Source organism: Urocitellus parryii, chromosome 8 (genome assembly GCF_045843805.1).
Source record: "Urocitellus parryii isolate mUroPar1 chromosome 8, mUroPar1.hap1, whole genome shotgun sequence".
Classification (NCBI taxonomy): domain Eukaryota; kingdom Metazoa; phylum Chordata; class Mammalia; order Rodentia; family Sciuridae; genus Urocitellus; species Urocitellus parryii.
In genome coordinates, this window is record NC_135538.1 from 11,466,275 (window position 1) to 11,538,363 (window position 72,089).

A 72,089-nucleotide genomic window follows, 5' to 3' on the forward strand; every position below is an offset into this window, starting at 1 on the left:
GTGGTATTATAAAAAACATACTTGCTAAAATAAATACACAGTACACTTAAATTGACAAAAGTTAGGTTATTGGTGATAGATTTAATTAGATTTATTTTAAACTCAGCTATTTTCATATGTATGCTTTCTTCGCTTTTTTCTTTTACTCTGCTTTTCCTTTAAGATGGAATGCATGCAACATGATTTATTCAACATAATTACATAATTGTCACAATAAATGCTTCTCAAAATAATCATGTAAGGATTGGGAATTATATGTGTTAGCAATTTTTTTCTTTATTTTTTCATCTCTTTTCACCTTAATGCTTAAATGTTTATATATGCTTTTAGGAAAAGGCAAGAACATGTTTAATGCTTAGAAGAGGCTCATTTGGCAATGCTATTTTTATACTCTATGAACGCTGCTGCATCTATAGGGAACCTAGATTTTAGTATGCAGCAGCAGAAGCTACGAGGTGATCAATCTTGCCCTTGAAGATCAAAGTGTTTCTTTGTTGGGTCAACTGATCAACTAAGAATCTGTAATAGAATGAATCCAGTCCAGGAATCCAGCAAGGTTAGGACAGTCTGCATTCAAACATAAGAGCAATTAACCTGCCTTTGCAAACATTTGCTCTATCCCCCTTGACTCCCTCCACTATGAAGAATTGCTATTGGTGAGCTTTAAGAAAACAAAATCCCCCATCCTCTTTTGCGGTGGGCTGGGAGAGCCAACCAGTAAACCCATTGAATCAGAGCAAGCACCACCTTGCAAACAAACAAGGCAAATTTCACTTCTTCTGAGACAATTCTGAAACATGGGAGAGGCACCGCCTATTAGTGATGAAAATAACTGGATAAAAATAGATCTAATGCTAAGCGTTTATATCATTTCAGAGATTTTGCACAATTTCCTTCCTGCTTAAAGCAGCCCCTTTAATCTGTCCCTGGTTCTTTGAAAATGTTCAGTCTTTATTTAACTTGTAATCTGCATCTATATAGATTCCTTCAACAAAGTAAAAACGGAGGCAGCCCTTTCAGGCATGATACGTACCCCTCAAACTTTTACCAGGTAGGTTAACAACTAATAAGAGTAACCCAATGTCACATTTGTGAAAATTGAGTGCTTTTATAAAGGACCCTGAAGGTTAGACTGAATTGGACTTTGGTATGCAAAATTACTGAGCCCTGAATGAATTTAAACATAATTTAAAATTTACTTATGATTCTTTGATATGAGTCAGCTAAAAATCATTCCAAGTTCTACAAAAATAAAATTTATGAAGAAAATATTCAAGCTAAATCATGAGTCATAGTTTCATAATACAACCATTAAGAAATGTTGTATTCTATAAGTGAATCATAGTTACGCTAAAACGTGATGTCCTTTACATATTCAAAATGAGGAATCAACAAATCACATTTTAGGAATAAGGATGAAGCATATAAAGATCAAATTTTAAACAAAAAGTTTTAAGTGGTATTTTTGCTGTAGTACTAGAAATATTTTAAGCAACTGACAAAACAGTGATTATACATTATTCCTCAGCATGTGTTAGTTAGCTTACTGTTGCTGTGACAAAATACCTACAATAGACAACTTAGAACCAAGAAATGCTTCTTTTAGCCTATGATTTCAGAGGTTTTAGTCCATGATCTCTTTGAGCCAGTGGTGAGGCAGAACATCATGGCGGGCGGCATGTACAGAGGTCTGTTCACCTGTAATGGCCAGGAAGTAAAAAGACAGAGAGGAAGAAGCTAGAGTCCCAATATCCCCTTCAAGGGCCTGGCCCCAGGGATCTAACTTCTTTCCACTAGATCCCCACCTCCTAGTGCTATACTCTGGCAAACAAGCCTTTAACACATAGCTTTTGGGGGACATTAGGGATACAAACCAAGAAGATCAATAAATGTCTCTCATTTATAATAGTGTACAGAAGGCTGGGGAATTTTAACTCTTCTTCACACTCATTGAATCGAAAATAGAAGATATTATAAAATTCTGGATGTGTTCTCTCTGAATTGACTTTTATAACTCAATTGAAGAAGGCTTCTAAGATATGTAAATCCTAAACACTTCAGAAATAACAAATCATTTCATCATAGAAGATTATTGGCTTAAAGAATCCAATATGAAGACTACATCTTCATATTGCTTATTATTAAAGAAACTACTGAAGATATTTCACTAACTGCACTCTTATCTCAAGTAAATGCTGCCAAAATACCTGTGCTTTTATAAATTTCTAGAGGGGAAAATTCTTAAAACATAATGCCTTTTTTCTAAGGAGAAATAAATCTATAAAATTTTTTACTATGAAAGCTATGACTTCTCCAAAAGAAACACCATCTTGCTTACCTGTGGTTTTGGTATGTTTTTGTGTATGTGTGTGTATGCACAGGTAAAGAAGCAGTGACATTGACTATAGGAGGTAGGCATTATAATTAATACCATTAAATAATGCAGAAACTGAGGCTCAAAATGGTAACTCATAGTCAGGGCTGGATGGCAAGGAGAAAGTTCACTTCTTCATCAAAATGTTCAAACTGTGATTCTAAATCTCTAGATGTTTAGAGATAAAGATGTTTTAAAATGAAACCGGCCGAGCACAGTGGTACATACCTATAATCCCAGTGACTCTAGAGGCTAAGGCAGGAGGATCATGAGTTCAAAGCCAGCCTCAGCAATAGCGAGCCCCTAAGCAACTCAGTGAGACCCTGTCTCTAAATAAAATACAAAATAGGGCAGGGGATGTGGCTCAGAGGTCGAGCACCCCCGAGTTCAATCCCTAACCCCCATAAAGGTATCTGGGACTTATACTCAGGTGTGGTAAGACAACAGACATAAAGACATCTACCTTGAAAGAAGTGTTTATTACTCATTAGTCCCAAGAGTAGGGCCATCCCATGTCACTCAGGGCCATGTAGGGAAGCACCAGACTGATCAGGAATTAGAAGAATCAGAGGGAAATTATAGACCACAGGAAGAAGGGGCAAGGTGTATCAGCATTGGGCCTAGGATTGGACAGTGTGAATAACTGCAGGAGGCTCTGAGCAATAGGTGGTCACTAGCTAGCTGTCACCAGTACCTGACCTGGGATGACTCAGGACAGAGGAAAAGTTGGCTTGGTGTGTGAGCATTTGATAAAGGAGGTGGCTGGGAGGTATGAACACTGCATTGTATTGGTTACTTTGGATTTTAAAGGAGTATTCATAGGCAAGTAGCTTGGAATTAACTGTTAACTTCCAGCCATGGTGGAAGGGCAAAGAGGGTGAGAGAGAGAGAGAGCACAAAATGAGGGCCTGACTTTTCCTTTTATATGGAACCCACCCTCATAATAATGGCATCAATCCATTAACGGATCCCAACCTCATCACCTTGCATTAGGCCCCACCTCCCAACACCGTCCCACTGAGGATCACGTTGGCAACAAGTTTGGGGACGCGTTCCAACCACTGCAGGCTCCAAGATATCAAAGTCTCACAAAATGTAGGATAAAAAATACATGATTAATAAGATGACTTATGTTTACTGTTCCATCATTCACTGCATTATATAGAAATAACTTCATCACACATAACAACATATTCAAAATTTGTAAATTAAATGAATTCCTACAACTCAAATGTGTCTGATTTATAGGACTGCAATGTGTATCCATTAGGTAGCTTTTATGCATAGATCCATATGCTAGGAATTTATAAATAAAGCATTAAAAGGTAATGGACAAAATTTAAAAAGCTAGAATCGGAGAGAACTGAATTCAAGTGCATCACTCCTTCAGCAAGTGGTTTCATTTGAGCTTCTTTCTACATTGGTGTAATGGGGCTCATACTGCCGACCTGTTAGAGGCAATGAATGATTTAATTAGACAAAGCTTGAAAAGTTCTTAACTAAGTGCTAGTGTACATACAGGTCAAAATTATTCACAGTGACTGTTCTTACAAGATTTACAATTAAAAAAAAAAAAACAAAATTATTTTAGGGCAATGAAATTGATCTACCCCAGGAAAACACAGAAAGCTTTGGCAATTATCCCAGTGATACAAATCTCCTATTTTCATCTTAATTATCTGAAATTTTTAAATGAAATACTTGAGCCAGAACTAGCCAGAGAATTGCTTCAATGGGGATAACTCTGCCTACCAGAATAGACACATAATCATTATATTATAATAACTTTGACAACACAAAATCAGAGAATGATCAGGCTCAAACGTAGGGACTTCAGGTATTGCCCAAGTATGAGAAGATAGTCTCACTTGCCTCCCTGGTGCACTAAGTGGGCTTGGGGGGTAGGGGGGGTGCAGGGAATGGGTTCTATTCCATCAATCACCCCACCCTGCCAAAAAAGCTCATTTTTTAATAATAATCACACGTTTAGATTTGTAAGACTTTTCCTATCTGTGATTTTTCTTAGAATCTTTTTTTCCCCACCACATTCCACCATTTAATCATATTTAGCCCCCACTCCATATCTTCTCTGGAGACCTTTTTGGAAAGAAGGGGGAAGAAGCAAAGAAGTAAAAACAAAGTAGAGGAAGCTACGTCAAAGCGTCCCCCTGCGTGCCGCCTGCAGCCCCCGCACTATTTCCCAGTTTTACATGCAGACTTATTGCCATCGAGACTGCAATCATGTAGAAAATGAATGGGGTATAAAGTACAAGAGGACAATTTAATAAAACAAGCTTTCTTTTCTTATGAAATCTTTGAAGAAAGGAATCACTAGACAGAGACCCGCCTTGTATTTACCCAGGTCAGGAGGCATGTCAGCGTGCTGATTGCCTGTGGCAGGCAGTCCTTAATTAGAAATTCCTTGAATCCAGTAGGTGCTTCCCAAGACAAAAAGGCAAAGTGATTGAGAAGGGTGACCCTCTTCAGCACCCACGTCCAGGCTCAGGTGACTGCAAGGAGTCACCGGCTAATGGCAAAGAGGAAAATGGCCATGAGGGGCTGCTGGATTTTGAATGAGAGTCTGTCCATCACGATAGTAGTAAGTGTCATTTTTTTGTCAGTTTGCCTTAAATGTACACACTCAAGAGACTGATTGTTGGGAGGACTTGGATAGAGACCTTAGAAGTCTTGAAACATTACTTCAGTTAAAAAGACTAAGACTTGCTAGAAAAAAATTCAGCCGATGTATTTAATTTATCCTTATAGAATCGTGCAAAGTTGTTTTCCAACTGAGTTCATTTTTAATTATTTTTAAAGTCAAGGGGTTTGTTTTCGCACAATGTATGAGGGTTTCTCTAAATCAAGTGAAGTCTTTGAATTAGTCTATGAAATTGGAATGTTTCTAGAGCACCTTAAAAGATTTCCTCCTTGTTGTCTGCCAAGCCATGTTGACTAAGAAGGTTTTGTAGTTTTCGTTAAATTATTGGAGGTTGACCTAGGTGTCTAAAACCAAGTTCATCACTCTTTTTACCATTGTGATCTCTGCCAAAAACTGACCTGTGAGAAATAAATACGTGGAGCAATTCTGATTAATATGGAGATGCTCTTTGTTTCATCTCAAAAGAATGAGTAATTCTAAGTGGAGGAAAGGTTGAAGAAAGAATTGATGGGTTCTCTTTTCGTTCTACTCTAGGTCTTATGGCTGGGAGTGAATTTATATCTGTTTATCGATACTTTCCTTTGGTATGAGGACGAGGAGTCTTTCCACTACACCCGAGCCCTGCTGGGCGTAAGTAGAGTTGGCCCTAGGCATTATTGTTCCAGAGAGCATCCTGTTGTCCCAGTCTCCCTCGTCTTCATAGTGTCTTTTTTTGTGTCTTCACCTATGGACAGTCGACTCTGGCGTGGGCACGAGCATCGGCACTGTGCCTGAATTTTAACTGCATGCTAATTCTGTTACCTGTCAGTCGGAACCTGATTTCATTCATGAGAGGAGCAAGCACCGTGAGTACTAAAATATTTGAAATCATCTAAGTTGTTACAACTTAACTAACATAGGGCTAATGAAAACAAACATGTACTTAGCCATACCCAGGAACCCTCCTTAAGCTTAGGTTTGTTTCTCTGCATGAGAGAAAAGAAGAGCTAAAGCTGAAAACCAGTTTCATGTGGCTTTGGCTTTTGCCATTGGCCTCCTTCACAGCTCCACCTCTTCTGGGTACATTTGCTCCGTGGAGATGGAAGCATTACAACAGCTTGGCCTGTACCGTTTCTGATTGAAAGAGGACAAATATACAGTTGAGATGAGCCACCCAGGAGACATCTGAGTTCTTACCCAAACACAATCATGGTACATGAATCTCAGTACATAGATTTCAACATCTCCCTGGCATATTGGGATATTTCCTAATTATAGTAGCGTCATGGCACTGAGTACCTTAACTGTGTTCCATCTGAAACAGACTAACATACGGAAAATGAGGCCTTTGATAACCTTTACATCATGATCAATTTATTTTCGTAATCATTTTATGAATATTGGATATACATGTATATAGTGCCCTTCTGCATAGTGAGGAATAATTTATAGATTACTTAAACCCCATGGATGAGGATGAAGGCCATCACCTCCAGTTTCTAAATAAAGAAATTGCATTCAAGCATGCATAGAGAATCCTTATTCGAGAGTTGTTAATTATAGCCAAAAAACTACCAATTCAATAATTTTTATTGAGTTGAAATTTCAAGAAAGCAAATAATAATCTTTTGTTTTGCTGTATGACTAACTGCTGCTAACTTTCACGTCCTGTAGTCTCACCCTGAGAAATTTAGCAGCAGAACTGAGTCCTGCTCTCTTAACTCTTAAGACCAGGTTGTCACTGGGACCTTCCCCTGAATTGGGCTTTTACTTATTTGTTTTTATCTAGTGTTGCAAAGGACCCTGGAGGAGGCAATTAGACAAAAACCTCAAATTCCACAAACTGGTTGCCTATGGGATAGCTGTTAATGCAAGTAAGTACTTATTAATTGCAAAATGGATTTTATGATACCTAATGTCAAACCTGATTTTAATCCCTCCATCAAGTCTCACCCTTAAGTAAAAGAAATCTTTACCATCCATCTGATAGATAAACCATATACAAATGGTTTTTTTATTTCTGGATTATACTCTTATATAGATTGTTCCATACAACAACTTTAAATTTATGAAAGTTGGTGAGATTTCCTGTTCATTTGTAAATAGCTTCTCTTGTTGATAATTCAGAGACAAATACCTACTTGACAAATGAACACTTGTTATTCAATGTAATTTACATCAGAAATAAAATTGACCTGCGCTCAAGCTTTCCTATACCAAATGGTATCAGAGACAGAAAAAAAGAAAGGAAGGTCATGTGAAGGAGAGTACTGAGCTCAGTCTGAAGAGTACTGAGCCAGTGGATTTGTGAAATATCTTGAAGAGATGGGAATCTTTATTGGCATATAAAGTCCTGTTGTTATTATTATACTTCTAATTCAAGAAGGCAAGGTGGCTGTCCAGTACAAATTAGCATCCCAGGCCAAGGTTAGATGCTGGTCAGGAAGAGAGAAAGCAGGGAAATCATCAACCGCCTCGTGGTTTTGTTGGAAAACAGACACTGGAATAAAAGGCCATCAGAACAATAAAGAGTTATGATTCAGGACCGTTTCCCTCAAACTAATTTAACTATAAAATGTTTTCCTCATTTGTTTTTATCCTCTCATGCATAAAAAATAGCAGAGTAAAAGGAACACTCAAAACAAATGTGAATTTAATTAAGCAACAAGACATGACAGACGGTGCCCGAGTGCCAATTAACACAACTTTGGGTGTGCAGTGAGACATCAGGGGAAGATTCTCCCCATTGATTGTCTTCAACGCCAGATTAAACCAACCCGAGAAATGCTTTGCAGAGGGTCTTTGTGGTTTGTTAAGAGATAAGGGTACAAAGACATCATGTCCTAGAGAAAATCAACTGAGGGACTGGGGACAAAGAGCAAGGCTTATTCACCTGGTGACCCAGAGCCTGCAACTTTTGATGGATAAGTGAATGCGTGAGGAATGGGGGTCAGGGAAGCAAATTTCAGCTTAGAAAGCAAGTCTTTTCCACACCTTGAAACTTATCTAAAATGATATTTAGAGCCCCCTCGGGGCATTGAGTTCTCTGTTGTGGGCAATGTCCAAGCAGAGGCCAGAAAGCTTGGTAGGCTCATCAGAAAAGGAATTCAAAGAATCTCTAGGCTTCCTTTAAACCTTAGGAGTCCTCATTTTTGTACACTGAATGTACGCTGAATGTCTCCCGTGTGCAGGACACACTGACAGCAGTTGCAGCCTTCTGAAACAAGGGTGGCCAGGGCTCTTTTACCATGGAGAATCCTTCAGTCACCAGAACCAGCAGCAGTCACTAGAACCCCATGATCAAGCTATTGAAAGCCCAGGCTAATGGTTGGTTGTATGATCTCGGATTAAACTTTTTATGTCTTCTATGGAATTAAAAGAATGGTAATACAATTCATGCATCTCGATGAGATGTGCAGATTATTGCCAGGACTGGCACTTGCTGCTACTGCAGATAAGATCAAACCCAAGCTCAGCAGCCTGGCAGTCGGATTCCACGGCCCCATCCGAGTCTCATACCATATCCCCCTGGACTTTGCCCTCCAGAGCATTCTGGACCTCTGCTCATGGCATTCCCTTTACCTGAAGTGCCCCACCTCTCCTTCATCATCCTCACTGGAGGATGTGTGTAACCCTGGGAGAAGTGCATCCACATATCACCATATCCTGGTCTACTTACCCAGGGCCGGCCCACTCCCCTCCAGACTGAGGTCACACTTCCTACCTCAGTTCAACAATCCTCAGACTCTGATGTGCCTTATGCACGTTGACTTCCCCAGTCCCTGTCACATAGCACATCCTCAACAGATGTGGTCAAACTGAGGATAAGTGGGATTTGGCAATAGACATGAGGTTGAAGGAACTACAGGGAAAGGTATAAGACCCAAGTACAAGAGTTGCTCAGAGAGCCAGGAGCAGCTTTGGGTGGATGAAACACAGAGAAGGGGGCATGAAGTGGCTCAAAGTGACACCCATTGTTCAAGATAAGAAGTTCACATTCTGCTGCAACTATGGACAGCAGGACGTTCTTTCTCCCCCTTCCCTCACAAATCCCTGGAGAGCATCAAGCATTCTTCCCAGCCCACTTCCTCTTGAACCACCAGTGCTCTGCCAGGCTCCCAAACATCCCCCAGGCTCTCCCAGCAGAGTCGAAGTTGCATCTGAGAGCCGCGCGCCCCCTGGTCCACACCTCCATGGCAACCAGCGCGCTGCCGAGGTTTGCTTCCCAGGCAAAGGCAGGAAGGTGGAAAGAAAGCTCTCCGCTTCTCCCAAAGCCTGACAAAGCAATTATTACATTTCACATCAACTAAGCAACTCGGCTGGCAACTGTGCTTTTAGGGGGGGAAAAAAAACCAAGCTAAACCCTGGTTTCATAGCTACACCTTGCTTTCCACATTTTGTCCTTCTGGTGCATTCACAGGAGAGCAGCTGCAATGTCCCTGCGCTTATTTTATTAGCCTCGCCCATTATGCTGCTTTTCAAATAGTCGACTGGCTTAATAGAGGTGTGTAACCTTGGGAGAAGTGCATCCACATTGAAGTTTGTGTGCCAGACTCTAATTTCTCATCCGTTCCCCTCCAAGTTGAACTGCAGGCTTTAATTGGTCAGATCATTAAAGGATGTAATTAGAGACTGGTGGAAGCAGGCTAGGGAGGAGGAGGGAAGAGGAGAAACAATGGTCTCTATAATCAAGGGCATCACCGAAAACGCAGTGACAGGAGCCCTTCTTCTTCTGGCTTCCTGCCTCCCTGCTTGCCTGCCTATGATAAGAGCTGCCGGAGCATTCTTCAAACACTAATAAATCATGCTCAGGCACCTATAACCCCACCGGTATAAAAATCGTACTTTCACAGCCTCTCCGTTCTTATTAATGTGGATCTTTCTGGATTCCCTGGTCCACGGCAGACCTTGAAGACCCCTCCAATTGAAAAGTAGTACTTTGAGCCTGAGCTTCCATCAAAGGAGGCTGTAAATAGTGACCTAGGCAGCTCTTTCCAGCAAATTCCACGGCTTGTGTCTGCCAGGTTTCAGGGGTGCACAATTACCCTGAGTGCAGTTTCTGATGAGTTGCTAAAATTAGTTTACAAACATCAATAAACAGAACAGGGGCAACTTGAGAGCAGAGAGCTCAGAATAAAGGTTCTGGGGAAAAAAAAAAAAAAAGCAAAGATTTGGAGGCCCCTGTGGGAGAGAAGAGCACCAACAGCCCCAGTTCTTCAGGGCCCGACCCCCAAAGAATTGCTACTAACCAGTTCTGCTGGAGGGACTGGGAGCCCCAAAGATGCTCCCCCTCCAGTCCGGCCCAACAGGATCTAATTCAATTCACAAACACAGCAGGCACAGGGTGCCAGAATCAATGGGTCTTCCTGCAGAAATCAGACCGCAAATTCCAAAGTCTCGGCCAAATTCTGGCTGCAGAAGTGCATTCAGGATTTGTCCTGGTCCCTGTTTCCAAAGGCTGCTTAATTAGGAGGTGACTAACTCCAAAATGACTGTTATCACTGACGGGCAGGCAGAGAGACAGCTAGAACTGACCACACTTCCAAAATTCCCCTCTGTTACATGTCCTTTGATCTTCAGAAAAATAAGAAGGAATGAAAGAAGGAAAAAGAACTATCTCAGGGCAGCTGGCTCTAATTGTAGCCTTTATGATTTTTTTTGTTGTTGTTGTTCACTGTTCAGTAAAAGCTCCTTATTTGAACTCAGAATTTCACACACCAATTAAATGTGCATGTGTAGTATTTCCAAGATTGCTACTCTCTTTTAAAAGTAACTTTGGTGAGAAAATAAAATTGTAGAAAGACCCAGTTATAGCACCTTTTAGCCTGGAGCATTTGGGTGGGTTATGCATCTCAGTTTTTTGCTTTTGTTTTTTGGGATTTTTTTTTTGGTTTTGTTTTGTTTTTTGTTTTTGTTTTTTACACTGGGGATCAAACCCAGGGCCTGTCCCATCCAGTCCAGGTGTTCCACCACTGAGCTACAGTCCTGGCCCCTGCATCTTGGCTCTTCCAAGGAGGGTAGAGCAGTGTGTACTATGGAAAGTCCACAAGGACAACAGAAAGAGCTCCCCTGTGTAGTTGATTCCACTGGATTTACTGCAAGACTGAGGAGTCCCATCTAAACCAGCGCTGACTTTGAAAACTATAGAAAACATGAATTTCACATTTGCATTATTACTCTAATAGTAGTCTGAAGGTCCTTTTTGGATCTTAAACATCCCTGTTTAACTTCAGAGAAAGATTCAGAGCTACATAGCTGGAAGGAAGTTAAGATATACTGTAGTTTCCTCCAATCCACCCACTTTACAGATTTAAAAAAACGGGGCTTAACGAAATTAGATAACACCTCCATGTTCTTTGTGCTGCATGAGAACAACAAATCTAATATGTGAAATGATCCTGAAGACTGAGAGAGAAAAGTCAAGCCATACCAGCATTTTATCACCTCTTTTGAGCAACTGCCACCATGACATAGGTAGCATGGTTATTCGAATTTTAAAAGAGCGAAATGTATAAAAGAGAGAACAGAAAATACAATGTCTGAAAAAAGAACAAGAACAACGTCTCCCCTGGCATCTCTGAAGTCCCGGCAGCCCTGGATTGAGTAGCTGGCCTATCTTTATTTCTGAGCCAAGATCACAATAACATTAGGATCTGATCTAAAGGGAAAATAAAATGTTTAGATAAACAAAAATGGGCATACACAGTTTTCACTCTGAGAGTTCCTGAGATAGATAAAATATCCCACCTTTTATCTTCTGCCTTGTAAAGCAAAAACAAAATGGAGGTGCTGAAGCAAAGAAACACTGAAGAAACGAATTTCAAATATGTGAAAAATACAGAGGAGAGTGGTTTTCAGCCTATTCCCTCAGAAGCCACCTCTTAAAAGTGTCCTGGGCTCTCTTATCCTACTTCATTAGATTCTTCAGCTCTGTTAGGAGAGACCTGGCAATAAGAATAAATAAATAGCTCAATATCTTTGTTCATTCAATCCACACACTTAAATTTAGTTTAACAGTGTCAAATCCTCATGTGGAAATCAATCTAATAGAAAACAGATTGTGATCAACAGCTCATTACATGGGGGAGGAATGCTATAAAAACAGAAGAATATAAGAGAATTTATTCCATATTCTCTTTCTGACTGTCCCCTGTGGATTATGCAATAGTACACTGGTCACTGATTTTATTTTCATCTGAAGTTTGGTTTCTATTTCTATAAAATGGGAACAGCTCTAGTCTCTCTGCAGTGCCTTAGTGTTTGGTGGGAGAATCAGAAATAGGAGGAGGAGGGAAAATCAGAAATAGGAGGAGTACCCGGGTATCTCAAGTGACAGGCAAAGGGGCAGTTACACCAGCTCACAATAAGGACACCAGATGTCACCACCGGTCATCAGCCTTAATTAAGAATGGTAGATTAGGGGCATCAGTAAGCCATTCACAGAGCTTTACCTAAACTTGAGGGAGAGCCCCGTTCTGAGAAAACAGTAAGGCAGAGCAATATATTTTTAGTCCAAAAAGCAGTAAAGCCTATATGTCAAAAGATGGGGCCCTGAAGTCACATAAACAGGGTTGTATCTCACCTTTGCCATGAACTTTTTGAACACTGGTCTCTACAACAGGACTAAGACTAATCCCTGAGGGTTAATCGGATGATATGCCTATGCATTTCTAACAACGCCTGGTGTAGAGTAGACATTCAAATATGAGAAATACCACCTGTTTTTAACAACTCTGAGGTTATTATCAGAAAGTAGTAATTAGAAATGCTGGACTGTTAGGGTCTGTAAACAAGTCTGGATGGCGCCTGGCATTTTGCCAGGGGGAGTGGTTTGTGAAGTAGCCAGCGAGCCATTAAGTGTGGAGATTCCTTACTGGTTGACTGCTGTATCAAGTTTATGTTAATTAAGATAAGCTGTGTGGAATGTATAAATACCCCTCCGGTCCTACAATAAACGGCTCCCACTCCTGCTGTATCAATGTACACAAGTTGCTCGTCACCCCCCGGTTATTTTGCTGCAGCCGGGCTGCGGCACTGGACAATGTGTGTGTTCAAATTGGCAAACAGTCCCCAGTGTATGTACAGCATTTTGGAAGAGATGGCTACTGGAGGAGCTTTTCTGGCTTTGTGGCTGTTGAGGCTAAACGAGGCAGCTCTCTCATAGCCACGGTCACATGTCAACAAAGCTCATGTATTAGTCCATTATCCATTACTGTAAAGAAACAGTAAGGCTGGGTGCTTTATAAAAAAAAAAAAAAAAAAAAGGGACGCATTGGCTCACCACTTTGGAGGTGTAAATTCCAAACAACATGGTGCTAGCTCTGGCACGAGCCCTATTGCTGCATCACCTTGTGGCAGAGGCACCAGGGCTGAAGCACACAGAGAGAGAGAGAGAGAAAGCAATGGTGAGACAGGAAGCCAGACACAGGGAGCCACCAGTGAGACCTCCGACTAGGCCCCACCTCTTAAAGGGCCCTCTCCACATTGTCACACTGGAGACCACGCTTCTAATACACACACCTTTCCCCAAACTACCCCCAAACCATAGCAGCACATAGGAGAAAATATACTCTCTTCAGTGCAAACCTCACTGAATTCACAAACAGGCAACAAACATGGTAAATGCAGAAGCACTATCATATGCCTTGCTTTCCTTGGTGAGTCTCAACTAAAAGTAATGTTTGATTTGATTTCAAACTTATTAAAGCCTGAAGAAAAATGTGCTAGAAATATATGCCAGCAGATATACATCTCTAGTCAATGTTGAATCCATTGATTTCCTGACCCTTTCTTTATCCCTTCTACCTTTCTATAATATCACAGCCACTGAGAAAATAATTATTAGGTACTTGCTGGTGCTAAGCAATGGGCCACACACAAAAGTTTTAAGGAGGACTAAGTCTCGAAGAGTCAAAGTCCTTTGGGGACACAAACATAAATAAACACAACAATCATTTCTGAGAAATCGTGTAATCAAAATATCAGCTGTGCCTATGGAAGTGGAGAATTTATAACAGAAAACAACTTTCTGAATTAGGTCTTAAAGCATGAGTAAAACTTTGCAAGGCTGAAAAGGCAATAGTTCTGATAAAAAAAGACTAGGGTAACAGAAAATCTCTTCTAAATAGAAAATGGCATTTCTAAATAAATATGTGATTAGGACCACAGGGACCAAAATGACACCAATATTCTAGAAGTTTCTGCTGGTCGCATTTGCCTCTTCTCTTACGCACCTCCACCTACAGTAGACAACCATGGAGAATCTCATAATTCACCCACAACTGGTATATACTATAAGAGAAGAAAGAGAGAGAGAGGAGATATCAACTGGGGAATTGCCTATATCCCAGTCCCAGGAAATGAGTCCTCCACTGAGTCTGATCACAAAGGCAGGTATCAACCAGCTCCCCAGCTGGGGTTCCAGAGCAAAAGCATGCAGTTGTCTAGACACTGTGATTGCTGGCTGCCCCGAAGATTTCACAAGACAGGTGGAGGAACATCAGACCCAGAATCCTCAGCCATCTAGATAATTCTGTGTCCCTGATCTTATTCACCCATTCTCAAAACTAGAAAGCACAGAATTTACTTTTCAAGAATATGGAGAGGGTATTTTAGTTCCATAAATACTGGTGTATTTCAATACAGTAGGACTAGTACATTCAACTCCACGAGACATGTGGATATGTATACCTATACGTAAATGCTAAAATGTATACAGGAAGGAATGGACAATATAATGTCTGAAAGAGAACAAAATCAATATATCCTGGTATCATTCATGTATATCATTAAATATATCAGAGTGTATGAGGAATTCCAGAGGAATGCTTTCTGCCTTCTTAAGAAATTTCCTACTTTTATCTACATGCACATGTCTTCTTTAAGAATTATATCTTATATATAATTATGTTGTGATATCATAAGACCTATTCCACTTCTAGAGACTGTGTGTTTAAAATTGTTATGTTGAATTGAGAATTGCTTTCTTTCTCAACATAACTGAAACGAATGCGGTGAATCACACACCATTTTCAGAAGCATTTGATCCACTCTATTCAAGACACTGGGAAAGATGCATAAGTAAATCAATTTTCCTTGGGGAGTGTGAAAACCAGAACAGAGAAACTTGATCACAGTGGCATCGCATTTCTGAGTAACTACAAAGGACAGAATCCATATGTTGCATGTCCTATGTCATCTCCTCATCCTCAGCCATCCACATTGTGGCCCATTTGTTCAACCTCGAGCGCTACCACTTGAGCCAGTCGGAGGATGCGGAGGGACTCCTGGCAGCACTTTCCAAGCTCGGAAACACCCCAAATGAGAGCTACCTCAACCCTGTCCGGACCTTCCACACAGTGAGTTCCAGTTTCCCATTTGAAAAATCCTTCCTTATCTCATCCCTTTATCAGGAAAAAAAATATATTTCAATAGCTTTTAATACAAGATCTGGAGAGAAGACGTTTATGCCGAACGTTATTATCATTTTCACCTTTTTAAACTTATTTTTTCCACCATTCATGTTCCTGGGAGGTATGAGCAAAGCGAAAAACATGCCAATTAATTAATTTGTAGTGAAAATATATAGGTGGTACCTAAGAATGTAGTCACCTAATGTAAAAACCTAATATTTTAAAATTCAAAAGCAGCTCTGGATCAGTTTTTTTCCCCACTGATGTTAGACTCATAAAGAATGTGAGTCCCATCCAAATGCAGAGATTATAAATTGGATGTCTTCATTTTCAATTTGCAAATTGTTTTCTGGATCCCTTCTCCTACACCTCATATTTTGGCCCACATGAAAACAGCCACTAAGTAAAGAAGCTAATTTCATAATGAGACCTCCATGGCTAGTGACCCCACTGATGCTAATGACCTATATGCACAGAGTGGCAGCACCTGTGGGGAGGAAAAAAGGAAACCCCAAATGTAGACACACCCACTACCCTTAGAGAAAAGGACAATCCTTCCTCCAGAACTCTTCCTTTGTGGTTGACCCCAACTCTTTTCCATGTACTCCCATACTGCAATATGTGTCCAACATGGTGACCGTGTTAAAAGGTCTATATTTTCCAAGAAAAGGCTTTGAAGGCAACACAACGAAGCAGTAGAAATCTCTCCGTTGTTATCTGGGCCATCTCCATGAGTGACCATTTCACTCATACAGATTTACTGAAGGGAGGAAAATTCAAAATCTGTTTTGGCAGTGATTCTCCCATGTTAAACTCCTAATTACCCTAAGATGATAATTCAATATCGAGCCATTGATCAGGTTGAGTTCCTTTGCTCACTTGACAGCAGTTAGAAGCACACATTTCACAGTGACAAATCAAAACTGCACATGTCCTAAGCACGTGGGCAGACCTCTCCCATCACTGGGCACCCACGGATGCTAACCCATTTCCCCCCTAAAGCTCCAGAAAATCCAGTGCTACACAAATATAAGAATAATTATCAACATTTTTAAAAGATCATATAATAAATAGAATACATGATAAGTAACTTTTAAAGCAATTGAACAAAATGATTAACACAATTACTTTTACATTTTTTAAGCCATATACTATGTAGGCACTAACTAAGCTAAGAACGCCCTCTAAGTTGGGGTGTTTGGAGAGAGATGATATCAATTACACAAAGTGTATTACACAGCAATTGGGAAGAAAAGGAGTGGGGACTGCTTTAGAGGATTCATTGCAACTCAAACCAGTCTATAAATGTGTGGCGAGAAAAGAGGAAATTTGCCTTAATAGTCAAAGAAGGATGATTTGAAATTAGCACAGCATATGCTGGAAATGGATTTCAAGTATACCTGCAAAAACCTCCTTTAAATGTTTTAGACAGACCCCTTTCAATTTTATTTTCACTCTTTGCCTTGTGAGGAAAAAATAAACAATGGAGAAGTCCCTGTCCAAATTACCTTCGGATCTCAAAGCAGCCCAAATTAATGAGGTTTTACTGACAAAAGATATAGTGTGAGTTTATTGAGCTCATGGTCGGCTCAGCGATAGTAGCACAACGTATGAATACTAATGACTGGGCACGAATATGGGAAACTCGCAATGAAAACCAAACGCCTTCTGCTTCATATTCTAAAAGGCTATTTAACTGTCCCTTGCACTCTTGGGTCAGAATTCAGGCCTTTTGGGAGTATCCACCAGAAAAGAATAGCTGTACCTTTATTGATCACCTAGGATTTACCAAGCCTTATTTCAGGCCCCCTAAGGTGGCGTGAAAGAAATGCAAGTCATGGTCTTTCCAATTAAAAAGCAAGAGCTAGGAAGAACTACCAGGGGAACAGAGTGTGCAGCTGCTGTATTAGGAATGCCCCTAAGGGACTTCTCAAAAAAAAATGTGTTTATTAATGTTAAAATGCAATTAAGCATGGTGATCCACATTTTTTATTTTAAAAATTAAAAACTTAACAACATGGATTGACTTGCTATATTATATCTTAAAATGCTCTCCTTATATTTTATGCTAATGTCTACCCAATACAATAAGTTGGACATGAAAATTAATGTATATAAATGGGAAAAAATGTAGTTAATGACATGGCACTTCATAAAATTCGAGCTAAGCACAGGGGAAGAAGGAAGGGTGAGGGAACTCATTTCTTGAGTTGTTCCCAGATCTTCTCCAGCTAATAGGCTTCTAAGCAAAACATTGTGAATGGCTCTTTGCTTGGACCTTTAAGTGCTGATTCTAAAAACTACAAAGTGTATGAGATATTAATGTCGTGGCATCCGTTTCTGTTAGAACACAATCACTGAGCTGCTGTCGACAGTAGCAGGCGTTACGGGCCTGGTGCTCTCTCTGGCTTTGGTCTTGGTCATGACCTCTTCAACAGAGTTCATCAGGCAGTTCTCCTATGAGCTGTTCTGGTACACGCACCATCTTTTCACCATCTTCTTCATCAGCCTGGCTGTCCACGGGGCAGGGTAAGTCCAAGTTATGTTCAGCATGTTCAGATGATTATCTCCATGAATGTCAAAATCTTCGAAAGTCCTTCTAATAAAGGAACACGATGTGCGGTGACAACAGGACACCTATTAAGTGTGAAAATGCATGCCCACTGTGGCAAATTTCTCTTTGTGATACTGAAAATAAGTCACCTAGGTAGAGAAGTATTTTATTTATTTTTCCAAGCTCACTCGGTTAGTGAGTCTTGACATGTTTATAAGATTCAGAAATTCTAATGAATGCTGGGTGACAGCAGATCTATGTTTCATTCTGTACCTGTTTCTGCAATCCAATTTATGTGGGATTAGTCAGGAGATATATTTTTTGACATCTGGATTTCACTTCTGCTTAGCCAAATCCATCAACTAGGCAGACCGGTGTGCAGGAGATCACAGAGTGTTTGAGATGACCAGCCAGACCTGGGCTCCAGAGATCAACTCTACCCCTATTTAGCAGAGTGACTGGGCACAAGTGTTTTGAGTTTTCTGAGTCTTAGTTTCCCCATGTGACCTCTCAGATACCTCTTTGCACAGACATCCTATGAGATTTATTCTGGCATTCAGCACCTGCAGAGTGTTGACCCTCACGGAGAAGCTGGACCAGCACCTGAAGTATTCCAGGGTGCACCATGTACCCACCTGTACGTGTCAGTTCCTTAATGACCTGAATTCACTAATTGCTGTCTACAAATGAGCTTGCCCTTTTTATTCATTTCATCGACTGGTGTTTTTCCCCCATTGGATATCCATCTGCAGGATCAATTTGACCCTGACGACAATCTTGAAAGTAGAAAAGGTGAGGGTGTCCCCTTTCATAAGGAGGAGGAGTCCAGTGGCACTCAAGGTCCCAGGTGAATGAATGGCAGAGTCAGACCTAGGGCACCAATCCTTAGGGAATTAAACCTCTATTTTTAAAATATTTTTTAGCTGTTGATGGGCCTTAATTTAATTTATTTATTTATATGTGGTGCTGAGAATCAAACCCAGGGCCTCACACATGGTAGGCAAGTGCTCTACCCCGGAGCCACAACCCCCTACTTTTAAGAAGCCCTTGAAGAACGAACGGACCCTGGATTTTTTAAGGCTTACCTTCATCCTCCAGAAACACAGGGCGGGTGGTGGTGCAAACACCTCTTGGCTCTTCCTCGGGTCCCGACTAGCTGAACACCTTCTTTCACTCCGGTTTCTCCCGCCTGTGCCCCTGCAGAGAAGCACACGAGGGGCTGGACCCCAAGGGCTCAGCTTCTGCGCAGACGCAGAAGAGCAGGTGCGCCACCCCACCCGCCTGGCCTGGGAGCGCAGCGCCTTGGCGACTCGGTGGTCCCCTCGGGTCCCCGAGACAGCTCTTTTAGATTCGCACCTTAGCAAGTCAGCTGTCCCCTCCAAACTCCCTCCCTATAGGAGATGCTCCTTCCTGCCCAGGCCCCACTTCTCAAAGGGGGGACACTTTCACGCTGCCTCTGCCTCATTGCAAGCTGCCGAGTCCAGCTGCTTGTCTGACGTGCACACATTGTGCACACACTGTGCGCACATTATGCAAGGAGGGGTACCCCTGGGGGTGTATTTTACACTAACAGAGTGCCCTTCCCACTGCTAATCCTTATATCCTGGTCAACCTTCCTTTTTATGCCGGTAACAGGTGAAAGACTTTCTATTTTGTTTCAGCTTTAAAGGGTCTGCCGTTGGCTCTTGGGAGTGTGCCCATCTCAGCCTTCCTATTTATTTGTACTTAGGGCAGACAGAGTGGAGGGTGTGGCCCAGTGTTCCATCCAGAGATGTCAATTCTGCCTTCTTCCCATGCCCAGCTCTTACCCCCGCGGCACCTTGGGAGGCTCTTTCTATCCATATCCGTGGGTGTGTAGAAATCCTCTTCCCAGAAGTCACCCCTCTAACCCGTGTTCCCTGGTCCACACCCTGGGGCACTGTAGAAGCAGTGGACTTCAGTGGGCAGTGTTTCATTGGAGATACTTTTTTGAGATCCAAATAACATTTCAAGATGAAATTTTTTAGTCATTTTTACCTAGTTGAAAGGCTTATTTGGGGATAAGGGCTTCATTTAATCTTCTCAGCTTGAAGTGTTCTACAGCTACTGTTTACAGCAGAAGTGATTTGCAAATTCTATACAAAATGCCAAGTAAAAGTAGGATTACTGGAATGTGTTAAAGCCCACTAATCTACCTATTATGGGATGGCATAGATGGAGATGTTCAAAGACATTTTTTAAATGTTAAAGATAACTTCATTTGTAGAACCCTCTGGGGCCTAGTCTAGGAAACATTGTCTCAGGCCTGGCAATGGATGCGGTGACATTCACAGTGCCCCTCTTCTGGCTCCCATTCGGTGTTCACCCTTGCTATGTCTGGACATCATTTGCACCTGGAGACCAAAGCTTTGCTCATCAACACATCACACATCATCAAGGTGTGCTATCAGGTTTGGATGACGTCCGTAAAACAGACCCAGACAGAGACCAACACATCAGTTCTAACTGACCCCAAGCTCTTTCCAGAGGCATTATTGCTTCCTCCTCCCATGCCTTGTCATGCCAAAGGCTGTCCAGGACATGGATTTGTGTGACATACTAAAATCTCTCAGTCCAAGAGTCTATTTTTTATTGGTAAAATAAATCGGTGCATCTTATTCATAAACACTGAGGCACTACACAACCCCCAAATTATGTGACCTCAGAGTCTGGTGCTTTTCACTGTCAGTACGCCAGTGTGTGACCCCAGGAGCTAGAACCAAAGCAGTCTGTCAAAGGTCACTTGGTAGTACATTTGTGACAAATATAATAGAACAGAATTACAGGACTCTTCATCCAGCGCTTCATTCATGAAGGCTGCCTTCACTTTGTACTCTTAAATTTATCAATACAGTCTCAAAGACATACTTCATAGTGACCTATTTTGACCCTGTCATACACTAAGCCTGCTAGTGCTCACTGGGGGGAAAAAGAACCATTATTCAGGGCACTTCTTTTGGCTTCTTTACTTGAAAAGTTCTAAGCTCTCAGAAACAAACTAAGAAGGGTAGAAGTTAAATCAATCTGCAAAAGAACCCAATAGTACAAAGTTAGCCAATTAGCCCAAATCAGCAATCAGGACGAGATGAAACCTAATTAAATTCAACAGTCTACAAAAGGATGTGTTCAAACAATTTCCTTCATTATGAATTCTCTAATATAGACACTTTCAATTTAGCACAGGATACCACAGAGGGGCACTTCTTTTCTGGGATCTTCAAAGTTATCCAAAGCTTTTTAAATGCCTATTTTTAAAGATGCTGAGGAAAATGAGTGACAGCCCAAATTTTAAGCAATAGAATTGTTGATCCAGAACCTGCTGTAAAATACTTGAATCTTGTGGTATAACAAAACTGCACAAAATCAGTTTGACATTTGTGTGTGTGTGCTTTTTTTTTTTTTTAATAAGTCAAATTATTCGAGGTCAAACTCCGGAGAGTCTCTTGCTGCACAATGTCACCTTCTGTAGAGACCGCTATGCTGAATGGCGGGCGACTGCCCTGTGCCCTGTGCCTCAATTTTCTGGCAAGGAACCTTCGGTAAGAATGAACCCAGGAGCTTTTAAAAATAACTGTCCCCACAGTTAAGATAACTAGAGCTTTTATATGCCTGAAAAAAAGAACAGCCCATGTCACCACTAGAGAAAGCCCACTCTTTATTAAGTGTACTAATGGAGAAATCCAGTTAAGGATAATTTTAAAAGAGGTTTACTGCCAAAAGCACTCTGTTCGGCTTTGAAATGTGTTCTTCTACTTATATTTAAATATGGATGTCAGACATTGTGGGGATCCATAATAGCACAGTAACGGCTCTGGAGGAGTGAGCGTGTGCCTAACTACCTTCTGCCCTCCTGCTTCCTGGGCTGCCTGTCCCCCTGCATAGCTGCCTTCTCCACTCTGAGAATTAACAGCATCACTTCTCAACCTCGGATTGCTTCGGCCAAGTGAGAACCAAACCCTCTTTATAAGGTTGCCTGCTTGCTTTCTTCCTTGCTCCCTTCCTTTATTTCTTCCTTCCTACAGCTTTTGGGATTGAAAAATTGGGGCGTCCAATGCATTTCCTTCTTTTTCTAATTAGGCTCTCATGGATGAAATGATAGCACTGTTATCCAAGAATAGACTTAATTAATTTGAGTAGATGATAATGTCCATAGATCTCCAAAGTAAGATTTCTGAGTGTGTTGCAGTCATTATAGTTGGTAGCATAAGTAAATAGAAATAATAATCCTATTTGGTCACATCCAGGGTCTTAAAATGGTGCAAACCTTTGGGACAGCTGGGTGATGCATGAGGGAAAATAATTAAAGCCAGTAGATTAAAACTAGGAGGAAACAAGTGTCCAAAAATAGGTAGCATAAACAGAATATACTAATATGCGAATGATGGGGATTTAGGAAATTAAGTCATCAACATCAGAAGAATATAAATAATAGCTTTTTGTTAAACCCTCAAAATATTAAATTAAGCACCAGGTTTTAAGGGTAAAACTACTGGGAGGAATGTTTAAAACTGAGACAACTGAAATAGATGTGCCCGTTAGACTGTGGTTCTTTTAATGGCCAGTATAGATTGTCTCTGTCTTAAACTCAACTCTCAGTAGCCACGATTCAGCCTGCATATTAATGAGGAACATGAATGCCTCTCTAAAATTTTCAGCTACAGCATCTCCATAAAAAAATCAATACTCTCCCACACCTCATGAATGCAGACCAGGGCCTGCTCCCAGCAGTGTATGCTGACATTAATTATCATTAAGAGGGGGGAACTTACCATCTCTCCCTTAACTCTCCCCTGCTACACCTCCTTGCACACCCAAACTCAGGGTGTCACTCTTTCCCATTACTTTTAATGGATCCTGATTCAAAGTGTGTGTGGGCTGTGCAATTACCGCTTGGCTGAACGGTACAATATTCTCTCTGATGTCTCAGAGACTGAATCCGAAAGTCATCCCAAGGACAAGGAAGGGCTCCTGTGCTTCACTGCACCATGCCTTACCCAGTCTTTGCAAGACTCCATTTCTTTCTTTTTTCCTCTCTTATTTCAGTGGGTTCTCACAGTGTTTTTATCAGTAGAGTATTTGCCAGTTCACCTTCTGTGGTACACCGATCCCTACGTGGGGACAAAGAATGCTTTGTACATTCCTTTAATTCCCTCAGTTACACCTGGCACTCCCCTCCCATGTGTCTGACCCTCCTTTCTACCCCAAACTACCTGCACAAGGGGACTCCAGATTCCAGGACGGCTCATGCCATCCCGTATCAAAAAATGCCTGGTCCTCCTTAGCCCAGGAAGCACCTCACTTCATTTAACCACAATATCAACCAGTAATAATCTTCAGGTGGACTTTTTTAATTACGAGGGAATGATATTAGTGGTGAGGGGGAGTTAATTCAGGCAACTTTTACACGTGGCTCTTGAGTGCTTGCATTTCACCAGACACAGGAATCAGAGCTGTGGTTCCTGCCCCGGGAGATCTTATTGTCTAGAAAAAGAGGCTATTCATAAACACACACATAAAATAAAATCAAAGCCAGCATGTTCTTATTTTCTGGTAGGAATGAAAAACCAGGAGTGAAAGCGGAGGAAACAAGTTTCATTACTGCTGCTTTTAAATCAACATAGTTTTATTTCTATCATAAAATACTCACTGTACCATGACTTTCTGAGTATTTCCGAAGAAGGAAAAAATAATGCTGAGAATCCACACAGTATTTTAACATTAAAGAAACTCAGATGCTGCATAATTCTGCTCCTTTATTTCATAGATGGGGAAAAATTGGGGTCCAAGGAGTTTCCTTTTCTCCCCTATGGTCTCCCCTATGGTGTCCCCTATGGTCACGAAGGACATTCCCAGCAAAGCTACATCATGGAACCGGAGATCCTGACCCTGTGGCTGTGACTTTTCTTCTCTGCGCCCCTCAACGATTGCTTGGATCTCTGACCTTTCCCCAAGATCTATTGGTCAGGTCTCTGATGCTGTGTACAAGTACATAACCTCAGCATCACATTTATCTCTGTGAATAAAGCCAAAGCTTTGAGGGAGCTTAGATTTAAAAAAAAATTCTCCAACCATTCCCTGTTTTATGAAACAGAAAATTTGAGCATCATAAAGCCCGAGGCACAGGATGGGGAGGTGTAGTTCCAAGCGCAGAGCAGGCGCCACCTCACCATCCATCCCTCTGGCTCAGGAGTGTGGGCCCCCCTGTCTTCACTCTGCTTTGCCTGTCCTGGTCACCAAGGCCAGCCAGTCCCCTAAGGCTCTTCTCTGGCTGCATCTCATCCTGGCTCTTTCACTTCCAGGGGTTCCAGGAGTCTCACTGGGAAGGAAACTGGGCTATCTCCTCCCAGAGCAGTGTCTTTACTAGTAATGAGATGGATTGATAGCTTGCATTCTCCTTCCTGACTAATCATTAAAGGAAAAATAACCCCTCCCATTTCATCACCTTGGAAATATCAGAGACTGTGGTTAATTTGACACTACCCAAGTGATGGATGTGAGTCTAAACATTCTAAAACGTGTATAGAAGATTATCTGTACAAATACATAAAGAATGTGTATTTTCCAAATACCTTTCTAACCCCACATAGAGAGAATTGCATTCTTGCAATTTCTGTAAATACCCAAAGCTGTTCTGTAAGCACTTCCTGGTTCACTCAAGCATAAGGAACCCAAGGTTGTATTTCCTCCATTCAAACCTGTCCTTCTGCCACTTCCTATCTCTTGCCTTGTCCTGATCATCTTTCCCACCTGCCCCCAGTCCAGGTGGACAAAGAGTTTTGTTCTCTCTGCTAATCTGAACATGTTGCTGAACCCCACGGGGGCAGAAAAGAATAAGTGGGTCAAATTGCTCTGTTACCTACATACCTGCATCCTTTATGAGGCACACAAGAGGCCACCAGGAAAACAGCCAATAGGGTTGGTGCAGGAGAGAAGAGACACCATGCAGACAGAGCCAGAAATAACCAAAAAAGAAAGAAAGAAATCCAACAAGAAAGATAACTCAAAAGAGGTAAAATAATGCTAAAGAGTTTGTGATATGTCAACCCAAGAGACAGAGTAGAATAACTGATAAGTAAATAGTGAGTCATTAATGAGTGCATTGTTGAGGGTTTAGAGAACCCTTGAGTTCAAAAGAAAGCAAGGCCCTTCCTGCTCCCAAGAGAGTAATGCTGAGTAATGCTGCTTTTCTTGACTTTGGCTGAGTTTGGGAGCATTTATGACCCTATCATATGTAGGGGTACGGATTTAGAGTACCAAAGAGGAAACATGAGGTCATTTTCCAAGGCTTGAGGTCTGGCTCTGCCTCCTTAGGTGACTCCTTCCCATTCCCAGGGACCCTGAATTTTCTTCTTTTACAAAAGAATTGGGCTAGATTTATAAGAACCTTAACATCTTGAAATTCAATGAGTTCATGGGTTGGTTTCTAATGTTTTGTAGAGCAAGCCTCAGGACCATTTGTAGTGTTGGATAGAAAGAAGCCTGTTTTCATCTTCATTACATGGTAGATGCTTGAAGAGGCAGATGGTTAGGCACATCTGAGTTCACATTTTGAATGGACATCTTATTGCCTGATGACCTTGGATGGTTGTTTGGTCTTATGGAGCTTTAAGTTCTCTACTGTAAAAGACAATATCATATGTCTCATGGGATGACTCCATTTCCAACCTAATACAAGCCTTCATCAATTTTAAGATCCCATTCCTTTCCCTTTCTTAGGTGAAGACACTGTGTTGTGCACAAAACCTAGTACCCGAATAGCCTGCTGGTAAATCGATCATCTATAATGCAGACTATGCTCATGAAAGGTTAACAGAGTATCTGATTTATTCAGAATGTTCACTGTCCTGGGTCTCCAGAAACTGATGACTCTTTTGTTCTGATTCTATACCTAAAATTTAAGAGGCTAAGAAACTAGCTTCATATTTTATTCCAGAGGACATTGGTTTGTGTGTGGGGTGTGTGTGTGTGTGTGTGTGTGTGTGTGTGTGTGTGTGTTATATTCAGATAGACCCCATAGTAGTAATGCAATGTTCGAATTACTATTTGAGATTTTTCATTTAATTTTTCATGTCCTGTGTTGGCTGAGTAATGCTGCTTTGTAAGCCTTTGACTTTGGCTGAGTTTGGGAGCATTTATGACCCTATCATATGTAACATAAACATCAATCTGCTTCCTTATTTCTTTGCAAATTCAATTATTTCTAATTACATAAAGACATCATTGATTAAGTAAGCATAAAAACCAATATAGGAGAGTTTAATCTCTTAAATAAGCTTGTAGACCTCAAGGAATAATTAAATGCTATAGTATTTAATACAGGGAGACATCTTTGTTGTTGATAACAGGGCCAAAGTTAAAGGAAAATGTCTAACCCATCATATTATATATTGATTTGGTTCAAATTGAAAATATTTGGATTCTGTTTTCATTTCCTTTCTCTTTCTCTCTGCTCTCTGCAGGCTTGGAAATGGGTTTTGGGCCCTGTGGTCTTGTATGCATGTGAAAGAATAATTAGGTTCTGGCGATCTCAACAAGAAGTTGTCATTACCAAGGTATGCGTGGAGCTTTATGTCTGAATAAAGGCCTGAGTGTAGATGAAAATTTTTTATTAGCCCAAGTTTTTAATTTGCCATTTTTATTGCAGAACTATCTGTAATTTAGAGGCTCATCTTCTGTTCTAATAATTGCTTATATCCTGAGCATCTTTTAGTGTGACTAATTTTACTGAAGACAGGGATCAGGGCTCCAGACTGGTATGCAGAATTCCAATAAAGGTTTATAGTACAGCACTGGAATTGCCTTATTTCTCCTTATTCCAGTCTCTCTCTAGGTGGGGAAGACAGAAGGGTTGAGTATGTATTCCACTAGAATAACTTCATGCACCATATAAAGACACAGATTTTGCAAACATACAAATAACATATAAACATTTTCAAGCCTGTACACTCCCACCTGGGACTGCTGAGCAGTGGACAGGGAAATGGAAGCTTCAGGGTAAGAAGGGGCACCAGGTGGTTCAAAATAAAGAGGAAGGACCTATACAGTGCTCTGCCCCGGTGAGTGGAGTGCACCTTGGTAGTGTTCCCAGTCTTAGTATCCTGGCTCACAACTCTTTATGCAGAGCAAGATAGAAAGAGACCAATAATCTTGTCCAGGAGACAAAGTATAAAGCACTCTACCCCAACCCTAAGTGTTTTTTTTTCCCCACTGCAACATTCTTCATCATAGTGAAATGTGTAAGTAATATACAAAATTTCAATGGAGAACTGATTAATTTACCATATAATAATCATAAAACTGATTATGTATACATTTGATTTTATATGGTAAGTTTTCCATGCCTTTTCTTGCCAAAAAAAGTGATAAATCTAAATATACAAATATCAACAAAATGTAATAGTGCTTACTTTAGGATAGTAGATTTTTAAGTGAGGGCTCTTTGTATTAATTTTAGATTGCTTAATTTTTTAATACCAGAATATATTCCTTTTATAATTAGTAAAATAAAAACTTTTGTTTTCATTTTGATCAGGAAAAAGTATAGGAATTTCTGAATGCAATACCATTCCCAAATATTAATCCTCTTCCTCTTTTTTAATTTACCAGTTCTTCTGAAGATATAAATAATATTTATTTACATATGCATGCACTGGCCATCTTCATATTATCTCTAAGTTCAGACTTTCAAGTGCATCAATTAGTTGATGGACTTGAGCTTTTAAGTATAGAAATGAGTTTAGGATAAAATAGGAACCACCGAATTAATGATAGTGCTAGGTAAAGCCTAGAGAGAAAGCCTTCACCTTGATGTTGCTTTATAAATATCTTTACCATCCCTAGTTTTTTAAATGCCTAAAAAAATTCTCTGCTAACAGAACTTATAGCACTCTGCTAGTATAACTTTAACAGAATACTACATCCCCTTCACAGTCTTCAAGAAAGCAGAGATATAGAAATTGCCTCCTGTTCCTGCTTTAAGCTGTTTCAATGTTGCTGTTGTTATGTTAAAGCACCAAAGGATGTCAGGCTGCATCAAAAGCCAGGCTGTAAAACTGGTGGAAACCTAGAGCGGTTACTAGGGAGACCATTTAACCGCAGCATCAGAACAAACATTGGAAGGGAGAGAACTAGAACTAATGAGTAAAAGACTGAGATGTTCTTCTTAATGGAAAAGTACTGTCCCAGGGTCTAGATACTAGGTTTTGTTCCTTTATGCCTCTTGCCAGAAAAAAAAAAAAAAAAAAAAAAACACCTAGAGAGATTTTTGAAAAGACAAGATGGAAATCCAAAGTAGAAAATGTGCTCTTTCCTTGAATAAGCAATGAGTTATAGATTCTCACTGAAGGTCCTGAGTCCTTGTGCAATGCTTTTTGGCATCTAAAACTCAGGATACTGGTAGGATACTTGACAAGGTTTAGTCAAAACAAAAGAAGACCTAACAAATAAATATTTCAGAGCTGGAAGGTTGTTTCTCATTCAGCATGAAGAAAGATCCAGTTTTATTCCTATAGGTCATTGACAAAGGTAATAGACTCTTCCTAGATTTTTAAAAGCATGGAAATAATGCTGTGAGCATTTTAATAACTTGAAGCACAGTTAAATGATATGCAGATTATACTTGCTGATATTTCTTCAAACTGGATAACTGTGCTGGGGGATGCCTGGTCACTTGAGACACAGAGTCATGTGCCGGGCATGAAGTTACACCTGGATGAAGCTACCCAAATGCCAGCTACAGCACGGTGAAGAACGAACTTCACTCTGCTCAAGTTCAAACCCAGAAAGCAGTGGTATCATTGAAATTTATATCTTTAAAACGGCCGATTTAAAATTTTGAAAACTTTCATGAAATGAAAGCCCTTTTCTTATTGACTTCACCTGAATAAAACAGCTAACAACTGTCTACGGTCTTGCTCTATTTTAGGTGGTAAGTCACCCGTCTGCAGTCCTAGAACTTCACATGAAAAAACGCGGCTTTAAAATGGCACCAGGGCAGTACATCTTGATCCAGTGCCCGTCCATATCCCCTCTGGAATGGCACCCCTTCACCCTCACCTCTGCCCCCCAGGAGGACTTCTTCAGTGTGCATATCCGGGTAGCCGGAGACTGGACGGGAGCTTTATTTAAGGCCTTTGGTGCAGAGGGACAGGCCCTCATGGAGCCCCACAGCCTGCCAAGGTTAGAGCCAATGTCTCTTTTATGTCTAAGTCATAATACTGCACAGTAAAGAATTTTTAAAGCATCAACATGCTACCAAATTCAGCAGTCTCTTTAAGCCAGGTTGTAAGTTTGAGTCCATTTTTTTAAAATTTGAGAATCTACATTAAAAAGTGTCATTTAGAAGATTTCCAGGAGAAGCAAGTAGATTTCTGTAAAAAAACAAATGTTCAACATTGCCCAGTAGGCAATGATCCAGGAAGAAGGAACAGTTTGCTTTCCCAGTTCCAAAAGCATCTCTTGGCTAATTACATACAACCTGCCATGGGTGAGACAACTCTGTGAACTATTTTTTTTTTTATCACAGTTTGAGCTTTTCAGATATTTGTGAAGGTTGGTCTTTGGAAGAAGGAGGCTGTGTTCCAGTCTATTGGATTTCAGGGCCTACACTGCTCCCACCTGGTGTCGTCTAAATTTGATTCTTTACCTCTGCAGTCCTATTTCCAAATACAGACACATTCTCATATTCAGTATATCAACAAGGGGACACAATTCAATCCACAATACCACCCTATTCAAAAAGTCCCAAGCATATGACAGAAGTCCCACTGTAAGTTACAGCTTCTTAGCTCTTTGTAGTAAACAACGGCAGAAGGCCTGGTTCTGCTGCACCCAAATCCTGCACCTAAATGCATGTTTAGGGCCCTAGAGAAACAGGGATACAAAAATAAAAAAGATGATAAAAATATTTTGAAAGAATTTGGTATTTCAAAGGATATTCCTAATTCTGCCATCCTCGAGGAACAGCAATGCTACCTAGGAACCTGGGTAGAAAATATCCACAACGCTTAGAATGAAGTTTCTGAGGGCAGCACACTGTCTTTCCTCTTTGCTTCTCTGCTGCCTAGAACAGCATCTGACCCACGGAGGGAACAGAGGAAAGATAAAATAACTTTTTTAAAAAAATGAATTCTGATGCAATGAGTTCTTTAGATTATTTAATTTACATATTTCTTGGTGACAGACTAAGTGCCATTATAACTTAAGGCATGGAATCTAATTAGTTTTCAGTCCCCTTCCCATGGTTTAGAGAACCAAGTATGTCCCACTGGGTTTGTTTCTGTCCAATTGGTAAGAAAAGTTGCATCCTCCATTTCAAATGTCAGTACTAAAGAAGATATATGTTTGGTTCACTTTAACATAATATCAAGCCTGGCATGATCACCACCTGCTCAGGCCAGAGCCCCAAATCAGGTGACATCGCCTCATTCTTCAGCTAAGACTGCTTTTATAGGATGGAAACTGGGAAACAGAACAGAATTATAAGGTTCAGGATGCAGTGCAAATGCCTAAAATCAGGAATAAAAACACATGCAGAGGAGTCTGACAGCTTCCTAGCCCTGCCCTCCCCTACATTGCCAGGATGGATACCCTCAAGATGGTACCTTCATAGCCTGGTTTCTGTGCTGTGTGCAGCGGCTCTTTGGTCTGTCGGCCACCCTTCCCTTTGCCAACCAGCTAGCCATTAAGCCATCCTCCAGTAAGCGCTCAGTGTGTACTTCTCAGTAGCTTTTCTGTCTGAATGTGCTTTCTGTCTATGGAGTGCATGGTCCAGAACCAAGTCCTGCATGATCTGGTCCCCTGGGGTCTCCCTGAGCTCTCTGCTCCACCTCCCATCCCTTCATTGATTTAGCCCTTCCAATCTTCTTTCTTTTTTATGATTGTGTTTCAATTGATGGATAAAATTACCTATATAGATATATATCTATTACATACCACACAATTTTTTAAGTACATATGCATTATGTGTGCAGATAGATAGATCTAGAGGAAGAGAGAGAGCTACACATTATGTTAAATCTAGCTAATCGTCAGTTGTATTGCCTCACAGAGTCAACATGTTTGTGATAAAAGCACCTAACATCCACTCTTTTGCAGTTCTCACGATTTCAACATATCATCTGTATCAACTACAGTCACCTTGTTATACAATACAGACCTTGTGAACATACCCCCCTAACTGTAATGACATATATGTAATACACATATATTACAAAATATATTGAAATTGATAAATATTTAATTTAATAGAATGTCCTCCAGTCTGATCCATGTTGTCACAAATAAGGAAATTTCATTTTTTAAGACTGAATAGTATTCCACTGTGTCTGTTTTCCACATTCTCTGGATGTACCCATTTGTGGAGAGCTAGTCCTCTTGATATTTTCTTGCTTTCAGGGCCTTGGCCTCTTTCCCTCCATGGGCACACTGTTCCCAGATCTCTGCTTGGTGCTCCCTCCATGTCTCCACTCAGATCTCCTTCCAAGGAGGCCCTTCTTTGCCTCCCCATATAAACCAACCCTTTCATTTTCTCCACAGTCCTCACCACCACATGGCACACTAAACAGGGGCTGGTTTGCTTGTTGCTGTCTCTCCCCATTCTGCAGCGTAGGCTCCGTGGAGAGAGGGAGTTACATGTTTGGTTCACTTTAACATTGCTGGTTCCTAAAACTAGCTCTGTTAAGCAAGAACTCAATGAGTGTTTATCCAATAACTAAATGAGTGCTCGTGAACAGTGCAGCCTCCTGTCATTTGTTAAACTGGTTTGCCCTCTGCTTTTACATAGGTGCAGTTATACGTATGAGCAATAAAGTGCTCCTCAAAACTAGAATTTGTTCAGATCTTCAAGACACAAAGAATCCAAATCTTATTGGACGACCTTGGCCCAGGTTACAGTTTAACCTTGTTTTAATTTTGCACCATAACGGGGAAAGCACCCATCTGTTCACTGCCTGGACCCTGAAAGGTCTTAACCCAGGCCCCGAGTGCGAGATGAAAAGGGTGAGTGAGGGAGGACGCAGGAGGAGAAGCAAGGCTGGCAAGAGCGGAGGTGCTCCTTCCCCTTAGCCCAGGAAAGGGGGACAACGTGGGGCCCAGGAGGCCACGCCTCCTGAAGTAAAAGGGAGGATTCCTCGGAGTTGATGCTGGAGTTCCCAGCCGTTTCACCTGTTCCCCAGAACCAGGGCTCCAGCCTCAGAGGGCCTGGGTTCAAGTCCAACTTTGTGCATGATCTTGGAGAATGTGTGGGGCTCCCTGCCTCGGTTTCCTCGTCTTACCGAGAAGATGATAAAAGCCGTACTTAAGGCTTGGTTTAGAGTTAGCCATGGGGTTCTTTATAAAAGCTTTGTCATGATTCATGGCAGCACATGGTAAGTGCTCAAAAAAATCAGCTATGATTAATATTTGCAAAGCAGGAAGCAAGAGCACCACAGAGATGACAATGGAAGTTGTCAATGGTTGGATGGGAAGACTTCAAAGGCAGGAGATGGAGGCTGATGGCGGGGCAGGGGGCTTGCTGCAGACCATACACAGCAAGGACCCAGCAGGACACAGAGGCCGGGAAGATGACTCTTTTCCTGTTGTGCATTATTCGAAACCGAGATTTGGAATCAAGGAGGGATATTGGAGTAAACTTGAAAACAAGAATTAGGGCAAAGGAAGCCAATTCTGAAATTGCAATGGGTCTTGAGCAACGAGGAGATTTGGGCCTCTGAAAAAATAATGGTTGTCATGACAGCTGTGATCAACTACTGAAAGGCCTGAGGTACAGGAAAGGAGAAAGACCTGGTACACGTTTCTCAGGAAGGCAAAAGACGAGAGACGTCAGAAGACAGATCTCAGTAAGACAGGAGAAAAATTGCCCCAAACTTAGAAGTGTCCCCAAAGGCATCAAGGTATCCTGGACTGTAACATCCGAACGTGACCTCTCAGAGACAGGAGGGAGGATTCTCAATTCTAAATATGCAGAAATTTATCATGTGTTTCTGTGGAGTTTAGGACATAATTCTTCTTTGGGTATAATTGATATCTTTTTAAAATTGGTATCAGATAAATCCCAAGTATTACTTATTATAAAAATAATAACAATAAGACAATGTAATCTGTAGGCGGTTTTTTCTAATTATTTATAAAATAATTTTCTTTAATTATTTGTAAAATAATCTACCGTGGGCTAAGATACTAACATTTTCCCGTTAATGACATTTTATTTTTATTCTTCCATTTCCATATATCAATATGTAATAAAGCCTTATTAATTAAGATTAACTTGAAGAGACTTAATTTGAATTATTAGGAAGTCTAGAATATGGAAAATTTTTAAATAAATTCAATTGAACTTTCATGAACACATAACACAGCCCAAACGGGCCAACCCGGTGCCTTCCACAGACTCTCCTTAGGGAATGGTTAGGAATAACTTAGAAACCTTTTAATTAGCATATCTTTGTTCATATGTAAATGTGTACTTTTGGAATAGTTGGGGTCATTTAATACATTTTGCTGACTGAAATATTTTAAGCATTCCCTGTACAATTGATTCAGCAAATGTTATTAAACGGCTCCATGCCAGATAGCATGAGAGGTGCTGAGATACAGCACCTCTATCCCAAAGAGATGCCTGAACAAAGAGAGACCTGGTTCCTACCTCCAGAGACCTGAGGGTCCAGAATTCAAGGTGGAATTAAGTCACACATGCATGCAAGTACACACACACACACACACACACACAGAGAAAAATCGTAACTATGAGAAGTGAGGGTACATGGTGCTTAAACTATATGAAAGGGGTTAATCTAGTCTAGGACACCAAGAGAGACTCCCCAGGTGAACAATGATTGGGGATAGGACCTCATGAAAGGGTAACTCTTAACCAAGTAAAGGGATGGGGAGAACTGGGCAGAGTATTCCAGGTGAAAAGGTAACACATGCAGAAGGCAGCCCTGTCTAATTAGGGAAATGGAAGAAAAGCCAACGGGGAACTAGTGATGAGCCGTGAGATAAATCCAAGGAGCCAGTCCATGTAGGACAGTGTTAAAGACCATCTGACTTATTCCATGAATATACTTTATGCTTATAAAGAAAAGTTTGCTAAGCCATGACAAAGCATCTTTGCTGGCCCTGGCCTAATTATCACAGATTTCGAGTGAGCATTACCCAAGATAGTGATTTGTAGAAGTTCTCCCTAACAGACAAATTATTTCAAAAGTAAATTTATTCCAAATGAAAGACTTCCATTAGACTAGATGATACAAACAGACAAAGCAATGCAACCAAATCAATGTAAGCAGAGAGAATTACCTTAGGAAAAGTAAAGAAAAGCCTTATAAACCACCTCCATCCGTCTCTTTCTTCCATGGGGCTCCATGATGCTCGGAGTCAAAGCAAACCTCTCGGAACTATAAGCAGAGCTCACCAGGTGGGAGAGGTGTGCGCTAATGCAGGAGCTGGCAGAGTTTTTCCCTCCATAGATGGCACCTGGGCAGGACTAACTGGTTTCTCCCCCTGAGGCAAGACCCCAAATCCTCATGCTGAACCTGTGCTCTCTGAATGGGACGATTTTGAGCACAAAATAGGACCTTTGAAAAGCACTGGCTTGGCTGGTTTTGTGTCAAGAACAAGGTGTTCTCAAGGTCAAATGCACTGCACTCTGTGATTCCAGGCTGGCAGTGGATGGGCCATTTGGAGCCGCTCTGACGGACGTGTTTCACTACCCTGTGAGCGTGTGCATTGCGGCAGGGATCGGAGTCACTCCCTTCGCCTCTCTTCTGAAATCCATATGGTACAAATGTTGTGAGTCCCGGAGCCAGCCGAGGCTGAGCAAGGTATGGAAGAATCCAGAGTTCACCCTTCCCTGGATTCAAAGGTTCAATGTCCTATCTATCATCTGCCAATTCTTGAGGAGGATTTTAATTAACTATGAGGGATAAACTCAAGGATCCTTAACTATACTTATGTTCTTAAAAATCTCCATTCAGTATTGCGTTTATGAGAAGGGTTATGTCTAATCTTCTTAAAGATGACAAGACATAAATTTTATTGCTTCATTGCCATTACAGGACATGTCATTGCTCATCTCAATAAAATATGGACAGGCTGCACATGGCTATGTGACTGGGCTGCCGTTGGTGACGTTAGTGGGCAGCCTTCCCCTTTGCCCCTTTAGAAGAATACTGTTTGCAAACATACCGTTGTCTCTTATTCTCATGGCCACTCTTGGGATTCGTTGGCCTGTTCCACTGCTGTTGCTACCCAGTCCCCAACCCTGATCTTGTCAATTCTTATATGTGCTATGAGCAGATTTCTTCAGGATTTCTTTCTTCCCCTGTCCTATCTAGAGACTTCATTCCACACCTTGATCCTGCAGAGGTAAAAGGAGCTTCCTTTCCAGGTCCTGAAGTCTAATAATCTGAATCCATAAAAACCAACTGACAAGAGACAGATTAGCAGGAGAAAAGGTACAAGTTTATTCTCATGCAGGCAAGTAGGAGTCAAAGAGGGACCAGATGGTTACAGCTTAAATACTTTCTTTATAGTGGAGAGGGGAGTGGGCACTGTAGGCAGTTTCAGAGGAAGAATAAATGACTTTTTAGGGGAGAGGAATGGGCCCAGAGACAAGTGCCTGGAGCAGAGTTCATGTGGGCTGTTGAGTGTGGTGTCGACTTCAGTTTTTCTTCCTGTAGCTTAGTATTCTAGAGGGTCCAAGGGAACTGAAGGAAAGAGGGATGAGAAACAGGAGCAGGGAACAGGAGGAGGCCAGAGACCTTGGCTCTCCTTGGGTTCAAAGCCATCCTCTGGCGTATCATTTTGTGAGCCTCAATCACTCCCTTAGGACCAGCAGCAGGCAATGGAGCAGCTGCAAAAAGGAACTGTTTTACACCCAGGGGTGTGAATACAGGGCAAACCAGGACGTCAGATGAGCTGGGCCGGTCCTGGTCCTGCTGCTGCTCCTCTGAGTGAGCCTTTGGCTGTAGCTCCTGTATCCATCAAAGGAAGATGCTGGACTCAACCAGCGCGTCCTTGGTGCGTTCTGTGGAACACCAGTCACATGGCTTGGTCTGCTAAAGAGGATCCCGTGGCTAGATAAACCTAAGAAATGCTCTAGTTCATCCCACTCTAGGAGATTCCTATCGTCGACTACCCTATGGAAGTTCTATAGAACTTCAGTACTGCAGAAAAGAGCCTTATTCAGTCTTGTTTCACCCGATATTCCCAAGTGGATTGGCCCACAATACCTTTGTCCACCTAATGCCATTGTCCACCTGACCCCTGTTGGAACAGCATTCTGTGAGCCCTGAGGGCAATATCAGACTCAAAGATCTCTCCTGCCAGGGCTTTACCACGTAAGACACAAGGATAAGAGTTCTTTCATGATGTTTCTAATGACAAGTGCTTGACATTTGTTTTTTCATTTGGTTTGATCTCACTTGATCTTATATATGAGATAAATAATACAAATCCTGTTTTCTAGATAAGCAAACCAATGCCTAGAAATGTTTAAAGTGACTTTCCTGGAAACGCATAGGTAACAAAAGGCAGAGTCAGGATTCCATCTGGTTCTTTCCATGACACGACCAACACATGGTGGATGTGACACCGATACCCGCTGAAGCCCTAGGGCAGTGAGGTAGGAAGGCTGTGGGGCTCTTAGAGAATCTGCTCCTGGACTTGGATCCAGGAATCTGCCTGACTCTGCTGTCACTGAAGTATCGCCTTCAGTTCATCATCCACCTCTTGGTACTGGATTTTCTCCTCCATGCAATGGAGAAATAAGAGTCCATATCCAACTAGGAGTTTTAATAACACTTAAGACAAATAAGTAATGTGGACGACAGAATCATTGGGTAGATGCGCATAAAATCACGTAAACGTTATTCCTACCTGCCAAGATATAAACTGATTGTTGGTATGCCACCTCTACCAGCCCAGATGGATCAGGCACTTACTACCTAGCAGAGCATTTTGTATACGGTTTCTCCCACTATCTCTTCAGGGTACCTGCCACTTTAATTCCCATTTTGCAGATGAGAAAAATGGAAGCTAATCACAAAGCTAATAAGAATGATAGGATCCTCTTAGCGAGTTGTTATATAATTTGTGCAGATAAGTAATTTTCTCAGCTCACCCCTGAAGAGTCTGAAGCACAGAGCACTAACAAATATCAGAACTCACATCTGAATCTAGGTCCCTCTTGTGCCAAAGCCCCTTCCCCACTTCCCACCCCAGGGACTTCACCAAGAGAGCAGAACAGCTACTGTGGAGTACATCTGGAACCCAGGGCGGAGCTTTGTTAGGGTCTGTGACAACTTGTCAGGCCTCTCAAGCGCTTCCTTTCCTCCTGCTGTCTGCCAAGTAACACTCACTGAGAGGGCTGGCCCATTCTCCAGTTCCTGTCACACTTGGGGGTCACACAGAGACAGTGCTGATCATATCTCTCTCTTTCACTTACTCAATCAGCATTTATTCAACACCTACTATGTGCCGGGCTCTCCCAGACTGACACAAGATGTCTGTCATGCACAACTTACAACAACCTAACTCACACCTGAGCTCCGATAGCCTCTCCCTTCTCCCCTCCTCCATTACCCTCCTTGCTCTCCTCCTGTTCCATCACCTATCTTTCTTTCCTGCGTTAGGATCCACAAAATATTTTATCTCCCCAGCAGGCTGTGAGCTCCCTGAAAGTGACTTCTCTGGACATTCTTATTTGTGGTTACATAGGAGCTGGTGGGCCACCGAGTCGGGACCAGAGCATGGGTTTCTGATTTCCACTTCAAAGCTCCTTCATGAAAGAAGTGAGGGTTTCATGCTCTTGAAAGTCGAGGCTGAGCATTACACTGAAGATGCAATTCCTGAGAGCGGGTGTGCATGAGAACAAGTTCGGAACTTTCTCTCCTTTGAAGCAACTTGGTGTGTGTGAGAACAGCTATCATTAGGGTTATGTAACTCATATTTGTCAGGGCTGCTGTGCGCTTTCGAGATATAAATACTACTCTTTCCACTGAACTGTCAGCCGCTATATAATTTTCAAAGTGCAGCTAAGCAAAGAAGTACATATTTCTCTAACAGCATCTTCACCATTTCAGGTCTGGGCTACAGTTTTCACATTGTTCTCTTGTAACAAGAAAGAAGAAAAAAAAAACAGAATAGGGGTTCAGAGATGGAATTTTAAGCCTAAGTGCTTAACTGCAATTAAAAAGAATTTTTCTCCTCCGTGTGTGTAAAATACTAGTTGGCATAAATGCATACATTCATATACCAAAGTCCCAAGTCCTAAGTCTACAGCAAAATAAATAAATAAATAAATAAATGGTACCAGTTTTTCTCTATTGGACCCCTCTCCTGTACCCTTCTTACCCTGTATTCTACAAAACGGAGTGAAATGCAGGCACTTAACTGTAAGGCACCTGCGGCTCCTTTGGGGTCATAAGCAGCACTTTCTATTTGAAGCTGATGTCTTAACATTTCTTTGTTTCCATCTTTTCTTCTTAGAGATATGAGGGCAGTATAGGAAGGGAGAGGCATGGTCAAGGAGAGGCTTCCTAAGAAGACTAAAGAACAGTTAAGTGTAGGAGATTTTGCTGGGAAGAAAGCTGGGAACGTTGCAGCACATGAAAAGGGTATTTTCAACCCAGAAGTAAGAGCAAACTTCTCTGGATTGAAAGCAGATGAGAACCCTGGGCCCTGTGGGATGAGGGCGGGCAGCAGAAGTCCAAGGAAGCCCTCCGAGGGCTGAGGGGTAGGAATGCCCTGCAGGGCTGAAAGTCCTCCAATCCTGCCTAACGGGTATGATTAATTCTACATCACACTCAATTTGTGAAAAGAGCTCTTGAAAAAAATTAGGACAGTTTGCTTGTGCAAACTGTCAAGATGATGAATGAAATAGGTGTGTGTGGATGGGGACGGGGGGAGAAGCATGCTGACATAAATATATTGGCTTACACATTTGGGTTCCCCCTAATATCACAGCCGGGTAGATGGAACCGCAGGAACTACCAACTGGAAGATTTGGTTCATTTTCTTAACTGTATATGTGATCTTTAGACTATAGTAAAATAGATTATAAAAAAAAAACTGAGATAATCTAATTTCTCCATAAATTGTCTCTCTTCATCAGTTCAATAATAGATAACGGCGATAATGGGTATTTATAGTGTGTCCCAGGCAAAATGGCCTTTGGGTTCTTAACCTAATATAATAAACAGATAATTCAAATAAAAAGACAGCATGGGCCACTGGGAACAAGAGAAAGAGGCCAAGAAAGACAAAAATCCATACTCTGCTTAAAGATATTAATAAAACAAAGGAGGACCTGCTCTCTTTTCTAATGAATGAAAAATGCATTTAATTTAGTCTGTTTAGTTTGAGAAATTATTTACTTTCGCTTTCTCTCACTCTGGAGCTCGGGCTACTCCTGGAATTGATCATCTCTCCTAACCACTGAGAGCTGCGATCAATTGAGCAGGGTGGAGTAGGCCCCCTTCGCTCTCCCTGAAGACGCGTGGGCTCCCCTCTTTGATCCGGCAACCCCAGAAGACCTCAGCACCCCATCGGGCCTTACCATCGCCCCGTGGGAGGTGTCCAGTGTCAATATTTTCTGCACCTTGGTGTATTAACCACACAAGCCATACCCGACTACAGTCTCCTTGTAAAAGATTCACGTAAAAGACTCAAAAATCTCCCTTCCTCCAGCTCCCTGCCCACCTTAACCAAGCCCCACCCAGATCCCCACTGAGCACCCAGTGAGTGGATTTCATTCATGCAAGTACGCAGCCCTACACCTATAGGCAGAGGGGTCATTGTCACATAAATGTGTGTGTGCTCTGTAGAGAGAGGGGATATAGACCATTTGTTTAGTTCTGAGTTTCCACTAGAACGTGGCCGGAAGCAACGTCAATGTCAAAGCCTGATGATCTATTTCATTTTATGTGGTGCCTTCAGGGTATTCCATGGCACGGCAAGCCCAGGATCTGTTTAATCACTTGGCTATTCACGAATGCTTCTGTTGTCCAGCAAGGACCAAAGAACAAAGGTTCAGCCCTGGACCACAGGGCAAAGCGGTAACATAGTCATGAAATAGTTAACATTTAGGGTAATGGTTTTAAGAAAAACATCTTAAGCATGGAAAAAACTCTTGACCAAGCCTGGTCTCAGTCTCAGAGTGATTTTTTAGGGAAAAATAATTTATGATTTTATTGCTTTAAAATTAGAAATTTTACATATTAGGGAAACTTATCAGTAAGAAGAAATATATTCGCCGTGTATTTTTTTCTTGTATGCTATTGTATTCATCCAGGATTACTTTGACAGTGATAACAAAATAGAAACCAGAACAATAATAGCATCACTTATCGAGGAGATAGTATATATTTTCTAAATACCATTTGCAATCTGTACCATTTCAGAAAGAGAAGCTCTTTTTTTTTTTTTTTTTTTTTTGGATAGTGGTCATGATTTCCTCTCTTCGGAGTCCTAGCTTGGGGCTCTAGTGTAGATTTGCTGTCCAGAGTGGGAGACAGAGGTGTGTGCTGCCCTGCAGGAGGTGGCCCACGCTGTTCCCCGCTGGCCTTCTACTTGGGGAAGGCACCTATAAACACCTCCCATGTGTGTTTAGCACACCCGGAGCCAGGGGTGGGTGCACTTCCCCTAGAGGAGGGCTCCTCTTTAAGAGCTAAGTCATCATGATCAATGCTGAAATTCCAATTCCAAGACTGGTGCTAGAAATAAAGTTTGGCAACTCCAATGGGGGCGGGGTGGGGGGCGTTCAAATAGGAAGATGGCAAGTTCAAGGTTAGCCTTGGCAACTTAGTAAGACCCTTTGTCAAGATAAATAATAATAATAAAATAAAAATGTTGTGTCCACCGAAAACTGAAAAATAAATATTAAAAATTTTTTTTAAAAAAATAACAAAAAGGGACTAGGGATGTAACTCAAAAGAAGAGGTTCCCCAATACCATCAAAAAAAAAAAAAAAAGTTTAGCTTTATCTGCTCTCAGTAATCACTAACTCTATAATTCAGGAGTGACCCAGGAGAATGCAGTTCCATGTAAGGCAAATGTCCCTCTTAACTCTATGACATAAACACACCATCCTCAATCTGTTTGCTTTTCCGAATGACAGCAGCAGCAGTCACAGTGAACATCTTCTGAGCACTTCATTCATCAGACATGGTGCTACCTGCTTCCATGGGCCATGTCCTTGTCCTCACAAAGACCTCATGAGCTCTCCTCGGTGTATGGACATCTTACACACATGGGAGCTGAGTCTTGAGTTAAATAGCCTGTCCCAGTTCCACCTCCCAGGGGTCCAGGAGAGGTTATAGAACCCAAGGGCTCACGGTGTTTAAAGACTGTGTTGTATTTCATTCCTTATGGACACTTTCCTTTTTTGCAGTGGTTCTGAGCCATAAATAAATGAATAGATAAATACTTTTTTCCCCATTCATCCTCAGGAAATCAATTTTGGATCTAAAGAACTACAAGTTGTATTTGCAGAGCTGTGCTCTGCCTGTGATTGCAGGTGCCTCTCCAGGTTTGGGCAGGGACTTTTGACATGAAACAGCCTGAAAGAGTCAACCTTTGATGGGAGAATCTATGAGCTCCACTGGCAAAGATAAATTGGTAGCTCTTCTTGTTTTCATTTTTTGATGTTGATTATCAAAAATTAGCACAGGTCCATTTCCTACCAGCTCCAGATCCCTTGGAATCAGTCCACATACCTTCCTAAGGAATTCTTTAAAAGAAGCCCAGGCTTGGGAGCTACGGAACTGAGATAGAAGGAGAGAGCTCAGCACTTTGGGTATAGCTCACATGTGATGGACACGGGGAAGTTGGGTCAGGTCGACAGTCCATGGGAATAATGTGACAGTGAAGGACTGTGCCAGGCCATATGCACAGAGAAGCCCTTGAAGAGTCCCAGAGGGGCCACCTAAAACACTTAGGCAGGCACCATGTCCATAGGAATGAGGGAAACTTGGGCTGCCTTGAAAGTTTAGAACTTTCATTACTTCACTGAGGATGGCTTTCTGTTTAGTAGCATCTTCTAAAGGAATCTTGGTATTTTTGGTCTCTGATATCAGCCACAGAGTTCTGAAAGCCCTGCTTTACACAGTGTACTGATGTTAGGGTTAGTTTTATTTTTGGAGACTAAGGTGGGGTGAGGGTCGGAAAGCACAGATCACAGAGATGTAGCCCATTGTTTGGACACTTGTTCTACTATTGACCAGGTCCTTTCTAGTGGGCAAAATGCAGAGGTGGAACTCTTATGTCCCTTCACAGCAAGTGTCACCTACCATTAGAAGGATGAAAAAGAGTCAAAGCAAATACCCCTTTTCTTCCATTCAAAGTCTCTCTTTTTTCCCCCTCTTTGTGCCTGAAGCACTTCTTCTGGGCCCATCCATTTTTCCTTCATAAGTCTCTTGTACCAAAGCTGCCAGTGTCACCTATAAGTCAATTATGGAGGGGAAAGACACAAAGCCATTAGAAGGAAGCAAAAAGAATAAAAGGCCCGGCAAAACCTAAGAACACAGACACACAGCTGTGCCACAGAGAGCAAGGACAGAAATAATTTCTATTTGAAAAGGCAAAGATTAGAGTTTGGGGGAAGTGACGATGTGGGAATGTTTCAAGTAAGGACGGTTGGAAGGGCTTATTGTCCAGGTGTGGATGCATTTTGCGTGTGCCCCTTCACGGGTGGGAAATAATAGGAAGGAAATCAATGGTGTTTCGCCTGTGCCAAATGCCCCCTTCATTCTGAGAGAAGACAACTGAACGGTCAGGAAGGGGTGGGGGTGCACGGTGGAGCAGGCGTCCAATTCAGTCAACAGCTTTTCCATTTCCCCTGAGAGCAAAGCAAGTTAAAGTAGGGGCAAAGGTACTCAAGAATAGTTTAGATGAACGGTCTCATGGAGGGAAGATGAAGGTCCCAGATTTCACCAATAGGACATCAAATCGGACTCCCAAACAGCCTCCATTCTGCCCCCGCTGCTTCCCACAGTCCCCAGTCTGCTCTCAACACAGCAGCCAGGGAGACCCCTCCACAGGCCGGGGATGGTGGCATTCCTCTGCTAGGCCCTGCAGGGCCTTCCTGGCCCACTTAAGTCAACATGGCCCCGGAGCCATAGGACAGCCTCTGTTCTCTCTCCTCCCCTGCTGCTTGTCCTGCGCTGTAGCCCCCTGGCTCTTCCTTGAGAGGTCTCGGGGCCTCTACCCTTCTGCCCCACCATCCTCAGATCACCCATTGACTCCCTTACCTCCTCAGATCTTTGCTCAAAGCCCCCTTCCATCGAGACCTCCCTTGGCCATTGGGCTTGATGTCACAACCCTTCCTGGTCTTCCTGTGTGTCCCCACAGCACTTGTCACCATCTGACATATTCTGTTTTGCATGTTTATCTGTTATCTTTCTTCTCCTTCTAACATGCAGACTCCCCCATGAGGTCGGGGATTTTGTGGGTCTCTCTCTTGCTCATCTTGATTGTTCCAGAACATAGAATGGCCTGGACACTAGTGAGCATTCAGTATGTGTCTGTTGAGTCTGTGAACGAGTGGATGACAGACACCCCGTTAGTGGGGATTCTCAGGGCATTCACCAGAGGGAGTCATGGGCTGGGTTCTGCAGGACTGTGCACTTTAATCTCCAGGAAGTGGGGGGAGCCAGGAAGAGAGAGGAAATCCTTTTTTTTTAATTTCAGCAGGGGGCGGGGAGGAGGATCCTTTGTGTTTAGGGACTGAGGGATCATTTGTCCTGGGATTAATATTTTAAGTGTCTTCTGAGCAGGAGCTGTCCAACAAACACGTCTCTAATTCTTGAGTGGAAGGGTCTTACTCTGCCCGCTTTTGCTCTTCCTATTAATATTGTAGATTTCTGTAAAAATCTGAGGAGGACTGGTGAGATGTCTAGCCTTGAACACATTCCGCAATTTCCTTTTCCTCGTGAATTTGATCTATTGGTTAAATCTCACCCATAAATCTGATGGCATGATTGTGAGCTTGCAGGCAGGCTGGCACAGAGGGAGAACACTGGCCTTTGGAGACCCACCTGGCAGTGCCTGAGGTCGAGTCCAGCCCCACAGATGTTGTTAAGGCCTGGAGATACCTCCTGGGATATCTCTTGGTGCAGGAAAGAGTAGTATCAGCAATGGGTAGGAGTATGAGGAAAATGCAGAGCATTAACAGATTTCTCTCCCATGGTTTCTTCTAGATGCATTTATCTGAAACTCACAGCCCAAAAACTAAGCCTTTGTTTTAGAAAACTCTTCTTGTCACTTGCCATTTGCTCAACCCAGTGAGCTGTTGATTTTTTTTTTTTAAGTCATCTCCCTGGACATAATTTCACTACAGCAGTTGACACGCGGGCACAGCCCCCACGCACCAGCCTTTCTGGACACTGATATGTCTCACTGAGCAGAGATTTCTGGCCTGTGTGGCTTGATTCCACAATTACCATAATCTCCATTCTCCTGAGGCCTCGGCTGGTGAAGTGGATTAGTGCCCAAGCCTTCGGGGTCTCTGGAGAAGAGAGTTGAAATCCCGAGCTTAGGTCATAAGTAAAGATGAAGGGGGTTGGTCTAACGGCTTATCCCCTTTGGGGAGCAGTGAAAGGCACAGCTAGTTATGATTATTAATCTTGTTCAGAAGAAACACAGCCAGAAATGTGGTGAGTTGATCCTCATCCAGAGGAACTGGCACAGCCCACGGGCTCCTGACTCTGAATTCACTCTGGGCCTTTTCAAACACAATGTGAATTTTTTTCAAAAGAAATCACAGTGTGACAGTTTGTTCACTGGCAAAGAAAAGCATGTTATTTTTGCAGAAGTGCCCATTTGGGCTCAAATAATTTAATGGAGATAAAGTAGTCTGTGATTATCAGCACATTATGAAAAAAGAGATGGCTCAGTTCTCCTGCCTTCTCTCCTGACAGGTGTATTTCTACTGGATTTGCCGGGATGCAAGGGCATTTGAATGGTTTGCTGATCTCTTACTCTCACTGGAAACACGGATGAGCGAGCAGGGGAGAGCTCACTTTCTGAGTTATCATATATTTCTTACTGGCTGGGATGAAAATCAGGTATCGATAAGATTTTGAGAATGAGCATCATTACCTGGCTTGCTTAACACAAAAGGGAGAGTTTCAGTAATGAGCTATCTAGTTATCTGGCAGCATGAAAGAATTATCTTTATGTTCCTAAAAAGGAAAGGAGAGTAAAATAAAACCAGATTAAAAAGTACTATAAATTGTAGCAATAAAAGGACCTATAGTTATCTTACCGTGGAATAGAAAAGAAGATAAACAGGTTGGACAGCAGAGGACAATCCAGATTGGAAATCCCAAAGAAGTTTGCATTTGTCACTTTAAGAGTGACATTAAGCAAGTATTGATTGGTTATATCAGCTGTTGAGTTCGTAATTGATTTTAATTCCATTCTTTGAGCTGTTCAGATTTAAACAGAAAAGATTCCCAGGTATTTATATTGAACCTTTTTCATTGAAAAGTATCTGAGTAACTACAGAAAATAATAAGGGATGCATGGTTTGTCTGGAGATTTCTTTTCCTTAAGGTGTTCTTAGAAATTATGGGTGTATGTATGTGTCTGTTTACCTGAGATCAAGATGATCTTTGCTTAGGCAGATGTTCTACAATCCATGGTATTAATGAAATACTAAGGCTGAGTTTACCAAAAACAATGTATATCAAAACATGGACCACAGTAATAGGTCAATGTTACTAATACTGAATGATGACAAGTACCTATGAATCCAGTTCAACTCCTCAAATATTAGAGTTAACAATAAAGTGATTACTAGGCTATAAAATGTATATTCTAATCAGCATCTCAGTTGCAACTATCATTGATGTTTACCTCCAAGGAAGTGAGTCTGAGCCAATGAGTTTTGATTAATCACTAAATTTATAAATGAATGTTCTGTGTGTGTCAGTACAAGCATGCACACACACACACACACACACACACACACACACAAACACACACACAGTTGTAGAACATTGCTATAATTTGGCTTTGTCCTTCTGCAAATGAATAGACTTTCCCTGGATTTCAGTAGCTTTATGAATTTTTATGGTCTTATTTACAGTCCTTCTTAAATATTTAATCCTCTGGGATAATTTGAAATGCGGGTTTCTTGGAAACTAAGATTAAAACATCTTAATGAATTATATAGTGTTAATTATGTTTTCTTAACAAACATTTCCCTTATTCAAGCGGGATTTTTGACTGATGATCCATTTGGTGAAGTATAGAGACAGCTTTTGACTTTTCTTTTCCAAAACCGTGCCTTATCTTCTACTTCTAAAGAAAATTGATCCCCAGTGTCTGCTTAGGCATCCCCTGTCATTTGGGAGTTATGAGACTTGGGTTCTCCCAGCTGAGATCTGAAGTCAATTTGGTGCCAATGAAACCCTGCAGTCTCCTTCCTATCTCTGCCACTTCCAAGAGTAGAGTAGAGTATATATTTTTTCCTAAATAAAAGTAAATTAAAAGAGATATTTTCTTAAATTTTTCCCATGACATGTTGGACATCCTTTAGACTCCCAAGTTTCAGGCAAGAAATCACTAATCTCAACATTTAAGGAAAAAATAATTGGTGCATTCTGTCAGTAAATCAAGCATCAAGAGGCTGTTATAGAAATAGCCAATTGTTAGAATGAATTCAACAACCTCAAAGTGGCAAAATGACAAGAACAGAAGGGACAGATGGAAGAAGTATTATGAAGGGCAAATCAAAAGAGTTTGGAGATTAATTGAACATTGGGCTGAGAAATATGGAACAAATATAATTCCAAATGTTTGAACATCAGTGATTGGCGGCACTACAAAGAGAAGTAAGTAAGGCCTTCACGAAATAATGTCCAAACTTCTTAGCAAGTGCTGAAGGCCCTTCCCAGCCTGACCTAGCTCCATCAAGCCCCATCCGTTTCCTCCGGTGCCAGGGCTGCAGAACATGTGGTGGCACATCCTGCCACCGATGCTTCAAAACAACCATGTTTTTGTTCTTACTGGTCCCCCTCCCTGACAGGTCACTCAGAAACCTCTGCCATTTTCTTCCCCATCCTCTGTCTGCCTAGAATGCCCACCCCAATCTCTTCTCCATTAGTAGTCTTGCTACCTGGAGTCAAACTTGCCTGGTGGAAACCTCCTGTAGCCTGGAGTTCTGAAATTCCAGTTTGCCATTATCTGCTGGCCTGTTGGGGCCACTTCCGTTTTTCCCAGCAGAACCTCGCTGGCCCGGGTCTCTTTGTCAGACAAGGAAAAAGGCCGTGCTGTGGGAACTTGGGCATGAGTTGTCTGTCACCCAGACTTTCAGGATTAGGAAGAGTCAGAAGGTGAAGCCAAATCAAGCACCAAAATGTAGACAAGTGAGCGCAAAGGTTTGTGATGGGTCTGAGGGTAGCACAGGTCACACACCCATGAGGAAAGAACGGGGTAGCTACCAGAATTCAGCAGGAGCTAAAACAATGATAGCAACTGAACACACGATCACCAGGGAACGATACCCCTCAATCGCTTGCTTATTCATTGGCTGACATGATGCAGTAGTGGAGTCGCTGAATTCGAAGGCAAGTGCTTGGGCACAGAGCTCCCACCATGCCCCTTGCTGTGCTCTGGCCTCCGTGTCCTGTCTGCCAGCCTCAACAGCCTCCCAGTATTTGAAGGCTCTCCGTATAAGATCAGCTTTCCCTATTCATAAGTTCCACACCTGTAAGTGCAGATTTCAACCTAGTAGATACTATATATAAGTAATCAAGAGATGATGCAAAGAATACTAGAGAATCTACATAGGTTATATGCAAATACTGTGCCATTTTCTATAAAGGGCTTCAGCATCCTCAGTCTTTGGTATCTGCAGGGAAGGGGCAGTCCTGGAACCAGTCCCCCATGGATTTCAAGGAACGACTGTACATCTACTGTTTCAACCCAGTAGGCAGATCTGACCATGAGACCCATTTTCTTCCTGGACATTTCATGGCACGTTAATCTGGCAATGCCCTTCTCAGATCCTCAGGATTTAATATGAAGCAAAGAGGGACAGCAGGTGGAGATTAATTTTTAAGAAGTCTGGCAGAAAAAAGGGAAATCATTTAGTGTTGCTTTCCCTTAGCCACATTTGCTGTATGGCTCTCATCCTTTCAAAGAAAAATATCCTTCTTAGGCTAATATTATTGCATACCTACTATGTACCGTTTCAGTAGGTCTAATGCAAAGATACATGAAATATGATACCTGTCCTAAAATGCAACATCAATGGTATCTGCTAATAATGATAAACATTTCCAGTCCTGTAAAAAAAAGGCTTTTTGTATCAGATCTACACATGAGCTTAATGATTTCATCCTTTATTTATAGGAGGCTCCTACTTTTGTTCTAAATGTCATCTGATACCACGATTCTTATTTTAGGCTATTCACATAGCTTTACATTGGGATGAGAACACCGATGTGATTACGGGCTTAAAGCAGAAAACCTTCTACGGGAGACCCAACTGGAACAACGAGTTCAAGCAGATAGCCTACAACCACCCCAGGTGAGTAAGGCGGGCTCTCTTTCCTCTGCCTGCTGGGAGCCTCCCCCGAGAAATGCAAGTTACTGCTGACTCGGGAAGTGAATCTGAAGTCGGTACTGCACATCTCCTAGAGAACCACAAACTTCTGCTTAACTGGCTTACAGCCTCTGACAATTATTGATTATGTTGAAAATTTTCACACTTAACCTCAATTTAAAGATGATATTTCTTAAACAACATATGCCTTCAAGAAAACTTTGGTGAGCACAGTTATCTCTAATTACCCAACTGGAGAATTCACTTATGTCCAACTGTACAGCGTATCTAGCATGTCTAGCAAAAGCAGAGAGAACATGTTCTAAGACTGAGCAGGGAGTTAAGGTAGTGGTTAAGGACTCAGGAACTGGAGCCCAAGCACCTAGGTGTGGGGTGAATGAATGAATGTAAGGTGCCTAAAATAGTGCTCACCACACAGTGCTCCATGAGCTTAGCTGCTGCTGCTGCTATTACTATTATTGATTCAAGGATTAATGTTATTATTATCATTATATAATAAATTTTAATGTAAAGAAGAAAGAGCACTTGCTCTAGAGTGAAGCCTATATTTCCTGGTTCTAGAAGTTTCTAGGTAGGTGAGCTTGGACAAGCCAGCTTGGTTGAGGTTTTGTGCCCCACTGTAAAATACAGATGATAATATTCATGGTGTTGTCTTCATATTTTTAAAATCATACAGTATGTTAAGAAGTTAGGTAGAAAGCAGTAACACAAACAGTGATCATTGCTCTTCTAACTCCCTAAGTGAACCCTCATCGTCTATGGCTCTTGAACATCAGTATATTCTAATATTGTCATCAAGGCAGAACATTTTCCCTATCTGAGGCAAAACTGAAGGAAGTGAGGGAGTGTAACAAGTGGGCGTCGTCTGGGAACAAGCAAAGTCCCGAGGCATGATCCAGGAGGCCAGTAGTTTGGGACAGAGGACTGAGAGGGAGAGTAACAGGGGGTTGCATTTAGGAGAAGGGACAGTTGCAGATCGTCATAGACTTTGAATTTTATTTATTCATTTAGAGATTTGAACCCCAAGAGTGACATGAGATCTCTCTGGCCGCTTTAAGGAATAGTGGGGCCTTGGACAGAAGTGGAGAGGCAGGCAGTGGGCGGTGGAGGTAGCTTGGTGGAGGTGGGGCGTGGCAGTGGAGGTGTTGAGAGGCCCTTACCTTCTGGACAGGGTGCCAAGGCAGCTGACCTGATTTGCTGATGGGTTGGATATGAGGCATGAGCCAAACCAGGATGAAGTCCCCAATTCTACCTGGATGGCACTGTAGGCATTCTGGCTGTCAGTCAGAGGCTTTCAGGAGTTTTTTTCTTTGACATGTTCACATACTGGCGTCAAGTAGGCAGTGAGTACGCATCATGATTTCAGGGCAGAAGCTGGGTTGGAGGCCATAACACCAAATGAGATGACCAATGGAGCAGAGAGAGACCAACAAGAGTTCCAAAACCCACAACATTTGGAGGGTAGGGAAAAGCCTTCTCCTGTGCAAGTCCCAAAGTTGAATGAATATTACTCTTATCTGCCTTATTAACTGTGCTACTTAGGTCTTCCACAGCCCAACCTTCTTTCTGTCCACTTTATCAGAAGTAAATTAAAACATCCTAGGGTTCTTCAGACCACATCTCTATCACCTGTGACTTCTCCTGGCAGCTTCCTTACATTTCTGCTCTCTGCTCTTCTTTCATAAGAGTTATGCTTTATTAACCTTTTTGAGGCTTCCTAGTATTTATTTCTGCTCCATAGAATATTTTTTGGTGAATATTATTGATGTCAGTTCAGCTCCTTCTTACATTTTTATTTTTTATTTTTTTGCATGTAGTCAGTTTGTGCCAGAACTATCCATTTTACTCTTTATTAGTTGTCACTACATGGTGAGACTTCTTTGGGTCATTATTGAAGAAGCTTTGTGAAGAGAGAAGCGGGGAAGAAGTAACCAGAGGCCCTCTGGGTTCCTAGGCATACAGTTCCAGTGCCCTCCTTCTGTGTGAAGTCTCTCTGACTTCAGCTGCCCCAGCTCTCTCTGAGCCCTGCTTCCTGGACAGCCTGCCTGAGAGAGCTTGCACCCAAGACAAGAGTATTCATTGAGGAGGCTCCTGAGCCCACAGCCCTGGGTAGAACACAGGCTGAGGGAATGTCTGTGGAAATTTCCTCCTGACCTTGAGTCATCTGAGAGCAACAAATTTCCAACAAGAAAGTTAAAAACAAAAACCAACAACTTTTAGCTTCAAGGTTGGGGTGGAAGTGGACCAGCTGCACAATCAATTGCAAAGTCTCACTTTTACTCCAGGGGCTCAGCCTCAGATGCCCCAGAAGAGCTGCCAACCTGTGGCAAGTGGCCTTGGAGGCTCTTTCCAGCCCCTCATCCAGGAGTCCACTTGTTCCCCTTTGCCTCTAGCCTTGGCTTTTATGGACACCTGGCCTACACTCCAGGGCTGGAGCCCACCTTCTCTCCAACAGGGTCTGCCAACCCATCCTAGCTTCTAGACCCTTTGAATCCACTTCCTCTGGGCTCCTTTCTCCACACCTGTTCCTGGATCCTGGAGCCCAAGTCTCTTTGAGCCCTGAGAGTCACCACCGGTCACCTTACCCCCATCCAGTTCTTGTCCAGTGCAGAAACAAGTTAATTTCATCTACAGTTTCCTTAAAACACTTAGAGATAGAAATTAAGAGGTCCAAAGCTCATATATGATCACTAGGGTTTTGGGGTTGGGGGGGTGGGTTATTCCTACTTTCACCTTTTGGTGAAAGTTTATTTCTGACCAATGCTTTGCACTCAGTTTTCAATTATCACAAAAGGAATTTCCCCACTTTGTAGGCGTTAAACAGGGATCTATATATCTTGTAAGCTCTTATAGCTAGTCCGGCTCTTTATTAGGCTCGTCTCTTACTGACATCTCACAGCGCATTTGTTTATTTCTGTTACACATGAAGTCTGCAGCCCAGTGGGGAAGGCCTTTCAAACCAAACCATTTCATTATCTCTCTCCCCTCAGAAAGTGTGAGCCAGAAACACGGTGCGTCAGGAGACCGAGGGTAAGACTGGGTTTGCGCAAACTCTGCCCAGAAAATTATGCTTTGCAGGGCTGAGAAGTGAGCCTGTCCAATTTTTGCAGGGAGTGAGCAGTAAAAACAGTTTTGAGCTGGGAACACTGTGGCTGTCACTCTCCCCACTTGCCTTGTCAGGAGTGTGTTCATTTCTTTCTGGAGGCTGGAACCGAAGTGCAGAAATGTATTTGATGTCCAGTGCATTTTTCAGCACATTAGCTTTGCAAACTCTCTCTCCCCCACGGATGACTTTGCATCTTTCAGGAGAGAAGAGGCCCCCAGGTTTACATGTCGTTGAATCAAGCCTCTTAGCCTACTTCCTAGCCCAATTTTTTTTTTTTTGGTACTGGGATTGAATTTTAGGGGCTCTTAACCATTGATCCACATTCCCAGCACACCCCCCCACACACACACCTTTTTTTTGTATTTTATTTAGTGACAGGATCTCACTGAGTTGCTTAGGACCTCACTAAGTTGTTGAGGCTGGCTTTGAACTTGCTCCTGCCTTAGTTTCCTGAGCCATTGGGATTACAGGTATGCTCCACCACATCCAACTAGATTTTCTTAAAATACCATATTTGGAAGAGCCTAAGACTCTAGAACACAGCAACTTGTCATATAGTTTCAAGCCTCAATATGACAAATATCAGACTCATGCCCACAAAGTCGGTTGTGACTTTGTCCCTGGGAGAGAGGAGTCTCCAGCAAGGAAGCTGTCCCCGCCCTTCTAGAAGACGTTCAAAATGACCTCGTTGCAATAATTTTTGTTTTCTGCTGTGTAAAAGGAGATTTATGTTTAATGAAGCTTTTAATGAAGAAATCTCGGAAAGAGAATGCCAATAAAATCTAATTTTTAAACAAGAAAATCTAATATTGAAAAGTATTTCAATATCCTGGCCTTTGTCCAGATAGAAATGAAACACACAATCCAATTACTGTTCTGCACAAAGGACAAAGTCACATTAATTTTCCTCAGGATGCTTATTAAAGAGATAAACAGTATGTTTTCCCCTTATTATGTCAAGGATATGTTTGTTCCTAAGCCCACTTGGCCACTCCTGCAGACAGGCTTGTCCTGTGTTAGCTCCTATCTTTTGGCAAAGACGGTTCAGAAGGAATTGGTAGATTTGCTAGTGGTCTCAGAAAGGTCCTTTGTTCTCGAGGGCCTTTGAAGTAGGCTCTCCACCATGTCTATTCATCAGTGCAAAGCCGAGGATTCTCAGGACTTGCTCTTGAAAAAACATTTACCTGTTCACTCAAAGCTGGAGTTGGTTCTTGTTCTGAGAAGGAGTTAAATCAAAAGAATAAAGGGAAGAGGGGCAAAAGTATTTTTTATAGAACATGAAAAACAGCACCAAAAATAAAGCTTGAAGGGAAGCAGATCAAAGAGAGTTGGGCAAGCTCTAAAGGAAACAGAAAATTGCAAAAATAACAGTAATAGAGAAACAAATTGATGGCATCAAAACGAATACAAATAAGGAAGAGGGGAGAGAAATTAAAAATAGATCAAAGGCTGGAAATAGAAAAAAGGAAAGCGTATCTATTGTTTTTATTTGTCATTAATATTGGTAATTATATCAGCTGAATTTGCAAAAACAAAAGAATAGCTTTAAAAGGCAATCAGCAAATAGTAAGTATATGTATAAAATAATGTCTTTTATTGCTATTACCAAACTCACATGCCTGTGATAATTGTTGTTTATTGCTTCAATTAGACAAACAAAAAAGCACTCTAAACAAAAACAATGAAAATCATTCTCCTAATTAAAATATAGTAGGCTAATTAAATAATGCACTGACATCTATGTCTTATTAATCTATAGAAATGTGTCTTTTACCAAGGGGAAGCTAAATTTCATTGTTTTGGTCAACACCCTCAATATGTTCCCAAGCTACAGACGGAGTACTCAGGAGTCAGCTGATTATTGCCAAGAAGGTAGACGGAATGAAAATAAATATAGCTTTGTCACATCAAGCTACTCCTTTGTCAAATGCACATTTTGTGTATGTGCTCAACCTTCTGAATTTCTGGATCAGCTGTTTTTAATTAATTGAATATGAGGTTTTTCCATAGGGCTTCTGCGTTTGATCTTAGGCTTCAGATAATATTTATAGTTTGCTGCTTTTGACTTATCTGCTAATAACTTGGCCGTGCCTCCTAGGTGTAAACTTTATGTAATTAATTACCATAACAACTTTAAAGCTCTGGCCACTTTTGGAAACTTCAGAAGTGTTTCTTTTATCTTGACGGGAAGAATAAGGCGTGGAAGCATACGACACCCCTTTTTAAAGCAGTTCGACCCAACCCAACAATGAAAAGAGGTGTCAACTTGCCATATGACTGGGGGCTTCGGATCCATATTGCATGAAGGTATTTTAGACCACCCATTGTTTTCAGAAATGTAAAAATACCTTTATACTAAATGGAGTAAATGTGTCCATCTGGAACCACATTTGCTTGTGTGCACACCCTTCAATTCTCATTTGTACGTGCATATGTGCAAAATGTTTTTCAATGATATTTTTAAGACATTAGCATTCAGAGGCTAGCACACAAGGTCTTTTATCTAACAGGATATCTTAAACATTCATTATATGACTAAAATATTCAGAACACTCAAAGAAGTAGACTTACATGAAAATCCAACACATGATAAATTATAGCTTTGTGAGAAAAATAAAGCCACTGTAAACTGAGGATGCGAATATTGTCAGCATATTTAAATAGTACCTTCCCACCAGAGGGCATCTGCCTCTCTGGTTAGAACCAAGTGAAAATACAACAAACATTACTAGAATTACTCTACGTGTGGTTGGGGGGATTAGGGAGGAGAGTAAGAAAGTAGAAGGTGGATTCGTTATTGCTTTGCAAAGCTGCTTTGATGATGTTATCTATCAAATTATGAGTTGTGGCAGCAGGTTATTTATGCATGAAGTGTATACATTTTAGTGCTTTGTTGGGGTAGAGGAGGAGAATAGGATTGGGGGAAAATGGCTCTACCAGTTTCAGAAATCCAAAGCTTCCAAGTTAGCTGCTTTTATTTTTCTCCCTTATAAGATCCTAAGTCCCTTAAGGGCAGCAGTTTTATCCATACACCTCAGAGCCTGGCAGTGGCCAGCATGAGCAAGAGGAGGGATGGAGAGATGGAGGAGAAAGCTAGGACCAGAGTCCTAGCCAGACGGCTCGGCCTGCCAAAGAAGATGGAGCTGGTGGGAAGTGGGCAGAAGAGTCCCACCAGAGCACTGTTAGGTGGGTCTGCAGCAAATAACGAACAGCCCAGTAATTAACACACACAGGAAAGTAATGCAGCCAGCAGCTACCAACGGACTGGAAGATAGGTTTAAAAAAAAAAAAAAAAAAAAGCTGGCCAGCACAATTATCATCTGTGCTTATGAAAAAGAAGGTGTTGTATAAACTATAATTATGTGATAAATCATTTGGAGGGTTTTCTAATGAAAAACACTCACTAGGAAAGATTAACCAGAAGTTGTGTCCATTGTGTGAAACAGGGTCTATAGCTCTCGGTGCCTTCTTTCTAAGTCTCCATAAATCCACGGGAACCTTCTGTTTATCGATTTTATTTGCAGAATGCACTCAGGGTATAAAGTAATTTGATTTTTTTAAAATGGGGTTTAGGGTCTGCCCCTACAGGGTTATAACTTACCAAGCATAAAAGCCAACACATAAAAACAAACACACAATTTAAAGAGAGAAGAGCTCACGGCAGCAGAACCTGGGAATCCAGCAAGGTGGTGGGATTACTCCCAGGCGCACCCACACTCCCATATATCTGCTGGCTGAAATCTCCTGGCGGGTGATATTTTGGATGCCTTTCATGCATGGTATCGCTGCCCTGTTTTGAAAAATGCACCAACCCCACAGAGAAGAGCACAGTAGTTATTTAGCAAATATAGAAGGAGAAAGGAGGATTTTCCTTACTGTTTATCAGAGCTAAAAAAAATGCTGTGCATGTTAACCATCTTTGCAGCCCATGTGAAATGTGTCCTTTTCTCATCAAAGTCAGCAGCCCAGACTGATCAATGCCATTAACATTGTCCCTGATCCAGCTCCTCTCGCCTGTGCAAACTCCACGGCTTGCAGCTGTAAACCCGAGAATAAATAGTGTCTCGTGGTTTTATACTTCTTTTGCAGAGAATCTTTTTTTTTAATTCTGAGCAATTGTGGGTAATTAAATTTTATAGAAGATTTTTTTTTTCTTTACCAACCCCATTAGGGTTTTTTTGCATTTGTCCATTGCCTCATAAAAGAAAAATAAAAAAATAAAAACTGCCGCATCTACGCCTTAACCGCTTTTCACGGAATCTCGGCCCCGTGGTTCACGGTATGCATTCGTGACAAGAAATCTTCATACTTGGAATTGTAAATGCCAAGAGGGCAACAGCAGGCAGGCAACAGAATGCCTTGCTTGGGGACAGTGATGTGCAGCCAGCTGGTGAAGGGCTGACCTTTTGGTCAAAGCAAAGATAGATAATGAATGGCCTTTGTAAGACTTTTTGGCAATCGCATAACCATGACAGTTATGGACCCTGAGTACAGAAAAGTATGCACTTAGCTGTGCAGTGTAATAGCCATCACTTCAAAGGGGCAGGGGAGCTGTGAACCGTTGGGGACACCAGTGGTACACCTGGCAGCCAGCAATCAGAAGAAGCCTTTGAAATGGAGTTTTAAAGGCAGAGCATCAAAGAGCACCATTGGCTCCTGCAAACAGTGACTATGGCTATAAACGAAAGGACATCTTAGCCTGTTGGGAGTGGGCCAGTGGGCAATCTCTTTGGTGACATCTACACTAATGGAAAAATATCACCACCCATAACAGCATCTTTGAAAAATGGATGCAAGGGTCCCTCTGGGCATCAGACACAAAGCAGAGCTGTGACTTCTCATTGGAAAGGGTTTTACCTGACTCATGCATCACTCAAAATGTTTCATTCCAGAGCTCAAAAGACATAGTGCTGATTCAAGTAAGTCTATCATCGCCTCCGAGTTAATACCTCCCTCCCTCCCTCCCTCCCTCCCTCCCTCCCTCCCTCTCCTGTTCAGCTACTTGGAATAGGCAGAGTCCTGCAGACATAGTGTGTCATAATGACGAAGATAAGCTAAGAGTCACTGAGAAATCACCACGTGCCACACTTGAGGCCAAAAGCTGGACCTGCCGTGGCCTACCTTGTCTTCACAGCAATGCTACGAGAGCAGAAGAGATTCCAGGAGCTGGAAACTAGATTTATGCTCCTCAATTTATAGATGAGGTGATGGGAGCTTTGAGAAGATAATTAATATGCTCAAAGTCACCCAGCAGCCAATTGGGGGGAACCAACAGCACCCTGACCCTGTCCTTTCGCTCTGTCACCCCCTGTAAATTGCTTCATTAAGTTATATTTTTCAGGCTAGGAAATATTTTCTGAAAAATTACTTTGTCAAATTTAGCTGTGGGGAATGATATCTTTGAGAGTCGTACTTACACATTTTAAACATTGTCATTTACAAATGAAGCCATTTGATAAGTTCTTTTGAAGCTAGTCTAAGATATCATTAAACCATCGACTGCCACCATGGTTATTACAGTTCTGGAACACATAATTAAAAGGTGGCTCTGATACGGCAGAAAACCCTGCTTCTGTGGAAGCTAAGATGAACTAGGCTAGGTAGGCATTCCCCAACAAAAGCCAGATCTGAAGGAATACGACCGGAGAGTGCCCTGGTCCTGGGTCTGAAGAACGTTCCTAAGACAGTTCCTCAAAGGGAGCTCCCAGGACATTGTATGTGAATATTACCCAGGCTCCATATTAACCATGCATTCCTTGGAGCCAAGGAATCTGCATTCTAACCATCTTCCTAGATGACTTGAAGCATGGTAAAGTTGGAGAATTTTTGATCTGGACTAGAGTAACTAATTTGGCTCATGCCGAAGACTGGAAAAATGCTACAGGGAATAATAATATTCAAAACAAGGGAAAAAAGACATCATCTCTGTAACTCCCTCTAGACCCAGAAACATCACAACTTCCAGAGACAAGCTGAAGGCTTGCACTGTGATGTCACAAGGGATTTGAGCCTCCCTGGGATAGTCACCATATGTAAAAATATCTCCTCCGCCATGTTATCCGAGATGTCATAATTGCAGAGGACGGCGTTTGTTGACCACATTTTCAGCAATGTCTTTTTTTCCTTCCATCTCTTTGTTTTGGACTTCTTGGAAAATTAAAGTAATTCCAACCGAAGAAATAAATCAAGTTGCTATTACTTCAGTATGAATTTTATTATCTGTAAAAAAAGGCAGGGTTGAGCAGAATGTTACTACTAACTCACCCTTTTAAAACCATTTTGGATGCATTATCTCATTTTGCTTTCCATAAAACATATAATGTAAATAAAACATATCATGTAATTATTGTCTTTGTTTTATATCTATGGAAAATAACATCTCAGGTCTTGCCCAAGAGCATACAGATCATAATCAACCCGACCTTTTTCTTCAACAAATATGTATTGACTGTCTTTTATATGCCAGGCACTGTCCTAAGGGCTGGGATCACACCAGATCAGGTTTCTGCTCTCAGAAAGCTTATATTCTAGCCATGGATCCAAGAAGATGCTAATCAAGGTCACCTGATCAAAAATCCAGGTGACACCCTCTCTCTCTCTCTCAAAACCTCCTGCATAGCCATCTGGGTGAACCCCTGAATCTGGGAGGGAGCAAGGTGCTGAAAATAGGAAGAGGGAATCTAAGGAAAAAGGAGGTGGATGGATACAGGTCAGTAAATGAATAAGCAGCCTACGTCCACAGCCCCTCCGAGCCCTGCGATTGTCTTGGCCTTGCCCTGGGTAACACGGCTCCCTTTTCCTACCCCTCCAGCAGCAGCATCGGTGTGTTCTTCTGTGGACCCAAAGCCCTATCAAAAACCCTTCAAAGGATGTGCTGCCTGTATTCATCGGCTGATCCCAGAGGGGTTCATTTTTTCTACAACAAGGAAAGCTTCTAGATATTGGAGGTAAAATCTACACATGGTGCAAGTGCTGTGGTCATCTAGGCCAGGGTCCCAAATAGCCATCAGCTTAGGCTTTGTGGACCTACCGTCTCAATCTCAGCTACTCAGTTCTGCCATGGTCAGGGGCCCAAGAAGCCACCAACAAGAACACCAAGGGATGGGTGTGGTTGTGTTCCAGTACAACTTTATTCACGGACACCGAAGGTGAATTTTACGTGATTTTCTTTTGTTACAAAATTTTTATTTTCAACTACTTGCAAATGTAAAAGTCATCGTTAGCTCATGGATCATCCAAAAATCAGGTGGTGGGTCCAACTTGGCCTGTGGGATATAGCTTACCCTCTGACACCGTTCATCTTTCTCAAACTCGATGTCATACTTAACATTATATCCAGTCTGGAGACACGTTGCTACTTGGCCTGAACCTCCTTTAGAAACCCTTTCAAAGTTACTTTACCCTGAGGACGGACATCTGCGTTCAGGTCCAAACCTGCTCTTTTCAGATTTGAAATTAAGCACTTTTGTGCTCTTTTTCATCCTGTGAGGACCAGAGAAGTCACCAATGGGGGTTATCTTCTACAAAACCGTTTACCTGAAAATGATAACGAAGCTATTCCCTGGCTGTCCCTTATCTAATCCAAACAACTCGAAATTTTCAGCCTTTCAGCCTAGGTTGTACATTCTAGCCCTTCAATTCTTCTCATTGCTCTTCTTCAAAATCACTTACATCCACTCTAAAAGTGTGGACGAAAATGAGACATTATGTTCTAATAAGTGCATGACCAGTCCTGGGCAGAAAAGTGACTTTCATGGATTTTATAGGCCACATACAGGACATTAAACTCTGTGTTTGCCTCCTCCCTCATTCCCTTCCTCCCCTCCTTCCTTATTTCTTTCTTGTTCTCTTTTAACAAATACTTTTCATTATTATCACATTTCTGTCTACGGTGATCCTAACTCTGACATCCCAACTCAACTTCTGCCCCACAAGATAACTGGGATCTGCATTTTAATTTTAAATTCCATCTGGCCAGTTTTTCATACCATGCAGCTGTTTCACTCCAAAGAATTCCAAGACATTCCCCACATCTTAGTTTTCTTACTTAGTTGTTGGTGTTGGTTAATGTTTCTGAAGTTTTCCTTCTAATATTTCAAGATTGTTCTGAAGTTTAGACCCAGAGACCAAAAACAGTATGTAGCTTAGTAGTACCTACAGGTTTAATTAGTAACATCTCAAATCTTTTGTTTAGGTTTTCAACCGAGTTATTGCCTTCAAAGAAATCCACCAGGAATTCCTGTGAGCACCTGTTAATGTCAGCATCCAGTTGGAAACTGGTTAATGATAGCTAGCCACTGAGAACACTACACCACGCCATATTTTCTTAGCTTATTAATAATATGTCATATACAACAGAAGAAAACATTTACTGAAATTAAAAGGAATTATGTTTTTCAAATGCCTATTATGTTTGTAGACTGTTATCCTGTCATAAAACAGAACTAAATTGGTCTGACATGATTTGTTTTTCCAAATCAGACAGCCACATACACTCTTCCAAGTTTTTCTAAATGATGACCTGATCATTTGTTTTACATTATTCTCAACAATTGATACTAATTCTATAGTTTCTGAGGTATATTTTAAATTTACCCTAAAGAAAAAAAAAGATGAATATATTCAATTATGTCTCCAAAATGATTTCTAGTACCCTGCATTGGAATTTCTCAGTATTTTTAAGTGTCACTTGATGCAAATCATTCAAACTCTACTAAGTTTAATATACTCAGTCATTTGTGTAATTGTTTCCTCCATTTTAGTTTGATTCAGACTTTAAACTAGAAATTTCTGTAGTCAGATCTAATGTCTAGCAGAAAAACTTATACATCAAAATTTTTTCTCTTGTTCATATCTAGTTATTACTTTTCTTCCCTTGCCTTCTTGAAAATCAAATGTACTTTTTGATCACCCAGTTTTTGTCTAATAAAATAAAATATTCTTGTCCTTAAAAATAGGTTTACCTCACCTTTTGACTTCTGGATCTTTATGTTACTCACATGACACACTATACAGAATCTGACCTATCCAGGAGAAAAATAATAATAGTAACCAGTAGATTTATTTAGTTTAGTAATAACCAAATAGAAAATGTAGGTTTTAAAAAGGAGATTCTCACTTCAAAATAGAAACCAAAAAAAAAATGTAGCAAACCTATAAATTCACTTAACAAAAATTATGCGAGATTGTTTGACAAGTGAATAAACATTTACAGAGAGACATTTTCAAGTGAGTAGAAGTAGCAGATTTCCAAATGTGAACATTAAATATACTAAGATATTAAATTGTTCCAAATTGGTAGGCTGAAAGAAATGCTGGATTTTAAACACCCCTCTCTTTCTCTCTGTCTCTCTCTCTAAATGGAAGATATGCCAAAGTTTATTTTGGAGAGGGCATAATAAAGACAAGAAAAAAAATAAATTTTAAAAATGGAAAAAGAGAAGAATGGAAACAAAGGAAAGGAAAGAAAGAAAAAGAAGATGATGGGGGTGGGTGAGGGGGAAGAAGAAAGGACAGAAATTCCATGAGAAGAGTCATCTTGAAACAGAAGACCCAAGAGCTACCAGAGAGGAGAGGCTGTATCTACAAGTGACCAACAGTAACTTTGACATTGACCTTCCCAAAGCATCACTGGACACCAGGTGATAACAAAATACTATCTTGAAAGTGCTGAGGGAACGTAAGTATCAGTGGAGAATTTGGAGCTCGGTGAAATTAGTATTCAAAGGTCAAGGCAAAAATCTAGATATTTCCAAACATCAAAAAGCTAAAATTTACCTCCCTCTCTGAAATAACCACAAAAGGATCTATTTAAGAAAAGGAAATGCAATTAATGGAATACAATAAGCAGTGATCAGCAAAGAAATTGAAAAATCTTTTGTCAAAATCTCTAAGCATTGATGGCAAGAGAAAATGAGTGGTTACTTTAGAAGGAACATTTTTTAAAAGTAGAACTAAAGTACTAGACAAGAATAATATGAGAGATGGAGGGTGGCACCGGAATTAGGGCACCCCAAGGTCCACCCATTGTTCAGGAGAGTAAAAGAACTATTGATTAAGTATAGCCTTTGTTAGGTTCTGTAAGTAAATTAAAAGAGAGAACTTCAGGGTTGGGGATGTGACTCAGTGGTTAAGTGCTTACCCGGCAAGATGGAAGCTCTAGGTTTGATCTCCATCACTGGGGGAAAAAAGATAATTTGGAATGGATTCATTGCTCACCACCACCCCCTCTAACACAGCTTCTCTAGTCTTCAGTTTTTATTGAACTCAAGCTTCTGATCTGTGGGAGGGTCAAGCAGTGTTGGAAGAAGTTCTTGTTACTTCCTCTTCTTTAACTCATACATGAGGATGTCAGTCTGCCACATTTTTTAACCAAGTGATAATCTGGCAGTATTTTAGTGTTTGGGGACCATATTCTCTTCCTTTCAGAACTTTGTACGGTTCAATGACAAAGTACTTCTAGTGTCATTGAATACTGCTGCAGTGAAGTATGAGGCCAACTTCATCCTCTTCCCTTTGTAAATAAATTACTTTTCTTTTTCCCAGAAAAAGAAAATAATAAATGTGCTAAATAATTCTTCCTTTATCTTTTGGGCTCATAACTCTTCTGTAATTAAATATTTTACATAAATTTTATTCTATTCCAGTGTGATTTTTGAACAACATTATTTTGTGCACTTCAGAAAAATTTTCTTGCATTAGGTCTTTGAATACATTTATAGCTTTTTGTTTCCTTATTTCAGAAGCATCAATTATTTTTTATATTTGCTCTTTTTAGTTATACCTAACAGTAAAATGTATTTTGACATATTATACACATCAATTATTCTTACAGTGGATCATTGGTTCTTCTTTTCTCTGACCTGTTAGTTTTTCTAATTAAGTTCCCCCCCGCCCGCCTCTTTTCTTAAGACGGTCATTTCTCCTAATTGGTTACTGACTCACAATCCCTTCTGAAATCCTTGGAACAAGATATATTTTGGAATTCAAAATGATTTCATATTTTAGAAAATAACAAATGCATATTCCACATGTTATGTAATATTCCCAATGGAGTCTGGGCAGTGTTCAGAAGCATTAATGTTTTTTCAAACAAAACTATGAATATGAATATCCAAGTTACATTGAAAAAACAAAGCTTATAAATAACTTCACATCTGTTCAGGACATGTTATGCCTCCAAGTGGGTTACCAAAAGAATAAATTAAAAAAAAAAAAACAACTACTCAGTTTTCATAGTTACTTAAACTTGGGAATTTCATATGAAGGAGGGATTTGGACTTGAAATTGAGCTTTTAGAAATGTCTATTCTTTTCCTTATGTTGATAAGTTTTTTAATTCACTCTATAAAGATGCTGCTTTGAGCGTTGGTGTATGACCTTAGACCTGTAATGTCCCTTTGGATCTCACAGTGTTTTGTTTTGGTCCTGTATTTGTTTGGTCCTTTTATTTCATTTCTCTCACTCATGTTCTCATTAAGTTCTCCATAATACAAACAAATAGGGAGGGATGGCTGAGGGACTGCTTCTGCCAGGCTGGGGCACCCTCTTCTTCTCTACAGGGCATTTCCCCCTTTCATCCTGTGATACCTTTTCACAGTTGCTATGTATCCCTGGTGCTTTTTTTTAAAACTTATATTAGTTGATTGCCCAAGCATTTTATTGGTTTTATGAATAAATTGTGGGTTATTATAGGTTGTTTACACACACACACACACACACACACACACACACACGATCTCTAAGACCATGTTTTCTTTCTTTTTGTCTTTTTTGTTGATGCTGTTCTCCCCATCCCACCCGACCCCTGCTGTCTGTTATCTAACTATAAAGCTTTATTGAGATGTAATTTATAAAATTAACCCATTTGAAGTATACCATTCAATCGTTTTTGGTACATCTATAGAGTCATTTAACCATTACCATCATCATTTTTAGAAAGGTTTCATCATTCCATCAGCAGACAGTCCCCCCAGTCCCCCAGTGCCTCTGCCTAAGACCACCACTAATCTGCTCGCCATCTGAGTAGACTGGCCCTTTCTGGACATTTCACATAAATGGAAGTCTACCGTATGTGGTCTTGCGTGACTTGTTTCTTCCTCTTAGCAGGCTTTCAAAATCTATCCGTGATGCTGCAAGCGCCGGGACCTTGTTCCTATGTTGGTGTCAAACAATATTCCATTGTAGGAATACGCCACGTTCATTGCCATTCACTGGTTGAGGGCCTTTGAGTTGTTCCCACTTTGGAGCCATTATGAATACTGCTGTTATAGACATTCACATACAAGCTTCTGTGTGGACCGTGGTTTGGGCCCGGTTGTCTCATGTTTTATCCATCTTTCTATAGATTGAGAGAACACCAACTGCATGGAGTGCTGTTTAAGAGGAACTTGGCTCAGTGGGTCAGAGCCTATGTTACATTTATAATTCCCATTCAATCTTCTGGGATCATATTGACTGCCCTGTGCCTTGGTTGACTCCATTAATGGGATAAGGGAGGGTATATCATATAGTTCCTTGAGGAGAGGCTCCCAGACTTTGAAATTTTGAATCCTTCCCCCAACAAATTGCAACACTGAAATTCTCTTCCAGCAGAGAAAGTCAACATTTTTTTTTTTTTAACGCTGTAAGGATTGAACTCAGGGGCACTCGACCCCATCCCCAGCCCTATTTTGTATTTTATTTAGAGACAGGGTCTCACTGAGTTGATTAGAGCCTCACTGTTGCTGAGTCTACCTTTGAACTTGAAATCCTCCTGCCTCAGTCTCCTGAGCTGGGCAATCCTGTGGCTTTAAATGTCATCTGTTTCCAGAGAAGACCCCAAATTGAACATCTCACCTAGCCTTCTCCCCTGCCTTCCAGTCTGGTATTTCACCTCCTACTTCACCATTGGAAAAAGCAGCAGACGCCCCAATTTCACATTCCAAACCCAACCCTGGGCCATCTCACCATCCTGCTCTCTCTCCACTTTTCTTCTGCTATTGCACCATCAGCTACCAAAATGCCTCAGCGGAAGACACTGAAACCTCATCACACTCCAAACCCTGCACTAAATTACTCTCCATCATTTCATTAGTTGCATCTTTTCTAATAAACATTTCAGAAAATCGTGGATTTTGCTTTTTTGTAGTTGTTGTTACCAGAATTGAACCCAGGGATGCTTAACCGCTTAGCCCTCCCTGGCCCTTTTTTACATTTTATTTTGAGACAGGATCTCTCCAAGGTGTTTGGATCTTTGCTAAGTTGCTGAGGCTGGCTTTGAATTTGAGACCCTCCTGCCTCAATTTTCAGGGCCACTGCGATTATAGGAGTGTGCCACCATGCCTGGCTAGATTTTGCTTTTGTGGGCTCCAATAGGTACAATAGAAATTTCTAAGTTAACACCATCACTTTCGTCTAATCCACCTCCAGGCTAACTATGCATACTCACAAGCAAAGTCCACGCACACTATGGCCACGAATGCGCTGCTCACCAGGCTACCAGACCTTCCCTGCTCTAAGAGGTGGGCCTGACTCAGGGGCCTGGGTCAGCATGTTTCATCCACAGAGGTCACTCACAACCGAACAACCTGAAGCATCTTCTTACACACCCACCAGCTGTTATCATGTTGGATTTTGTTTTCTCTCCATGTTTTCCTGTTCTGCAATCTTAAGTGGTTCCCCCTATTAATTTCCATAAGAAAATCCACAGCCCCCCCCCCAGTTACTTTTTCCCAGTCCTTCTTCCCAAACTGAACAAAAGAAAAGCTGCTTTAAGAAGTCATTATCAATTTCACACACCTTCAAGTTACTTCCAAAAGTCCCATTGGTCTTAAAGAGAACAGCTCAATAATGCTGCCGTCTCCATTTAGTGATTCCCTTCGGTAAATCCCTAACTAGGGAAAGGAACTCCATCATTACAGACTTACATAATAATCTTGTGCCACACCCTTCCAATATTCAGTCAACTGACCTCCAAAGTCAAATTGACTTTTTATTAAATGCTTAAAGTGTAAGAACAGCATTAAAAATATAAGGTGCCAATAAATAATTTTAACAAAATATGTGAAATCTCATCAAAGAAAATGACTAAACTCTATTAAACCTGCCGCCTGCTAAGATGAACAGAGATGCTGCCATTCTCTACCCTGTCTCTTCCCTGGGCGACTGTGGGTAAAGACCTGTCAATTATTCCTGTCTTGCACTTAGGAAATATCTGTCAGAGGCCAAAGAGTGTGTGTGCTGGGGCTAGGGGCTACAGAGACAAGAGAAGTGAAGAAAAGAATTCTTTCAATCTGCGTATGAAGTCCTAGGTGGTTTCCCAAGGGGCCAGTGTGTGAAACCAACCAGAATCAACACAGCCAATGATTGGAGAATTGAACTCTGGTGAACAATACAGCCCAGGTTTCAAATTGGCCTCTGGGTTACACACAAGTAGAGCATACCAAAATAGCACTGCAGAGCCTTTGAAAACTAAGTTGATATTTGAGCCACAGACCACAAAAGTGGGCCAAGATGTGTATTCTGAACCTAAACCTGCTAAGGGCCTCCTAAAATAGGAGATCTAAATGAGAAACGGAGTGTCGCAGCATTGTACTCAAAATGCACAGGATGTAATCCAAGAGTTTTGTCACACGTAGAACAAGGAAAGCTCGACTCAAAAGGAGAAAGTCAACAGATGCCAACACCAAGATGACACAAATGTTGGACAAAGACTTTTAAAAATAGCTATTATAAAATAACATTCCACCAGACAATTAAAATCGCTCAGGAAACACACGACAAAAATATTCTCAGCAGAGAAACAGAAGCTATAAAAGGAACCGAATGCAAGTTTTAGAACTTAAATTGTATTAACTGAAAGGAAAAAAGTCACACTGGATAGGCTTGTGCCAGGTGAAATGGCACAAACCAAGGGACCGATTAACACGGACAAGACGGAGGAGAAGGAGGAATCAGATTTTTATAAAGGTCCAGATAGTTAATGTTGAAGACTTTCTTGGGCACATATGGCTTCTCTCACGCTTACTTCTTTGACTTTATTTTGTAACCAAAGCTTTTATAATGTAAATCATTCCTAGCTTATTCTGAACTGTATAAAACAAACCAGCAGGTGGATTGGCCCACAGGCCACAGTTAGCTGATCCCAGAATTAAAACAACACGGATCCACTTTATAGTAACATTAAGGGGAAAATTGTGGAAGAATACATATAGAGTGGAACCACTAAATAAAATTGTAAGGCAAGCAAAACAATATTATTTACACACACACACACACACACAATCACAATCACAAGCATATTATAAGTGGACAGAACTCTCCAGAAATTAAGCCCCAAATTATTTATGATGAGAGCAAAGAGAGACTGGAAACAGATATTCTTTTATTTTTTTAATTGATTTTATTATTTTTTTAATACACGACAACAGTGGAATTCATTACAATCCCTATTACACATAGAGAGCACAATTTTTCATATTTTGTATCTCTGTACATAAAGTATGTTCACATAAGTGTATGCCATTATACATGTACTTTTTTTGCATTACAATTCTTAATACACATATATACCACAATTTTTCATATCTCTGTTTGTATATAAGGTATTTTTTAAAAGAGACTGAAATAGTGTCTGCAATATCTATTTCTTAAACTGGCTTTTTAATTTGTAGTACATAAGATGGAGTTTTGTATATACCTGATATATTTCATAATATGAGAACATTCTTGGATTCTCCAGGATGGATCATGTTAGGCCATGGAACACATCTTAATGAATTTAAGAGCCTGAATCAATATTATGTATCTTTTCTGACCATGATGGCATGAAACTTGAAATTAAAAACAGAAGGAATCTTGGAAAACTCACAAATATGTAGAAATTAAACAAAATACTTTTGGGTAATTAAGAAGAAATTAAAATAAATCTTAAAATATTTTGTGGTCATAAAAATGGAAATGAAACATCCTAAAGCTATGTCAGAATTGCTGTTATAAAAAAAAAGACAAATACTAACAAGTATTGGTGAAGTTGTGGAGAAAAGGGATCCATTACATGCTGTAGGTAGGAATGTAAATTAGTGCAGCCATTATTGAAACCATATAGAAGTTCCTCAAAACAACTGGAAATACAAGTATATGACCCAGCAATCCCACTTCAAGTATATATCCAGTGCAATTGGGATCAGTATGTTAAAGATACACCTGTACTCACGTTTACCTCAGCATTACCTCAATAGCCAAGATACAGAAACAATCCATCAATGTATGGATAAAAAAAAAAATGTGGATAAATAAAGGAAAGAAATACACACACACACACACACACACACACACACAATGGAATGCTATATAGCCATTAAAAAGGAAGTTTCTGTCATTTGTAAAAATATGAAGGGCACTAGAAGACAATGTGAACTAAGGCGGGCACAGAAAGACAAATCCTGTACGATGGCACTAATGTGAAATTTTAAGAATTTTATCTCATAGACACTGAGTACAACAGTGGTTAGGGTGTGGAGGAGGGAGAAGAATGGAGAAAGGAAAGATGATGAAAGGATACAAAGTGTCAGATGGGAGGAATGAGTCTTTGTCATGTGTGTACTGCGGTGGTGGCTGTGGTTAAAAATAATGTATTTTATATTTCAAAATTGCTAAGAGAATGGGTTTTTAAGAGTCTCACCACAAAAATGATAAGCTGGTGGTAGATAGATTAATGAACTTGACTCAATCTTTCTATAAAGTATACATCACATTTTATCCCATAAATATACACAATATTTTTCAAATTAAAAATAAAAGGAAAGTTACCTGAAAAAAAAATATATCTGAAGGGGAAAATTCCTGGTAGATTTTTGCTGTTAGGCGAGAGGCGACTCCCCAAGTTATCCCTGGGACAGACAGCTTCTCCTCCATGCCTGGGGTTTCCCAGTTCCCTCCTGCTGACATTCGGTCATCTACGCCATCAATTAGAGGTGAAATTTTGGACACTTGGTTTTCTAGAAACAGGGAGAGTATTTCCAGTTTGTCGTTGTGTTTGTGACAAGGGACCTTGACTTGTTTCTCGGGGACGGGTGTCTTGGAAACTCCCACAGCCTGACTGAAAAAGACCCAGTCTCAGCGGGGACACTGGTGCACGCCTATAATCCCAGGGACTCTGGAGGCTGAGGCAGGAGGAACACAAGTTGGAGGCCAGCCTCAGCAATTTAACGAGGGCCTAAACCACTTGGTGAGACCCTCAAAATAAAAATAAAAAGGGCTGTGATGGTGGCTCAGGGATAAAGTGCCTTTGGGTTTAATTCCTAGTATTAAAAGAAAAAGACCCAGTCCCAGGCACCTCAGCCCTCCCTCACCACACACACACACACACACACACACACACTCACTCCTCACTATGAGGAAGGGCAACACAAACACAGGAGCCAGGGCACTGCCATGGGGCTGGACATCAGGAGCAGAGGTCACTGGACTCGAATGAGCAGGGCAAGGTAGAGTGACCACAGAGCGCTCAGCTTCAGGTGAGGGCCCCCAGGACTGCAGGGTCATCACTGGGCTCTTGGGTGTGCACCACGACCTTGGAACTCCAGGGGATGGAGCTGTTTCAAGACCCTGTGTTTGTGGACTGGATCCCTCCAGGTGCCAGGCAAAGCTGAGCCTCCCGTGCCCAGGAAGACCTGGCCTGGCTCTGTGGTCTGGGGAGGGCGACAGAGGGGACAGGGAGGCAGCAGGGGCCCCTCTTCCGCCTGCTCTGTTTCCTCCAGCCTCTCCTGCTTGCCCCCGCCCGGGGAATTAATTATTTATACTCACATCTGCAGCACATTTTTCAGATTCAACGCCATTGCAAAGAAAGAATCACAAAATAAAGCCATGTTATTGTGTTTTTAAAATGGTGCGTCTTTGTTTTAAAATTGCTTAAGTTTTTGAAATGCCTCCCCATCCTGCGTGATTAATGTGATGCATACAGTGGAGCTGCACCGAGAGGGGAGAATTGCAGTCGCTGCCAGTTCACCTAGAGGCATTTATCTTTCCTTTTTTCCCTGGTGCCTGCGCTGAGCCTGAGGGTACGCTGACACTTTTTTTTTTTTTTAAATAAATTAAGCTTCGTTTTCTTTTTTTTGCATGTGTGTTAAGAACCTTGAAGGGAATGAGCAGCGTCTGCAGCCTCCAATACCAGCTGCCATGGCAGGAAAGAAAGAGGTGACAATTTCCCACAGATTCAGAATGATTGTTTTAATGGGGCTGCAGCGGCGGTAACAAGCACAAAGATATCGGCGCTGCCAGGACTAGCAGCCTCGCTCCCCCAGCCTCCTGCTACATGATGCAACATTTCGCTTCTGGCTTAACGTGGCATCTCTTCCCTGCTTTGATTTATTCCCACTTTTGCAAATCACAGAGGTATGTTACAGGAGATGCATTTAGGGCCGTTGTTATAGCTCATTGAGGAGCACGGCTGTTATTCCACCAGAGGACAATCTCATGCATATCAGGGTGAGTGACCTAGAATAAAAAGAAAAGGAATTTCTAGGGGAAAAAAATAAAAAAATAAAAGGAGGAGAGAACAGGAATATAGATGTTAGGCAAGGATGAAATTGTATTTACCTTGATTGAAAACTCTTTTATTATGAACATAATTTAGATCAGAATGGAAAAGAGAACTGTTGGGCTCCCTGCCTGGCTGGGAGGATTGCTGAACGCACAGCCACTACAATAATGTAAGCGCATATGTAATGACTGTGTTATTGTGTTTATATACGAAAGCATTATGCTCCATCAAAGGAAATGAAAAATATCTTCCCGGGTTTGCTCAGTCAGCTTCTTTAGCAGAAAGTGCTTGGAGGTGTGGAATAGCAACCTGTGACCAAAATACAGAGTAGAAAAGAACTATGCAGCTTAGTCTGAGGTGGAAAGTGTGTGTCCATCAGAGATGCTGCAAGGCTGACCAGACCCTGGGGTCTGCAGAGGGGTGCAAGGTGCAGCCTCTATTATGGCACTGGCCTAAGCAGTCCTTGAGCACTAATTATGCCCCACCACGGTGTCGGGCAAGATATCGTACAAACAGCAGCACTGTCTACAGGGAGCTTAGAGTCCACAAGGGGCAGGTGAAATACACACACACACACACACACACACACACACAGGGACTGTCAGAAATAGGAGGGCATATTTTAAATGAATTGCTGAAATGATCCAAACTCTAAGCAAAATATTCTAGGAATTTAGCTACTCACTCTCTCTCTAGAATAAGTGTGTTTAGATACATATATTCATATATAAACACTTTTATTTTGTCATGGTATGTGATATGTATTTTTACATTTTCCCTGAACATGCTCAATTAGGAAGTTCCCATTTCCTTATTGCTGTGACTTTCTCCCTGTCAAAGCTACGCCATGACCCAGAAGGGAAAGCCCGTGGGCGCATGTGCCTTTGCACCCCACCCACGGCCCTAGGTGTGAGTCCACAAGTGCTTTCACTGTCAGCTCAAGTGGCCGGGACTCCCCTTGATGCTGTAAGACAGCACTGGACCCAGACGGTGGTACATAGGGGAACAAAGGACATGATCCTTTCCGAGCTTTCCTCGTGAGCTAGAACTCTGCTCAGTGTCTTACCTGTTCTGTCATTTGATTCTTAAAAGTTCCACCATCAGGGACTTGGTCTTGGGGTGGACGCTGAATTCCTCCTGCCTAGACAGGGCTTGGCAAATAGATCATGCTGGAACATACTTGTGGAATGAACGAATCCTTAGAGCAGATCTTCCAGGTGTGTATCACTCGCCTCCTACCTTCCTGACCAGGAGACTCGAACTTAGAGGTGGACTGACTGGCACGCAGCCATGTGGAGAATCTACTGGATGACCCGTGTTCAAAACTAATTAGGCCTGGCTCCAAAGATGAGCTTCTAAAAGACAAAAAGATGACACCTGTCCTCACAGGGCTTACACTCAGAAGGAAACGACACTTTGCGTACAAAGAACAACACATGATCCAAATCTCTGCAAAATTACCCGAACGTAGAGTCAGCCCAGGGAGTGTCTGATGGATGATTTTCCTGGCCCTACCTTATGCTTTCCAACCTTCCACCAGCACTAGCAACTCGCTCGCACACCTATGTCCCTGGTGGGAAGGAAAGTGGCTACAGACACATTTGGGTTTGTGTAACCATGTTTTTTTTTAATATTTTTTAGTTGTGGTTGACACAATACCTTTATTTACTTATTTATTTCTTATATAGTGCTGAGGATCGCACCCAGGGCCTCGCACGTGCTGGGCGAGCGCTCTACCGCTCAGCCACAACCCCAGCCCCTAACCATGGGTTTTAACCTGAGTGAATATATAAGTAAAAAAACCCTCAAATGTATAATGCCAGTTTACAAAAATATTTTTTTTCTTTTCTCTCTTGCCTTCCTATTAATGATTCTGGGAATTTCCAGATTAGTT

At 41.4% G+C, this 72,089-nt stretch overlaps 1 protein-coding gene across 1 annotated transcript; it reads left to right on the forward strand.

The window, feature by feature from the left end:
- The first annotated feature begins 4,925 nt into the window (after window positions 1-4,925).
- On the forward strand, window positions 4,926-58,611 carry Nox3 (NADPH oxidase 3). The gene is made up of 13 exons (XM_026393841.2): window positions 4,926-4,973; window positions 5,568-5,663; window positions 5,768-5,878; window positions 6,802-6,886; window positions 15,225-15,370; window positions 17,772-17,953; window positions 21,406-21,535; window positions 26,456-26,548; window positions 28,921-29,174; window positions 34,654-34,816; window positions 44,912-45,058; window positions 48,407-48,531; window positions 58,485-58,611. The coding sequence occupies exons 1-13, from the start codon at window positions 4,926-4,928 to the stop codon at window positions 58,609-58,611; spliced, it is 1,707 nt and encodes a 568-aa protein (XP_026249626.1).
- Window positions 58,612-72,089: the final 13,478 nt, after the last annotated feature.

What these genes read in the sequence shown, in the direction of transcription:
- Nox3 (XM_026393841.2), top strand. Translation starts at nt 4,926, where the DNA reads ATGAGGGGCTGCTGGATTTTGAATGAGAGTCTGTCCATCACGATAGTA. An exon ending in GTCTGTCCATCACGATAGTA is followed by an intron (nt 4,974 to 5,567) that starts GTAAGTGTCATT and finishes GTTCTACTCTAG; the next exon opens with GTCTTATGGCTGGGAGTGAA. An exon ending in ACACCCGAGCCCTGCTGGGC is followed by an intron (nt 5,664 to 5,767) that starts GTAAGTAGAGTT and finishes ACCTATGGACAG; the next exon opens with TCGACTCTGGCGTGGGCACG.